General features: G+C 36.7%; 5 protein-coding genes and 1 pseudogene across 8 annotated transcripts in view; 4 read left to right on the top strand and 2 right to left on the bottom strand.

Annotated features, from left to right (window-relative positions):
- Positions 1–11,586: 11,586 nt before the first annotated feature.
- On the bottom strand, positions 11,587–18,289 carry LOC142639292 (CASP-like protein 5A2). 2 transcript variants are annotated; one of them, XM_075813492.1, is made up of 3 exons: positions 17,963–18,271; positions 17,129–17,261; positions 11,587–11,886 (listed from the first exon to the last, which is right to left on the bottom strand). In XM_075813492.1, exons 1-3 carry the CDS (start codon positions 18,175–18,177, stop codon positions 11,695–11,697), a joined length of 540 nt encoding a protein of 179 aa, XP_075669607.1. In that variant the 5' UTR covers positions 18,178–18,271; the 3' UTR covers positions 11,587–11,694. The 2 variants fall into 2 exon arrangements, with proteins under 2 accessions (XP_075669607.1, XP_075669606.1); XM_075813491.1 differs by lacking the exon at positions 11,587–11,886 and adding an exon at positions 14,972–15,462 and having other exon boundaries at positions 17,963–18,289.
- A 127-nt stretch (positions 18,290–18,416) lies between these two features.
- LOC142639291 (uncharacterized) lies at positions 18,417–28,866 on the top strand. 2 transcript variants are annotated; one of them, XM_075813489.1, is made up of 14 exons: positions 18,417–18,551; positions 18,659–19,007; positions 19,099–19,337; positions 20,533–20,686; positions 21,468–21,545; positions 22,380–22,454; positions 22,567–22,686; positions 24,414–24,578; positions 24,697–25,219; positions 25,364–25,520; positions 25,884–25,993; positions 26,513–26,625; positions 26,986–27,343; positions 28,173–28,866. In XM_075813489.1, the coding sequence occupies exons 2-14, from the start codon at positions 18,669–18,671 to the stop codon at positions 28,505–28,507; spliced, it is 2,766 nt and encodes a 921-aa protein (XP_075669604.1). In that variant the 5' UTR covers positions 18,417–18,551; positions 18,659–18,668; the 3' UTR covers positions 28,508–28,866. The 2 variants fall into 2 exon arrangements, with proteins under 2 accessions (XP_075669604.1, XP_075669605.1); XM_075813490.1 differs by having other exon boundaries at positions 28,185–28,866.
- A 2,822-nt stretch (positions 28,867–31,688) lies between these two features.
- Positions 31,689–35,399, top strand: LOC142638378 (GCN5-related N-acetyltransferase 4, chloroplastic). Its single transcript, XM_075812411.1, has 3 exons — positions 31,689–31,978; positions 32,942–33,338; positions 34,773–35,399. The coding sequence occupies exons 1-3, from the start codon at positions 31,789–31,791 to the stop codon at positions 35,086–35,088; spliced, it is 903 nt and encodes a 300-aa protein (XP_075668526.1). The 5' UTR covers positions 31,689–31,788; the 3' UTR covers positions 35,089–35,399.
- A 1,045-nt stretch (positions 35,400–36,444) lies between these two features.
- Positions 36,445–47,388, bottom strand: LOC142640891 (uncharacterized). Of its 2 annotated transcripts, XM_075815207.1 has the most exons (18): positions 47,276–47,388; positions 45,682–45,909; positions 45,342–45,408; positions 44,362–44,545; positions 43,614–43,666; positions 43,106–43,194; positions 42,593–42,829; positions 42,253–42,317; positions 41,489–41,549; positions 41,290–41,407; positions 41,113–41,194; positions 40,933–41,005; positions 40,784–40,845; positions 39,461–39,556; positions 38,842–38,996; positions 38,662–38,758; positions 37,003–37,080; positions 36,445–36,924 (listed from the first exon to the last, which is right to left on the bottom strand). In XM_075815207.1, exons 1-18 carry the CDS (start codon positions 47,280–47,282, stop codon positions 36,814–36,816), a joined length of 1,863 nt encoding a protein of 620 aa, XP_075671322.1. In that variant the 5' UTR covers positions 47,283–47,388; the 3' UTR covers positions 36,445–36,813. The 2 variants fall into 2 exon arrangements, with proteins under 2 accessions (XP_075671322.1, XP_075671321.1); XM_075815206.1 differs by lacking the exon at positions 45,682–45,909 and having other exon boundaries at positions 47,276–47,375.
- A 1,576-nt stretch (positions 47,389–48,964) lies between these two features.
- Positions 48,965–56,257, top strand: LOC142640142 (receptor kinase-like protein Xa21; annotated as a pseudogene).
- A 9,713-nt stretch (positions 56,258–65,970) lies between these two features.
- Positions 65,971–71,170, top strand: part of LOC142639269 (glycine--tRNA ligase, mitochondrial 1) — a 5,536-nt gene continuing 336 nt past the window's right edge. The window contains exons 1-9 of the mRNA XM_075813442.1: positions 65,971–66,540; positions 67,596–67,978; positions 68,213–68,330; positions 68,606–68,800; positions 68,926–69,150; positions 69,514–69,573; positions 69,718–69,798; positions 69,907–70,312; positions 70,973–71,170. The exon at positions 70,973–71,170 is cut by the window's right edge and continues 336 nt beyond it. Of these exons, the coding sequence (XP_075669557.1) occupies positions 66,034–66,540; positions 67,596–67,978; positions 68,213–68,330; positions 68,606–68,800; positions 68,926–69,150; positions 69,514–69,573; positions 69,718–69,798; positions 69,907–70,312; positions 70,973–71,170 (2,173 nt within the window). The 5' untranslated portion in view covers positions 65,971–66,033. The remainder of the gene's footprint in view (positions 66,541–67,595; positions 67,979–68,212; positions 68,331–68,605; positions 68,801–68,925; positions 69,151–69,513; positions 69,574–69,717; positions 69,799–69,906; positions 70,313–70,972) is intronic.

Genomic DNA, 71,170 nt, shown 5'->3' on the forward strand with positions numbered 1-71,170 from the left:
TAACTACATAACAGGAGGAACATTAGCCTCATCCCTGATTATATAAGGACTGCCATATTTGCTTCCCTAGGAACCCAGCAAGCCACGACATTTAAACGGGTCTCCATGTGGCACTAACCTTTTGCATAATCTTTTTGATCCTCCATGATATTTTTGAACCAAGATTATATACTTTTGTGAAACAGTTTTTACAATCACCTTCAAAGGTTATGGTTTGAGCTAAGAAAGACTTCCCATCTCAGAGCCCCCATGCCTAGTGAGGGAAGTTGGTGTTTGCTTTTTTTGGAGCAAGCAAATATTATTTCCCTCTCTAGTCTCTTGCAACCACCGCGATCATTGAGGTAGATTGACCCACAGTAGGGTTGATGGTGGCTCTTGGTGACTTGGACCAATGGCTGACACTCTTCAGTATAATTATGAATTAAGATTCCGTGCAATTGCTATATGCAATTGAACCATGTAATTACTTCATTTCCTTCACAAATTTTTTTACATTTTTAATTTTTTAACTTCAACTTTTTACTTTTTTAAATATTTTTTTATTTAGTGGTCGAGATTGAAAGATTCTTTTTCTAATTTTCAATTTCAACCATCTATTACTCTTTAATCAGGTGCATATTAAGGGACCACCATTAATGTCACCTGATGATGCGAAGAAAATAAATAGGCTGGATGCTTCGAATTTGCGAGGACTACTAGCTGTCTTGATGGCCTGAAAAAGAAAAAACAACGATCAAATGTGACCGGGGTTGCCGGCCAAGAACCCTCCGATAGCAAAGTTAGTTTTCTCTTTATAATTTTGGAGTTCCAACTTTTCAGGAAATATAAAAATGTACCTTTGTCTAGTCTGAATGGGCCTTTATATAGTGCACCCTAGGAACAGTTATTAGACTTGTAACCTCCCGTATATTTAAGGAGGTTTGAGGGTTCAAGGATAATTTTCACAACTATTTAGGAGTTACATTTTACACACATAACTGTCACTGGAAGTTATGCGTGTGATAAAGAGTTGTAGTACCGAATCAGGAATTTTCCTAAATGTTGAGATTTCATCCTGGGGTCTTCCTGACTTGCCTCCGAGGAAGGTCATTCCTCTATGGACGACCTTCTCACGAACGAGGTTGATGGTTCCTTTGGACAAGATGAAACGGTTTTGTCATTCGACCATGCAAAGCTCGTCCAAGCATTTTCCTGCATGGACGACCTCCTCAAGGACGAGGTTTCTACAACCTTTGCTTTCCTGGCCTTGTCCTGGATGACCCCTATGGACGATATTGGAGTTGTATTTTATCATACCCCATCAGTTGCCCCCTTGTCTATGGGTCGTCTAGGAAATACATAAACTGACGTCACCTTTTGGACGTATGTTTTTACATTAGCTGTTAGGTGTGCCACGTGTCATGATCCAATTGGTGACTGGTCACGTTAACTCGTTTTTTGAGGAACATGTCATGCATCACATTCTAGCTAGTTGTGTCACTTCGAGTACTAGAGCTTGTTGCCTATAAATAGTGAAATTCCTCCGCTACCCTCCGTATTTCTAAAATTTTCTTCTTTGACATCCCTCGTCTAGAAGTTTCCTGCGTCCACAGTCTCCCTTCATCTAGATCCAGGTATTTTCTCCATCCTCGTCCTCAAGTTTTAAGCTTTCTTAAAGAATGTCCGAGGTGGTCCTTTCCTCATCTAGCAATAGTGTCGATAAAGCCATAGACGAGTATCATGATCGTAGTAGTTTTAGCGAGTCTAGTGATAGTAGTAATGGTTACAATAGCAGCAGTGGGGGAAACACTACAGACGAGTATACGTCTGATGTCCATGGGGTTACCTTAGAGGTACTCCAGGAAGAGCTTAGGACGAGGGCTGAGTCCTGGTCTAGGGCTGGTACAAGTGCTCCCTCGTCTTCCGCTCAAGACGAGGAAGAGGTAGCTTATAGTTGTGTTGTTAAGATTGCCTTTAAGACAGACGAGAGGAAATTAGGCATCCTTAAGACTTGGTACCAGATTCCTGAAGACTTGAATCCCAAGGTACCTGTTCATGATGAGTGGTGTTGTTAACCCCGTTTTGGTGCTGGCATTTATGAGACTTATCTCTTGAGGGGTTTGAGGTTGCCCTTAATGACTTTACCAGGGAGTTGTTTTCTAAGTTAGGTTTAGGTATATGCCAGTTCAACCCCAATGCATGGAGGCTAATTGTCGCTATGCAAGTTTTGTGGAGGGAGGTGTTTGAGGGGGATCGTCCTCTTACTGTGGACGAGTTCCTCTTCTGCTACAAGCCCTCTGAGATTAACCAATCCCTTTGCTTTTATCAATTCACAGCCAGAGGAAGAGACTATAGGCTAATAAAGTCCTTAGTCACCTCAGATAGGAAATGGAAGACGAAGCTCTTCTTCGTCTCTGGCTTTTGGGCTGGATGCCCTATTGAGGTTGGTAGGGACCCATTCCCTCTCTACACAAGAAAATTAGGGAACCTTCGTCCTAAAGGTACGTCTGTAGTTGCCATTTCACTACCTGTTATTTATTATTGATTGTAGTCGTCTAAACACACTTTTTTTTAGGTGCTAGACGGCCTCATTTGAGTAGGTTCTATCTTGAACGGGTCCAAAAGGCACGTCTATATACTGACAGGACTTTTCATTTCTTGGTAAGCCTTCAACGTCTTGCCACTTAGGGATCAGGTCCAGAGCCATCCGCTGAAGCTATTGCCCACGAGCTCACTATTCGTAGACGTAAGTTCTCATTTTCTCTCCTTTTCTCTTTTGTTTTTTGGTGACTGGCGTCTTTTTTGTCAGGAATGGCGACGATGAAGGAGAACAAGGGCAAAGAAGTGGTAGACGAGGCAGCTGGGCAGGGGGTGGAATCCCAACCTCGTCTATCTACTGGTGATAAAAGAAAAAGCTTGTCAACAGGAGTTGATTTGGGGAACCTTCCGAGCAGACGTAAGGATAAAAAGGCTAAGCATAGGTTGTCTAAGACTCAGGACGCCAAAACTCAGGACAACCAAACCAATCCCTTCCTCCTCCCCCACGGTCACCTCGTCCAAATTTTGGACATTGATTTAGAGCCCAAGGGTCCTCCGTCTGTGCAAAACCCGTCCATTGCTAATGCGCCTGCCTCGTCTCAACCCCCTCAACAGATGCCTCAAAACCTTCTTGGAAATGAGGACTTGGCTTGGGAAAGGTTCGAGAAAGCTGTTACGAACAAGGATGTGACGGCATGTTATGACATGTCCTTGAAGGACTTTGAGCACTCTAGTGTTCATGACCTTTTTAAGGTATGTACTCTTTATATATGTATACCTCGTCCTATTATTAATACACGTATATATTGTAATAAAATTTTAATTTATGCAGGCAATGTCTAAGTTCATTGCTGCGTCTAGGCAAGCAACTGAGCTAGACAAGATGAGGATTCTGCTGGAGAGGACGGTCAAAAAGGGGAGGGACGAGTCTAAGAGGTGGGCTGAGGTGGCTACCAAGGCCAAGGACGAGGCAAAGAAGCTGCAAAACCACATCGAGGAGTTGAAGACTGAAGTCAAGGAGAAAGGTACTCATCTTGACCAGCTCCAGAAGAAGAATGACGAGTTGAGTGCCCATCTTGAAAAAGCAAAGGGAGACGCAGTTGCAGAGTTTAAGAACAATTCACGGATTTAATGGACACCAACTATGCAGCTGGGTTTGAAGACTTCAGGATGGACGCCATGGAGAAATTTCCCGAGATTGACTTCAGTCCCATCAAACTCAACCTTGGTGGGGTTGCTACGAGCTCCCTCCTTCAGACGAGTTCAGATGACATTAACGTTGAGGATGATGCCACCATGCAGCCTGCCCGATACGAGCCTAAGGCTGGAGACGACCCTTAGTAAATTTGTATCAGAAAAAGTTTCAGTTCCTTTCTTCCTCTCTTTTTTCTTTTTTGTAAGGTCCATAGTCTGGGACCATTTGAAATTTGCTCGTCCAGGAAATTGGGACAAGTTTATAAACAATTGCCTTTTAGGCTTTTACTTTATAAGGGTTTTTGGACGGCGATCATCTACCCTTTAAAACTTTGACTTATGAATGTTTATTTACATTATTTGTCTAATTATTGAACATATTGTTGCATGGACGAGTTTTTTTATTTTATATATACATATATCTACCACTTATGCTACTGGCTTTTATGAGATCTGCATACTCCTAAGTATTAGAGGGTTGTCCATATGCTTTTCCTATGGATGATGTTAGAGGTTCGTCCACGCGCTTTTTCTATGGACGATGTAAGAGGTTCGTCCATGCGCTTTTTCTATGGATGACCTGTTTGCATATGGACGTCTCATTTGTCATTCAACAATTTTTACAAGTATAATTCGTCCTCAAAGTGGCAGTGATGGTTTCGCTAGTTCTTTTCCTCGTCCATAGGCTAGGCAATTGGCATTCATCTTTCGTCAAGACGTTTCTAATGCTTGAGTCGTCCTAGAACACTGGAGCATCTTGGCTAGATGCTCGTCCAAGGACTCTAATGCTTCGTTGTATGCCTTTTTCTCGTCCGTCTGTTTTTCAAACAAGTATGCCTTAGCTTATTTTTTCTTAGCTTTATCCTTATTTCAAGGAAAGCTTATGAACGTTACATTCTTGCTTCCAGAGATTTTCATTTGTCTTTGGCTTTTGCCCCATTGTGAGTACTATTATGGAAATTAGATTTATGCATGAAATACATTAAAAATCCAAACCATATTATTATATAAACATTGTTCACAAATATGGCAACTGCTTAGAAGCTAGTGCCTTAGGAAAATACTTTTACATACATAACCTCGTCTTTCACAAACGTGTTTGTAGACGGTGCAAAAAGTTTAAGAACTAGTGCACTTTTTATTCTTAAAACACACCATAGTAGTAGTAAGAACACAGCAGTAAATATAAGTAGACACAGACCATAGCTGTAACTTTGTCCATAGTTGCAGCCTCGTCCTTAGAGAATTTCATCCAAGCTTATTATTGATAATACCTCCTCAGGTGCTCCATGTTCCAGGGATACTCTAACTTTCGTCCGTCCAGAGCTTCCAAGTAGTACGACCCCTGCCTCTTGCAGTTGATTACCCTATATGGTCATTCCTAATTGGGTCCCAATTTTTCATGAGCTGGATTCTTGGTTGCCAAGGAGACTCTTTTGAGAACGAGGTCCCCAATGTTGAAGCGCTTGGGTTTTACCATGGCATCATGCTGCCTATCCATAAGATTTTTATATCTCGTTGTCCTTTGCTCTACGTCCATCCTTACCTCGTCAATGAGATCGAGGTTAAGACGAAGTTGCTCTTCATTATCTTTCTCCTGGCATTTCATCACTTGATGATTAGCCATATGAATTTCCGCAGGTATGATTGCTTCACTTCCATAGGCTAACTTGAAGGGGGTTTCTCCTATTGGTGTCCTCACAGTCGTCCCGTAGGCCCAAAGAACACCTAGCAACTCATCTAGCCATATCCCCTTTGTCCCCTCGAGTCGAGTCTTGATGATTTTCAGCAGGGACCGGTTTGCTACTTCTGCTTGTCCGTTCGCCTGTGGGTGGGAAGGTGAGGAATAATGATTCTTGATTCCAAACTGTTCACAAAAGTCTCTGAAAGGTGCATTGTCAAACTGTCGTCTGTTATTAGATACTAGTACTTTAGGTACTCCGAATCTACATAGGATATTTTTCCAAACAAAATTCTTAACATTTTGCTAAGTGATTCTTGCAAAAGGTTCAGCCTCCACCCACTTGGTAAAGTAGTCAATCCCTACTACCAAAAATTTCATTTATCTGGTTTCTAGGGGGAAAGGACCTAGGATATCCAGTCCCCATTGTGCAAAGGGCCATGGGACCATCATTGGAGTTTGGTACTCCGATGGCTGCCTAGGGACGTTGTTATAGCGTTGACATTGGTCACACACCTTGACATAAGCCTTAACATCTGATTGAATTGTAGGCCAGTAGTAGCCTGCACGGACGACCTTATGAACTAGCGATTTTGCTCCCGAGTGATTCCCACATGCTCCTTCATGGACCTCCCTCAGCACATAGTTTGATTCGTCCGGAGCTAGGCACCTTAGGTAGGACTGAGAAAAGCCTTGCTTGTATAGCACTTCATTTATGAGGACGTACTTGGCAGCTCTGACCATCAGCTTCCTAGCCTCGTTCTTGTCTTCTAGAAGCCTTCCATACTTAAAATAGATTATTATTGGACTCATCCAATTTTCTCCTCCTCCTATTTGTTGTATATCTAGAAGGTCTATACTCAGCATGTATTGAATTCTGTCATATTCGTCCATAACTCCTCATGCCGAAGTTGTTCTTGCTAAGGCATCTGCTTCCATATTTTCCTCCCTCGGGAGTTGAACAAAACTCACTTCTTTAAACTTTTGGACAAGTCGCTTCACTTTGTTGAGGTATTTCTTCATCCGATCTTCTTTAGCATCACACATTCCATTCACTTGGTTGATGACTAGCTTCCTTTGACTATTATTGATTCCGCCCCTAGGGACTTAGCCAATTCTAACCCTTTGAGTAGAGCTTCATACTCAGCTTTGTTATTGGTGGTTTGGTACTGTAAACGGGCTGCGTACTCCAACTTGTCACCCTCTAGGGATTTTAGTATGACTCCAATCCCTCCCGCGTATAATGTGGATGACCCGTCTACATTGATAACCCACCTTTCAACTCCTATGTCTTTGTCCAGCTCGTTTTGGCTAGGGGTGAACTCTGCAATGAAATCTGCCAACGCCTGTGTCTTTATTGCGCTCCTTGGTTGGTATCTTACATCAAACTCACTAAGTTCCACTGCCCATTGGATTAGTCATCCTACAGCTTCCAACTTGTTCATTGCCTTCTTTAGGGGATGATCCGTTAGGACGTTGATAACATGAGTTTGAAAATAATGTCTCAACTTTCTAGAAGCCGTGATCAAAGCAAAGACTAGCTTCTCCATCATTGGATATCGTCCTTTTTCTCTAACCAATGTCGAGCTCACAGCGTGAGGGGACACTACCAAATACAAGTACAATTCCTCTCCAGGTACAGATGGGCTTAACAACAGTGTTGTTGTGAGGTAAGCCTTCAGGTTTCGGAAGGCTTTCTGACACTCATTCACTCACTCAAATGCCTTCTTGAGGACTTTAAAGAATGACAAACACTTGTTAGTAGCTTTCGAAACAAACTTGTTAAGGGTGGCGACTCGTCCGGTAAGAGACTGGACTTCTTTGACATTCTTTGGTGGTTCCATATTTAGTAATGCCTGGATTTTGTCTAGATTCGTCTCAATTCCTTTATGCGAAACCATGAACCCCAAAAACTTCCCTGACGAAACTCCAAAAGCACACTTGCTTGGATTTAATTTCATGTTATACCGTCGAAGTGTATCAAAGGTTTCTTGAAGGTCATCTAGATGCTTCCCCTCGTCCAAGCTCTTTACCAGCAAATTATCTAAATAAACCTCCATATTTCATCCGATTTGAGGACGGAACATGTGGTTAACCAGTCTTTGGTAAGTCGCCCCAGCGTTCTTTAAACCGAAAGGCATTACCTTGTAGCAGAATAACCCTTGGCTAGTAATGAATGAAGTCTTCTCTTGATCTGTCTCGTCCATTTTTAGTTGATTGTAGCCTGAAAATGTGTCCATGAAACTCAGCAGTTTGTGACCTGCCATCGAGTCCACCAGTTGGTCTATGCGTGGCAATGGATAACTGTCCTTAGGGCAAGCCTTGTTTAAGTCAGTAAAGTCCACACACATCTGCCACTTTCTGTTGGCCTTTTTTACCATGACTACATTCGCCAACCAGTCCGAATAATAAACTTCTCGGATGAACTCTGCGGTAATCAACTTCTGGACTTCTTCTTTGTTGGCATTATCTCGCTCAGGAGCAAAGACCCTCTTCTTCTGACGCACTGGTTTGGAGTAGGGACACACATTCAGATGATGAGTAATGACACTTGGATCAATACCCGGCATGTCCTCATGACTCCACACGAAGACATCAAGGCTTTTCTTCAAAAACTGGACCAGAGTATGCTTTGCCTCTTCTTCCATGCTCGCCCCAATTCTAGTGAACTTCTTAGGTCTACTCTTATCCAAAGGGACATCTTCTAACACCTTAGTGGGTTCCGCTACAATCCTTCTCTTGTCTACGCTCATTGTCTGTACGTGCTCATCCATTGCCAACATGGCTAAGTAGCATTCTCTGGCATCTAACTGATCTCCTTGTACTTGGCCCACTTCGTGCTCGGTCGGGAATTTGACAGAAAAATGGTAGGTAGAGGTTACCGCCTTCCAACTATTCAGAGTTAGCCTTCCAATAATAGCATTATATGATGATGAACAATCAACAACAAGGAAGTTTACCTCTTTGGCTATCTGCTGCGGATGCGCTCCAACCACCACCGGTAATGTAATGGTGCCCACAGGCTGCGTTGATCTCGTCCTAGCTTCATTTGTTGGAAGGCGGGGTAATATAGAATGTCCGCCGAGCTGTCATTGTCTACCAACACCCTCCTGGTCGTATAATCGGCAATGAGCAAGGTAATGATAATTGCATCGTCGTGGGGTGGTGAACTCTTTCAGCATCCTCATCCGTGAATGTGATGGCTTGCTCGTCAGCTTCCCTTGTCCTGGGAGATCGTCCAGACAGCTGGACATTTTGCACCACCTTTAAGTATGTTTTCCTTGATTTGGATGACTAAGCTGCTAAGGTTCCTCCAATAATAACTCTTATTTCTCCAAGTGGGGGTCGTGATGATTCTTCCACCTTGGCTTTCAACTTCTCGTCTTTTTGGTCTCGTCCAAGGAAATTCCTTAACTTCCCTTGTTTTATAAGATTCTCTATCTACTGTTTTAAATCAAAACACTCGTTCATGTCGTGCCCATGGTCTCTGCGAAAGCAGCAATACTTGTTCCTATTGCGCTTGTTAGGATCTCCTTTCATTTTCTCTAGCCGCTTCAAGGACGGATCGTTCTTGATTTGCATAAGCACTTGCTCTAGTGGCGTATTCAAGGGAGTGTATTGTTGGTTTCTCATTGAAGAACTCGCCTTCTTACTATCTCTATCTTTTTTCTCTTCTGCTCGAGCCTTCTTTGGACGAGAACCCTGATCTGGATAACGCTGGTGACCTACTTCCAAGTGTTCTGCTCTCTTCCTCTTTTTAGCTATGATAGCGTCCTCAGCATTCATGAAATTTTGTGCCGAATGGATGAGTTCGGCCATAGTTTGTGGTTCTTGCTCGTAAAGCTTTTGAATGAACAAGTCAGAGTTGACCCTATTGTGGAAGGCGGCCAATAACAACTTGTCGTTCATTTCATCCACCATCAAGGCTTCTCTATTGAATCGAGTAATGAAGGACCACAAACTCTCATTTTTCCCTTACTCTATAGTTAGCAAACTAAAAGAGGAACGCTTGTGGTGTTGCCCTCCAATAAAATTATTAACGAACAACTTACTCAACTCCTCAAATGAGCCTACAAAGTTTGGGGGTATTTTGCTGAACCACACCCGTGCTGGTCCTTTAAGTGTGGTAGGGAATGCTTTGCACATAATCTCGTCCGGAACCTCTTGGAGGTGCATGATGGTCTTGAAGGTAGCGATGTGATCACACGGGTCACGATTTCCATCATATGAGTCCAAGGAAGGCATCTTGAACTTCGAGGGTATGGGATGACTATTGATGGAAGTCGTGAAAGGGGAGTCTGTTCGGTGAACTAAGTCATCCATGGGGTTCGCCTGCCTCATATTCTCCTTCATTTCATCCATAGCTTTTCTCATCTGGTCCATCTCCCTCTCCAAGTGTGGCACTCTTCTTGAAGTAGTACCCCTTGACTGATTCTCGGACTCAACGTTTTCTCCTCTACCCTCCTGACTCTGGGCTCGTCCTTCTGCATGCAATTCATGGTGCTACCTCCTGAAATTGATCTCCCTATTCAACTCTTGATTCTGACGGGTTAATTCCGTCATAGCGGCAGCCATGGACTGTATATGTTGAATGGAAGGTGGTTGCATGACAGGCGCTGACTGACGGTCATGGTAGGGATTGCTAAAAGCATCCCTACTCTTCTGGTGGCCTAGGCTAGTAGCTCTTGATCTTGTTCGAACCATTCAACCTTTTGTTTGGGAAAGACGAATCGCTGAAAATAAATGAATCGAGCGAAAAGAACACTGATTTTCCACAGACGGTATCAACTGATGATGCAAAGAAAATCAGTAGGCTGGATGTTTCGAATTTGCAAGGACTACTGGCTGTCTTAATGACCTGAAAAAGAAAAAATAACGATCAAAGGTAACCGGAGTTACCGGCCAAGAACCCTCCAATGGCAAATTTAGTTTTCTCTATATAATTTTGGAGTTCAAACTTTTCAGGAAATGTAAAAACGTACATTTATCTGGTCTAAACGGGTCTTTATATAGTGCACCCTAGGAACAGCTATTAGACTTGTAACCTCCCCTATATTTGAGGAGGTTTGAGGGTTCAAAGATAACTTCCACAACTGTTTAGGAGTTACATTTTACACACATAACTGTCACTGGAAGTTATGCGTGTGATAAGGAGTTGTAGTACTGAATCAGGAATTTTCCTAAGTGTCGAGGGTTCGTCTTGGTGTCTTCCTGACTTACCTCCGAGGAAGGTCGTTCCTCTATGGACGACCTTCTCACGGACGAGGTTGATGGTTCCTTTGGACGAGACAAAATGGTTTTGTCATTTGACCATGCAAAGCTCGTCCAAGCATTTTCCTGCATGAACGACCTCCTCAAAGACGAGGTTTCTACGACCTTTGCTTTCCCAGCCTTGTCCTGGACAACCCCTATGGACAATATTGAAGTTGTATTTTATCATACCCATCATCACCAATATGTTCTGTCATCACCATTAGATCAGCTCACTGTCACTCATTAAATGGTTCCAAAACATAGCCATCAACGTGCCACCAATAGAACCGTTGGAGTAGTTATATTGGGTAGAAAAGCAATATATATATATATATATATATATATATTGGGTAGGGAGCCTAACCGCCTATGAGTAGAGAGAAGTAGAATTCTAACTTAACAATTCATTTGAAGCCTTTCCACATCTGCTGGATGAGAACTTGAAGAGGCCTAGAAATTAGAAAAAATGATCAAATTGACACCTAGTAGGCTAGTACTTTTCCATAAAGGCATAGCAAACGATGATCAACCTATATGCTCTCTCATAAAACTTGAGCAACTTAAACATTCATTGTCTTTATGGCTTCAGTACATGCTTGAGATTGATGATATTTTTCTTAATTAAACAGAAGCGTTGAATTCATCAAATTATGGATGCCAATTGTCATAACTCCACTAAACAGATCCCAGTTTGGTTTGCATCAATTCGAGTATATAACTACAAACCTGATAGACATTCTATGCATGCATGAGATAATTGAGATTCTTAAGCCTCAAAGAACCTGCAAATCTGATATTCCATCATAATAAACGCTCCAAACACTCAACCTATTGATATTCTGCCTTCAAATGTATTTTACTCCAAATCTTTAATGCGATAATAAAGCTTAAGGCAGTCAGCAAAAATAAAAATACAAATAGAAGAAGATAACAAAGCTTTAGGCCGAGCTACATAATTTACAAAAGGAATGGATCAAAAATTACATCACAAGTAGAACTTGACGAACCAACCCTCAGTGATCACAGCAAAACACAGAATGCCATGTCTTTTATTTGGATGCCAGTGTCCAGAAATTCAATAAAAAAGATGGTGAGACAGCAAACCAACTCATAAATGCCATGGCTGTTGCGGTCTCAAATCTAGTGCAATGGTTTCGTGCACAATCATTCAGATCATTGCCAATAAGTACAGTGATACTAGCCGATGCACAAGCCGCAGTAAATATAAGTGTGGAAGTGATCTGCAGTTAAAAAAACAAAGGATAAGGGAAAGAAAATGATATTTCAGATTGGAAAAATATAAAACAGATTATTATATGCCAAAAAACATGTGTCTATACAGTGTGCAATTGGTTCATGAGTCTAACAAGTAAAAGTTCCGCTAATGACTTTCTGGCAAATAATACAGTTTTATTTGAATGGGGCCAAAGAACAGCACTTAGTAACATAAGAAACTTAAGTATGGATTAGATTATCAATCAAGCAAATCAATTTTACATCTAATTATCAGTGTGTCTAGTTTCCTTGACAAGTTGGGGACGGTTAAAGCAATTTAGTTGGAGGCAATGATCCTTTGCCAATCTTGCTTCCATTACATAAGAAGAGGTTAGGCAGACCCTTTGAATCAAAGATGTTAAGGGTCTGCCTGATAGAAATATTTAATTTCACGAACAGTTTTTTGTTAAACAGAAAAAATAAATATTGAAAGAGGAGAAGAAATAGATGAGGATAGATTTTCTCCAAGCAAAGCAAGACAAAGGAATAAAGCTAAAGGTATCATAAATATATATATATATATATATATATATATATATTTATTTATTTATTTATTTATTGTGGTCTCCAAACCTCCCCAAGTCGTAATAGTACCTGAAGTATTTGGGTCCCAATTTATTTATTTGTGGGCTTTATTACAATCCTACAAGTTGAGCTCCAAACTTCACCTGGTCAATCCAAGTTGTATCTTTTTCCCTTTATCCTCATTCATCCCTCCTTTCCTTTCCCATGTAATTCCCTTTTTTATGGTCTTTATCCCTTCTTCCCCTATGTTTCCCTCTGTTTCTATAGTGTTTTCTCTCTCTCCCTCTCTCTTTGTGTTTTCCTTCCTCTTCTCGCAGTGTTTTTCCCAACCTCCTTCTTTTGTTTACCTTCTTCTCCTTTTTATCATCATTACCATTTTCCCACTTCACACGCATTTTCACTTTTACCAGAATCCCAAGGAATCTTCACACTTTTAGAGGATTCTCTTGGAACTTGTTCTAGATGTTAAATAGTGTTCGGTAGTGGATTTCCCAAAAGTGTTGACAGTGCTCGATTATCGACCTTAGTCTGACCGCCCCCTCGTTGACTTCCCCTAACTTACTAGTTAGTATTAGGCCCAACTTGGCCTGAACACAATATGGTTCACCCCAAACGCTAATCCTAAGACTCTTGCCCATTTTTTCAGTGAACTAATCCTGTCCCATAGTGTTGGGTCTTGGCCACATGGGCCCTTCTTGGTCACTCGGGCCCAAACCCCTACATATATATATTAATTATAAATGAACAACAAGATTTTATAGTGAAAATAGATAACTACAACAGGAGGAACATTAACCTCATCCCTGATTATACAACCAAAACGTGGGGGGGGGGGGGGGCGCAATCACAATAATCAAAAGACCCTACAAACTTATTTTGCATTGACCATTTTGCTAAGGAATGGGCTGCCATATTTGCTTCCCGAGGAACCCAGCAAGCCACGACATTTAAATGGGTCTCCATGATGGCACTAACCTTTTGCATAATTTTTTTGATCCTCCATGATATTTTTGAACCAAGATTATATACCATTGTGAAACAGTTTTTACAATCTCCTTCAAAGATTATGGTTTGAGCTAAGAAAGACTTCCCATCTCAGAGCCTCGTGCCTAGAAAGGGAAGTAGGTGTTTGCTTTTTTGGAGCAAGCAAATATTATTTCCCTCTCCAGTCTCTTGCAACCACCACGATCATTGAGGTAGATTGACCCGCAGTAGGGTTGATGGTGCCTCTTGGTGACTTGGACCAATGACTGACACTCTTCAGTATAATTGCGGATTGAGTATCGGTGCAATTGCTATATGCAATTGAACCATGCAATTACTTCATTTCCTTCACAATTTTTGTTTACATTTTTAACTCTTTTTAATATCTTTTTTATTTAATAATTGTGATTGAAAATTTCTTTTTCTAATTTTCAATTTCAACCATTTATTGCTATTTAATTAGGTGCAATATTAAGGAACCACCATTAATGTCACCAATATGTTCTGCCATCACCATTAGATGAATGCAAATTCTCTATACCATTTTTAGTGTACCACTCCATATTCCACCAATTATTATTTACCATGTGTATGATTGCTTTTTATTTTAAATTTCAGTTATTCTATAAGAAAAGTAAAATGAAAACATGACAAGTAGTGATTAGTGGAATATAGAGTGATATACAAAAAATGGTACAGAAGATTTGGACTTCCATTAAATCAGCTATCACTCATTAAATGGTTCCAAAACATAACCATCATCAATGTGCCACCAATAGAACCGTTGGGGTATTTATATTGGGTAGGAAAGCAAAAAAAAAGAAAAAAAGAAAAGAAGAAGTTATATTGGGTAGGGAGCCTAACCGCCTATGGGTAGAGAGAAGTAGAAAAAATGAGAACTTTGAAGAGGCCTTGAAATTAGAAAAAATGATTAAGTTATCCGGATTATAATTGCTGCGTTTTGAGTTTTGCGTTTTCTCTTCTTTTTTTCTTTTTTTTTTCAACGTGCATGAACAATAACCGGTACTGTTCATGCATGTTATTTCACTGTACCGGTTACTGTTTATCACTGTACAGGAGACAAAATTACTGTCTATGCGCTATTTACGCACTGTTCATGGGACCCACAAACATTTTATTCAGAAAAAAATATTAAAAATGAGTCACACGATACTATTCACACATTTAAAAATTATTTTGCTACAGTGTTTTCAGTTTTCAGCAATAAATTCTATCCAAACGGACCCTAAATTGACACCTAGTAGGCTAGTACTTTTCCATAATGGCATAGCAAACGAGGATCAACCTATATGCTCTCTCATAAAACATGAGCAACTTAACATTCATTTTCTTTATGGCTTCAGTACATGCTTGAGATTGATGATATTTTTCTTAATTAAACAGAAGCGTTGAATTCATCAAATTATGGATGCCAATTGTCATAACTCCACTAAACAGATCCCAGTTTGGTTTGCATCAATTCGAGTACATAACTACAAACCTGATAGACATTCTAACCTGATAGACATTCTATGCATGCATGAGATAATTGAGATTCTTAAGCCTCAAAGAACCTGCAAATCTGATATTCCATCATAATAAACTCTCCAAACACTCAACCTATTGATATTCTGCCTTCAAATGTATTTTACTCCAAATCTTTAATGCGATAATAAAGCTTAAGGCAGTCAGCAAAAATAAAAATACAAATAGAAGAAGATAACAAAGCTTTAGGCCAAGCTACATAATTTACAAAAGGAATGGATCAAAAATTACATCACACGTAGAACTTCACGAACCAACCCTCAGTGATCACAGCAAAACACAGAATGCCATGTCTTTTATTTGGATGCTAATGTCCAGAAATTCAATAAAAAAGATGGTGAGACAGCAAACCAACTCATAAATGCCATGGCTGTTGCGGTCTCAAATCTCGTGCAATGGTTTCGTGCACAATCATTCAGATCATTGCCAATAAGTACAGTGATACCAGCCGATGCACAAGCTGCAGTAAATGTAAGCGTGGAAGTGATCTGCAGTTAAAAAAAGGAAGGATAAGGATAAGGAAAAAGAAAATGAAATTTCAGATTGGAAAATAAATAAAACAGATTATTATATGCCAAAAAACATGTGTCTATATATTATACAATTGGTTCATGAATTTAACAAGTAAAAGTTCCGCTAATGACTTTCTGGCAAATAATACAGTTTTATTTGAATAGGGCCAAAGAACATCACTTAGTAACATAAGAAACTTAAGTATGGATTAGATTATCAATCAAGCAAATCGATTTTACATCTAAGTATCACTGTGTCTAGTTCCTTGACAAGTTGGACAGTTAAAGCAATTTAATTGGGAGAAAGACCAAAAAAAAAAAAGCCTGGCATGGTGTAATTAGGATCATAATAATCAAAACTACTTTCCTACTTCTCAATTCTCACATTGAAGGAATTGATCCTTCGCCAATCTTGCTTCCATTACATAAAGAAGAGGTTAGGCAGAACCTTTATATCAAAGATGTTGAGGGTCTGCCTGATAAAAGTATTTAATGTCACGAACAGTTTTTTGTTAACCAGAAATAATAATTATTAAAAGAGGAGAAGAAATAGATGAGGATAGATTTTCTCCAAGCAAAGCAAGACAAAGGAATAAAGCTAAAGGTATCACAAAAGGTGAAGACTAGCCCAACATACCACCACTGAGTCACACTACCCTCGCTATTCTCCTCCAAATTCATAAACCAACAGAAATACTATATTTGTCTAACTCTCTAGGGGGACCAATAAGAAGCAGGTTCCGCAGTTCTAGCAATGTCAACAGCTTCCTTGAAAGATTGGATAATCATTAATGGCTCTTCAAACTTTAATCCATTTATTTAGATTGGAACTATCTCATCTGACAATGATATTTAGAACACTAAAACATTATTTTTTTATTTTCACACATAATATTGAAAGGAAAAAGAATGCTCTAGAATTTCAAAAATCAAAATAATATTGAAAGGAAAAGAATGCTCTAGAATTTCAAAAATCATTGCCAAACAAGATGGTTCCCCTAAGCCCATCAAGAGAGCTCCAATTCCACCTAACTAGTGCCACATATACCAGAAGATCTGGAGAACGCAAGGATAGTATACTTATCAAAAAAGGAAAGAAAGAAGGCAAGGATGACATCATCTTTTTGGTTGATCAAAATCCGGCTGACGCTAAGTTTACCTATTGATAATTTACCACTCATCTTAAAAGCTCAAGTTGTTAGAAAATAGTAAATTTAATCATTTAACCACATTATTCTAACACCTAAAAAAGGTTAGCACATTGTATACTAGATAGGCATGAACAGCGAATTGAATAGAAATCCTTTAAATCTCCAATGGTAGGCCTTGGATATGGAAACCCATACAGACACAAATGAAAGAACCATAGCTTTCACTCCATGCTTTTCCATTCAATCATAAACTAGGTAAAGAATAAATTAATCAGTATACAAATCACTCCATTTCATGTTGTTCAACACAAGTACGGTGCAGTGAAGAAAATTTGGGTAACACAGGCTGGCAACAGTAAAAATAAAACATTTACAATAGCCACTATCCTAAATTTTTACAAAATTTGACAAGCTACTCAACCGTGGTATGTTTTACTTAGCGCAACACCAGCTCAAATTTATATTAAATCCCCAGCGAAAAATTTTCTTACCCCATCACCGATGGCAAACAAGCTGACAACCCTGGGGTGTCGGAAACGGCGCCTTACTAGAATTGCATATGTATCAAGAATGGCAAGAGTGAGGCTCCATATGCTTTGCAAGCTGACAGCAGCAACAAGATATCTGCCACAGCAAAAACCACCTATACTCAAAAACTAAAACCACAAATGATATGATTACCTTGTACAGAATTACAATTAATACAGATAAGAAGCAAAAAATTGTTTTTTAAGCTAACAGGTTGCTTCAGAAACTAACTCTCAAACACTTATGGCCTGTTTGGATGGAAGGGGAAAGAGGCGGAGTGAAGGAGAATAGAGTAGAGTTAGAAAAAAATAAGTTAATTTTGTGCTAAATCTACCATTCTCTACCCCCTCTCTCTTCCTTAATCCAAACGGAACATTAAAGTAAGAAATAATATGAATCCACTGATCTTTTAATAAGAGCATACTTAAACCATAGAATATTCAGGTGTCATACTCACTCTAAAAAATTCAACTAGCTTGGAAGGAGGTTCAACTGAAACTCCTTCAGATTCTCTCAGAGTTCAAGACAATAAAAGACCTAACAAGTAAGGCCAATAAGGTCTAGCTCAACTGATACCTCCTCGTTGGATGCGTGTCAAAAAATAAATAAAATAAAAACTAAGATGTTAGCTGTAATTTAACTGCCTCATCTGAGAACCATACCTAATCTCCAAATTACTATATATTTTTTATTTTTTAAATAGTTTGTAATAATAATAACTGATAATAAGCAATAAGCAATTGTTTTATTTAAATGAATAAACAAAATCAAAGAAAGAAAAGAAATGATAGTGTTACCGGAAGGCGGTGACGGAAGGGAAGTCACTAGTGGTGGCCATGACGCAAAGCGCGACGAGTGCGAAAGCGAACTGAAAGAAGCGGAGAGCAAGGGCACCGGGAGTACCGGGAGTTCCCTGCATATCCTTCATCCTCCCTCTGGGTATCGCATTATTGGCCGCGTCCGTCACCGGTGGCGCCTCTATTGGGTGCACCGTCGGGTGGATCACATTCATTGCTTTTTACTACTATTTTAATCAGACTATCACCAGTCACTCTATCAATCACTCTTTCTGAGAGAATATATGAGTGATTTTGGTAGAGAAAACAAAAAGTGGCATAGTGTGGGGACCACTGACTCTGAAACCAATATAGGGAGAAATAGCTTCATTTCATTTCAGTACTACCCGTTTTCTCCGCCAAACGACGTCGTTTATTAGAAGAACGATCCACGTGGCACTGATTTGACAGTCTGTCATCGCTTAAATGTTTCTGTTTCCATTAAACTCTTTTTAGTTAAAAAAAAACTCTTTGCCATAACTGAAATCTCAACGGCCTGGAATTGATCGACCTTCATCAAACCCCCAATACCCCAACTAACAATCACACAGTAATACTTCACTACTTCTTCTCTTTAAAACGGTGCGCTTATTTCCACAATGTTACTGTTCCTTTTCAAATTTCCTTATCCATTTTTTTTGTGTGTAAATTGCACAGTTCAGAGAAAATGCGACGGAGAACGGAAATCTCGTCGGGAAAACCGAGTTCAGCGAGTCGAGAACCGAGTTCGGAATCCGAAATTGATCGGAAAGATGTGGGGGGAGCGAAAGCTCGTGTAAATAGCCCCCGGAGATCACCGTTCGTGTTTCTGACCTTGTTCGCGTTGATCATGTACAGCTCTTGGTCAGTGTATCAGCACCAGTTCCAGAACTTGCCGGCGCCTCTCACCGCCGAGAAGGCCGGCAAAAGAGGCTTCTCCGAAATCGAAGCGTTGAAGCACGTCCAAGCCTTGACCGATTTAGGTCCTCATTCCGTCGGTTCCGATGCTCTCGACCTCGCTTTTGAGGTACATAATTCTATACACATGTTGTATTGCACACCAGGTGTTTGTTGAAATTTCCGGTGTAAATGTTTTTTTTTTTTCCCGTGACGCGTAGTATGTTTTGGAAGCGGCTAAGAAAATCAAGGAAAAGGCGCACTGGGAGGTTGATGTTGATGTGGAGGCTTTTCATGTACGATCTGGCGCGAACCAGATGGCCGGTGGCTTGTTTATGGGGAAAACGTTACTGTATTCGGATCTAAACCACGTCGTCTTGAGAATTCTGCCAAAATTTGAATCTGAAGCAGCACAAAATGCTATTCTGGTCTCTTCTCATATTGATACCGTGTTCTCCACGTATGTTCAATCTCCGTATTTTCATTTTGTTGCAAATTATTTGATTGATCTTCTGTCAAAATTTGTATAGTGCAAGCTCAGTAGAGAAAGCAATTTTTATATTGTAGCTGGTGAAAGTGATGATTATGTTGTTTTTTCATGGTTAAAAGTTTTCAGTATGGGCCACGAAGTTCCTGTATCATTACACAAACTCTAAGAACTAGTTTTTTTTTTTTGGATTTCATGTTGTTCTGTGCATTACTACATTGAGAGAAGTAAAGGAAAGAATTCTTCTGTGTCGGCCAAAAACAAAAAACCAAAAAAAGAAGAAGATCTTATAATGGATATTTGTCGGTGCAAAAATATGGTGCGGACACAAGATATAGGCGTGCAATTACATAGGCTTATGGGGGTAGACACAGAAAGCGGAGAGCCAAACCTGTAGCAATATGGATGTGGCCTGCTATTAGATAGGCCTAAGGCCTAATCAATTAATGTATAGGGTTTGTTCTATTTTATGTACTTAATGTAATTAGTCAAAGCTTTTTGTTCCCCACTTGGTCTAGATTTTTTTTTTTCTTACAAGGTTAGTATAGTTATTCTCTATTCCTACTAGGATAATCGGTTTGGAATTTTATTAAAGTTTTTTAGACTTTGCTTGATCAGTAGAATTTCAGTTAAATTTTACCCAATGGTTTGGTATTGATTCCTAGGTTTTTTTTTCTCTTGCTTGGTGTTGATTTCAAGCAAGCCTAGGTACTAATTCCTAGATTGTTTTTTGTGTTCTTCAACTTTGGTGTTGCATTAGTTGTGAATTTGTACTATGTCAAATTTTGGTATCAGAGCACAACCGAAAGTCAACAGCCACCCACAACCTTGAAAACCACCCATCCCAAACACAAGTTCCACCTTATTGTCCTGCATCAAACTAAAATTGAGATTTTGATACCCAAATCTCATCCTTAACAAGTTTCAAGTAGTTGTGGCTGTTGGCCATTTAACCCCTCTTCAAGGAGAATTTCTGTTTATATTTTATTTTTTATTTCTCCCTCTTCTCATTCAATGATTAACATGGGCAATTGCAAGATATTTTAGCATATTCTCTGCTTTCTTCTCTCACGTGACGCTTTTTTAAGTTTATTCTTGCAAATATTTCCTTATGAATCATAAAATCTACTTTGTTACTTAAAAAAAAAAAATGCAATGCATGTTGCAGGGGAGGAGCCGGAGATTGCAGTTCATGTATAGCTGTTATGTTGGAACTTGCTCGAGGGATTTCTCAGTGGGCTGGATTTAAGCATGCTGTTATATTTTTATTTAATACTGGGGAGGAGGAGGGTCTAAATGGTGCTCATAGCTTCATAACTCAGGTTGGTAGCATTTTTAGTGCATCCTCTAATTCTGGATTTCTTTTTACTAATCTTTTCTGATATAGATTCAATAGTATAATAGACCATATGATAAGGTTGTAGTGTACTCCCATAATGTTTGGTTTACATGAAGCTTCTTGAAGTTGTTTATTGCACGCCTTAGTTCATTTTGAGATAATGTGCTCTTATGTTATCTTCTAGTATAATGAATGACAAGAATTAATTCTGTATCTAGTTCTTAAGTTAAATGCAAACACGTAGGGAAGTTGTTTACCCATAATTGCACAAGTTAATTTCTATATCTTTATTTTTTTTTTCATTCATGGGTTAACATGATATTGATTTGAATAAAAACCGCAGATATATGGGTAAAAAACAAAAATTAAAAAAAAATTAAAAATCAATCAATGAAGAAAACTACCTAAAAATCTTTCCCATCAGTGTCTGATTTTAGTCATAAACTTGCGTTTGATGGAATTAGATGTGGTTTGTGAATAGAATTTGAAGGAGAATTTCGTTCAATGTTTTAGATTGAACAACTAAAAACCTAAATGTTTATGGAGATGATTCATTATGTGTTGAATGGACTTACAAGAATTTTACACTCATGTTATTACATAACCATCTTTACAATTGAGTGATTGTTTTTGAAAAATCTATTTCATGAATTTTTTCTTACTTGTGTGGATGTAATTACTCTTCTGCATTGCTCCACCTTGTTGTAAGTACCCAAACCATTATCTTTCCAATAGAAGTATTAATATTGAATTTCTTGATGCAGCACCCCTGGAATGAAACTATCCGTATGGCTATTGATTTGGAGGCCATGGGTATTGGAGGGAAGTCTGGCATATTTCAGGTCTAGTTTATGGATCATAATCTCCCTAGTGTTGGATTCTTTTATAGCTCCATGTGGTTAACATCATCTTTCTGGTTAGCTGGACTCCACATAGATGGTGATCGTCTAAATATGTTTTACATGTACTGTGTAAGCTGTGTAAGATGCAGCTGTATATGACTATATGTCTGATGTCTAATCACAGTATTGAGACAAGATGATACTGCTGAATTCGCATGGTGTTTTACCCTGTTCAAATTGGTCTCTCCAATCAATTAGAGACAATCATCAATAAAAAAAATCAATTTGAGACAATCATCAGAGAAACAAAATGTTTTTTAAAAAGCATCTTTGGGATCTATTAGCACTTAAGAATTCATTTCTCTGGGAATAACATCTAATGGAGTGGATGACACTATTTCAAATCTCCCCATTCTTCCTCCCACTGGGGCTAAAACTTGTAAAAAGGAAAAAAGAAAAAGAAAAAAGAAAAAGGTGTTTCTCTATTCCATCCTGGACAAGTGCCTGATGTGGGCAAGTTGGGCACATGTCCACCCATACCCATGTTATGATGCATCTAACATGGGTGCCAATGTCTCACAGTGCAGACCCCCAAAATTTCCATTTTTCATAGATAAGGATGGTCCATTGACCTTCTTGAATTGGGCAAATGGTCCAATTGTTATGGCAGTCCACTATGTATTTCCTTTTAAGTTGATATTGTTGGTAAAATATCTATTGTGTATCAGATAGTTATCTATTTTTCTTTATATTTTTCAAAGGTTGTCCATCGATCCCCATGATCTTCTTTGAATAATGGTTTTCCCATCTTATCTATATTTACTCATCTGATAGGCTGGTCCTCATCCTTGGGCTATTGAAAACTTTGCATCGGTAGCTAAATACCCATCTGGCCAAATCATAGCACAGGTTTGTAATTCTTCTTCTTGATGCATTTTTTTCTTCTCTCCTGTATCACTTTTGATAGTTGATGTGCATTTATTCAGGAAGATTACTTAAGCCGAGTAACTTAATGCTGCAGGATTTTTTTTCTTCTGGAGCCATAAAATCTGCAACAGATTTCCAGGTATACAAAGAGGTTGCTGGCCTTTCAGGGCTTGACTTTGCATACACAGATAACAGCGCAGTATACCACACCAAGGTTTTCCACTTTGTCTTTTTTCCCCCCTTCAATTCATCTGAAACAGTTTCTTCTGCTTTTCACTACTGTACATAGATTCCCCCCTCCCCCCCTCTTATTTTGGTCAAACAGTAGAATTAAGACCACAACTACTTAAGGTGATTCTGTATGATGAAGCACATTGTGCAACCATTAGCTAACTTGATCTGAAGTGATGCCGTTGTCATAAATGGCCTAATTTTCACAACCCAATCTTCAGAAATGCTTGCTTAACAAGGCAGATGGCATTGGTTGGGTGCACTGTGGCACGCACACACACCCTTTGCTGCATAATGGGTGTTATTCTGTGCTGTAATGGGCTGAAGCCTGAGGAAGCATCTTTTTAATTGATCCAATGAGGGGATGCATAGGAGAGCAGCTTTGAGTTAGGCAGATGCTCACGTGTTAATGTTTCTGCTTGTATTTTGACATACATAAACCAATCGCCAGAGAGAAAACAAAAAGGAAGGGTCGAGACAAACATACCTGTCATCTAACAGTTGTATAGACAGCATCTGATATCAACTAACTCTTGGTCAAAAGGGGGGGGGGGGGGGAGAAGAAAACTAAGCATTTGAATCTGCGATGTTAACCTCATGAAAAAATGTCCTTACCACCAACTTGACACATATCATATTAACTTTATTTGCATTTGAAATTTGGGCTAGTTTTAATGTGCCAAGACGCGGTTAACTAGTTAAAATTACTAAGGGCATTTGAAGCTTGGAAGCTATATAATTTTCTACAACGTTTTGATTCTGAATATATCCCTAGAAAAAAAAGGGGATTGAGGAAACAAAACTTACACAATAAAGATGCCAGTGTGGCTGAGCTGATGAAGTCTTCCAATGGTGTCCTCTTTTGGAATGTGAGATTCTTTAGGGGTGTGCATGCTCGGGAAGTAGAGGCTATGACAGACTTCATGGAAACCATATATGGTTCTCCTATAAGGGGGCTTGGTGAGGAAAAAATGTGTTGGATTCCTTGCAAAGATAAGGGATTCATGGTTAGTGATTATTATAGAATTCTAGTTGGCAACACTATCTATGGTTTTCCTTGGAAAAGTATTTGGAAGCAGAAGATTCCCTCTAGAGTAGTTTTCTTTGTTTGGACTGCTGCCTTAGGGAAATGCTTGACAATTGATAATTTACGAAAAAGGAAGGTGTGGATTTTGGATTGGTGCTACATGTGCAAAAGAAATGGTGAATCGGTTGACCATCTATTCCTTCATTGTCCTATTGCTATGGATCTATGGTCTATGGTTTTGGGTCTATTTGGAGTAACTTGGGTTATGCCACACTGTTTTGGGGCTGTTAGGGTGTTGGCAAGGCAGCTTTAGTTGTCATCGAAATGGTTATATTTGGTCCATCATTCCACATTGCTTAATGTGGTGTCTTTGGAGGGAGAGAAATAGTAGATGTTTTGAAGATATTAAGAGATCTATTCCGGACCTAAAGCTATTCTTTTTTAGAACTTTGTAGGATTGGTTGTTTGCTTTGCAAAAACAATCATTCCCTTCTTTTATTGATTTCCTAGACTCTTGCAATTTTTGTATTTGATTTCTTGACCCCTTGTACACTCCCTGTGTACTAGGGTGTTCCTTTTTGATATCAATAGAACTTATTACTTATCAAAAAACTTACACAATATTTCCTAGGATTTTCATGTTGAATTTACTGATTACTATTTGAATTTTTAACTTCATGCAGAATGACAAATTAGAGCTTCTGAAACCAGGGTCTCTTCAACATCTTGGAGAAAATATGCTTTCTTTTCTGATTCACTCTGCTGCATCCCCTCATCTTCCTAAAGGCAATGCAATGGAACAAGAGGAAAATAAAGGCCAGAATGCTGCCATATTTTTTGATATTTTGGTACCTGTAACTGCAGACTTTTATCACTGTTATTGGCTTAGCACTCTATTTCTTCCTTCATTTTCCTTCTTTTTTGAAGTTTATAATGTGGTGATTCTAACACTTGTTGCAATCTCAGGGGACATATATGGTTGTATTTCGCCAAAATTTCGCAAATATGCTTTACAATTCAGTAATAATACAATCACTTCTCATTTGGATTACATCATTGCTTATGGGTGGTTATCCTGCCGCAGTTTCATTGGCCCTGTCATGTTTGAGCATTATCCTTATGTGGATATTGGCATTAGGTTTTTCTGTACTCGTTGCATTTATTCTACCCTTTGTTTCTTCATCACCACTGCCCTATGTCGCAAACCCATGGTTGGTAGTTGGGTTATTTGCTGCACCTGCTCTTCTTGGCGCATTGACTGGTCAACACTTGGGTTATCTTTTTCTTCAAACTTATTTGTCCACTGTATATTCCAAGAGAAAGCTACTGGCACCTGCAATTCAAGCTGACTTGATCAAGTTAGAGTCTGAAAGATGGATTTATAAAGCTGGATCTGTTCAGTGGCTCATTCTTCTTGTAATGGGAAACTACTATAAAATTGGGTCGTCTTATGTGGCTCTTGTTTGGCTGGTTCCACCAACATTTGCGTGTAAGTTTACTTATTTAACCATCTTAACTGGCCCTAGTTTGATCTATGGAATGCATGTATGACATGACGCTTATTGATGACAAGTGGGACACATTTTGTTGGTAGTTTTTGCTTCTAACTGAATTGTTATGCTTGACGATTTAGATGGCTTGCTTGAGGCGACTCTAAGTCCAGCCCGTTTACCAAAGCCACTCAAACTTGCAACATTGCTGATGGGCCTAGCTGTACCAATTTTAATTTCTGCTGGCATTTTTATTCAGTTGGCTGGCACAGTAATTGGGACTATGGTTCGATTTGATAGGTATAGCTTATGTCACGCCTGTAAATCTACAAACATGATACAACTCTTAAACGTCTTATGCCTTTGAGTTGAAATTCTTGCATCTTTTTCCATGTTCTCATTGTTTGTTAAGAACGGTAAGCTGCCATATTCAACAAAATGATCATTTATGGGCCTTACTATTAAACAGTATCAATCGTAGCACCCTAGCCTAGTATTGGCCATGTGAGCAATTCTTTCCGGCAAGCTGGTACATTCAGCTACTTGATACCCATGTTCTCATATTGATCCATGCATGTTTCTGCTTTGCAATTTGAACTTCTATTCTTCATTTGCTAGACATTTAGGAAGTGACTGCTTAGCCTGCGTTGTATTTTCATGCAGGAATCCTGGTAGCACTCCCGAGTGGTTGGGGAATGTAATAATTGCGGCCTTTATTGCTGCTGTCATATGCCTGACTTTGGTGTATCTTCTTTCGTATGTCCATCTTTCAGGTATTAGTTTATTGAATCTTTTTCCTTTGTTGCACGTGATGTTGACATATCTGGTTGTGTGGGTGTTGCTATCATCAGTGCTAGCAAATTAACTAGTCATGCTGTGATTTGAATGCACTTTGCATAAATGCATTTGCTTAGATAATTTGGAAACAGAAATGGTTATGGGCTTCAGATGTCACCTTGGTTCAGAAAATGCCGGGCATCACATCTCACCTCACTTTGGTTTAAAAATTACCTTGGATGGAAATAGCATCTGCACTCTATGCCAAAAGTTACAGATCCCAAGTGATGAGGATTTAGAGCTTCTTTGAGCTGAGTAGTATGATGCCATATGTGTCCACATTTTTTTTTTATTTGAAAGAATCAAACTCACTTATTTTTACACTAACTGTTTTCTTTTTTCTCCTAAGTTGGCATATTTCCCCTTAAATATTAAGGTGTTGCATCTACATTTATGAGGTTGTGTATTGCTTGGTATTACTAATTCTAACTCTTTTTACATGTATTGATGACTAGGTGCAAAAAGATCAATTGTCCTTGCAACTTGCTTACTGTTTGGCCTCTCATTCACTGCAGTATTCTTGGGTATTGTTCCACCATTTACTGAAGACACTGCCAGAGCTGTAAACGTTAGTTTCCAGTCGCACCTCTTTTTGTTTCTCTTTGCCACTTATGTTGTTTTCTTTGAAAGTAGTAGTTATAATTTGCATTGTTCACATAATACTGTACTGACTCTGCATCATTCACAATGCTTATATACACACATGCAAACACAGTAGCTTATTTCTGTTACAACAGTTGAGGAGCATAATTGAGGGAAGTTGGCTTTGTTGAAGTTTTTCAATTTATAGGCATGAAATATAATGGCTTGCAACTATTGCAACTACTGACCAACCATTGCTATGTTGTTGTCTAATTTCTCAATGCCAGTACCCTTTTTTTTCCTTGCATGTGTGGAGATTTTAATTTTTTTTTTCAATGTTTTTCAGGTTGTGCATGTTGTAGATACAACTGGAATATTTGAGGGAAAACAAGACATTAGCTCATATGTATCTTTGTTTTCTACAACTCCTGGAAAGTTGAACAAGGAGGTTGAACAGATTAAAGAAGGTTTGACTTGTGGTAGAGATAAAGTAGTTGATTTTGTTGCTTTTTCAGTCAAATATGGTTGTTGGACCTATGATGACACCGAAGATGGGTGGAGCGAATCAGATATTCCCCTGCTTCATGTCTATAGGGATGTTAAGAAGAAAGCAAGAGTAACAAGAGTTTCAGTTGATACTAAAGGTTCAATTCGTTGGGTTCTTGCAGTCAATACTGAGGAAATAGAAGATTTCAGATTTGAAGGTACAATGAACTTTAATCAACGTGCATTCTTTATTCCTATTGACTTCATTTTTCCATTCATTCATGCTGTTTGTTTTGAGAGAGGCATTGTTATTCTGCAAACATTCATTTTTTCAGAACATCTAGTAGATAATGAATTCTGTTGTCAGTGGGGTTATGCTACATGGAGACTGGTGCTCCATATACAGATGCCATGGTATGGGGCATGCCCAAAGTTGGTTGCCCTAGGGCAGAAATGGTCAGCATTTAAAATAATTTAAACTTATGTAGTAGATGTATTTTTAAAGTCGAACCCACTTGTTTAACACAAGATTTGATAATGTATCATGTCTTTTTTATTTTTGGGGCAAAACTTAGGTACAACTTTTCAGGTGCTGTAATTTAAGTTCCCCACTTAAATTCAACTATTTTGCTGCATTAACCAATACAGTAGAAAATGTATTATCTTTTCCAAGAACAATTAAATTCAACTATGTGTCACATTGGTATATGCAGCCACGTGGTTGAATTTAATTGAAATACCAAAAAGTACAGCACTTGGAGTTGTTCATATGTTTTTTCAGGTTGTCCCATGCAATGATGGTCAACTTTTTTGCAAGTTTTCTAGGATAGCATGTAAAATTGGCACATAAAACACTTTATGTGATCATCGGTTTGTTTTGAGCTACACTGTGACCGGGTATAGCCAGTACAGATGCCTCCGTGCAAAATACGGAGAACATTTTAAGATGAAAGTTGTGTGCTAAATGTGGTTGTCTGTGGTGCGGTGCCCCACATGACTGCTAAGTGCTAACTTACCCAACATTATTTTATCTCTCTCAATATTCAGTCTTGAATGCAGATAATTCAGAGGAGTTAGTTCCATCTGGTATCAAGAGCAGTGTAGATGGATGGCACATTATTCAATTTTCGGGTGGGAAGCATTCACCTACAATATTTAATCTGACTCTTATCTGGAAGTCAGAATTTACACAATCGGCTCACAAGGTGGATGGGCAGAGAGGGGAACAGCGACCCCTTCTGAAGCTGAGAACCGATTGGAACAGGTTAACACCAAAAACTGAAATGGTTCTTGAAAAGCTTCCTTCTTGGTGTTCCCTGTTTGGCAAGTCCACGTCTCCCCACACCTTAGCTTTTCTAACTAGTCTTCCTGTTGATTTCTAAGGATCTGAAATTCCATCTTCAGGTGCAGTTGTACTAGATATTGTCCTTTTGGGAAATGATATGCCCAAGCCATGTTTGCATTCTTCCATACCCTTATGTTAATGGATCTCTCCATGTGAAACATGGCGGGAAAGAATACAAAATTGAGTGCAAAAATAACGCTACCCTATACAGTTTACACTTGATTTGAATAAAAACTGTCACATCAACATTCATAGGGCAAAAAGAGGTGGGAAAAGAGATCATTCCGTTTTTTTTTAGATAATTTATAAATAGATAGAAGAGGTTAATGTGAGTTTTTCTTTGTAATATCAAATTTTCCTATGGTTGATTAATGGTTTTCAATTGTGAACCCTCTCTCTCTCTCTCTCTCTCTTGTTAGGCTTGGTTCTTCTTTGGTACCTCTAGGCTATGGTGGGTTTTAGTGAGAATCTTTTTATTTGAGGTGTTTTAATCTTACCCTTTTATTTATATTCATGAAGAAATAGTAGAGATTTATATACTTCAAAATACATGTATATGATCAGAGTGAATAATATACCCCAAAAACTCAGGGGTAGTATAAAATATTCCCATAAAAAAATAGTTTAAAAAAAAAATTGAAGATCATGCATATGGCAAGACACTCAAAAATTTGTGTTTGTTTGTCAAATTAAAGATCATATGGCTACAAAATGTTATAAAAAAATATAAAAATAAAAGACCATATAAAAGTGTGTTTCTTTGACGAAGATACGATCTTGTCAAGTAAACGCTTAAAACGCATTGGAATTTGGCAAATTGATTGAAATTTATTCTATTAAACAATATTATAATTAAACAATACTTTAAAAACTATTGGATTGAAATAAACCATGAAGTGGTCACATTTTCGGTTTGATTCATAGTTTAATATGTTTAAACAGTTTTAGCTTTGGTTTGGATTGGATGGGTTTTTCCATTAATTGAATTGGTGACCGGTGAACGAGTCTAATAAAGTACGTTTGGAAAAAAAAATATTAATTTAATTGTTTATTTATTGAAAATTGGTCAAACCATAATTATTTTTAGAAAATTTAAGGTTTTAAAAAGTTGTATTGGAACAAATAAGATAAAATACTTAAAAAGAATAAATTATTCATAAACAGACTTCTGTCTCTCAAAGTTTTTCAAATATAAAGATTCACACAAATAAAATGTATTTTTGATTTCTAAATACTATGTTAGACCTTGGTACTACATCTTATAGTTGGATTAACATATAATTATGCTTAAGTTATATTTGGTAAGTTCCTCAAAAAAAAAAAATTATACTTGGTATAATTCTTTAGAGTGATGCTACAACAACAACAATTAGTAATAGTTGGATTAACACATTTATTGTCACACCAATTCGTTGGATTTTTGTAGTAAAATTAGCAATAGCTTTAAAATTTTCCAATTCTTATTAATCATAACAACTAGGAAAACTATGATTGAGATTATGATTGAGATTAATCTAATTGTAATAAACATTTTTTTTCCAATTTGGTTGAACCAATCGTTGAATTGATGTGTTTGGGGTTGCTTAGGTGATTTATTCTTGCATGACTGATAGTGTTCATATTGCCTATGCCTAGTGCCACACAAGAGTCGATCAATAATGGCAAATACAAATCTCCCGTCTTATTTTGTATGTTCCACTTTATGCTCTATCAATTGTAATATGTCATATGTCTATTTTTTTTTTCCTCTATTTTAAACTTTGATTATTTTATAAAGAAAGTAAAAAGAATATATGATAAACTATAGGTGATAAAGTATGAAATGGTACACAAAAAGTAAGACAAATAATTTATATTCAATAGTGAAAACTAGGTTAGCAAATGAAAAATCTTTTATGCGTTTCATATGTCTGGCTATAGGACCCAGATGTCAGTTAAACATGCGTTTCATATTTCTAACGCTGGAGATACTTTCTCGTTAGTGGGGGCATTGCTTCTAACAGCAAACCTATCACTTTGGTTTTTAAACATTGATAATCAATTTGCTTCCATTCAAGAAATGCATAAATGGAAACCATCAAAGAAATAATCAGGCTAGCCTCTTACATATAATTATATAAACTTATCATAGCTTCTTACACCTTACTGTAGTTTTGCTCAACCACAAATATCGAATTATATTTGTTCATAAAAAATAAAAATAGTAGTAATATTTGCCTAGTAGTGCTATGATTCTCTTTGTAAAACTAAAAAATGTCATGCTAACAGATATTCTTAGAGCAATTGTGGCCAAAATGGGCTTTTGTCATTTCTTTTTAAAAAATATAGCAAAATGCCCCACTTCTGAAACGGATTGGGGAAATGCCCTGTTTTGAAACTCGATTTTTCTAAAAATTGAGTTCCAAATATAAAACTCGATTTTTGGAACATTGAGTTATAGCTGGACTTAGAAATTTTTTTTTTTATAAACTCGAGTTCCATGAACTCGAGTACCATGTGAATTTTTTCAAGGAACTCGAGTACTTCACATGGTACTCGAGTTTTTATGGAACTCAAGTACCAAATTTTTTTTTTTTTTTAATTTTTCCATTTGTTATAACTTGATTCTCTAAAAATTGAGTTTTAAATTGAAACTCGATTTTTAGAAAATCGAGTTTCAAAACAGGAGCATTTCCCTAATTAGTTTCAAATATGAAATATTTTGCTGAAAATTGTAGGCGAAAGGGGCAAATGCCATTTTTTCTAAGCAATTGTTAATAAACCATAATAAGAAAATTTTGACACCACTTTTATAAAAAATATAAAAAGTTGTCAACAATATTTATTATTTTATCATTTTTCTACTAAAGTATTTCTAAAAATAGTTTTTGAACTAATTCCCTTGACGTTTCTCAACTAAAAAAAATAAGAGAGATGCTATATTCACAACATTTTTACAACAAATCATAGGTGGTTAGTTGTTATTGGTTCAAATTTGACCATAACATTAAGATTACTTTTTTGCCCCAATAATAACAATTTATAATAACTTGCCACTTAAAATTTGTTATAAAAATATTATGAAAATAGTATGAAAATATCATTTCTAAAAAACACAAAGGAGAATCTCACCACCTGAATTTCTTACTTACACGTGCTTCTCAATCCGTCAATTTTGAAGTTCAGCAAAAACACACGTGTGGTAGGTAAGTCAGTTATACGTAGCAACTTATGGGTCATTGGAGCAAAAACCAAACAGAATCTCCGGTTGTTTAGCTTTGCTTAGCTGTTCTTTTAAGAAATAGAAGGAGGGACAGAGTTTAAGAAATCCTCCAAGAAATGCGGAGCATACCACTTGGAGTCTCAGTTTCCCCAACCTCAACCTTTGTAAACTCATCTAAAACCACCTCTTCTTGTCTTACTTTTAAGAAGAAGCCACAAAAACAAAACCCATCTTTCTTTTCCACTCCAAGGGCTCATCATCATCGCTCCTCTCATGAATTCTCTCCCTTTTGTCCCTCCAAATCTGGTACCCCAATTTTCCTTTACTAATTTTACATATATATTTCTCTATTTATATCTGTGTACATGTAAAAAGTTTGTGACTTTCCTTATTAATTTTTACATATATTTTCTCAATTTACATGTGTGTGCATATGTAAAAAGTTTATATCTTTCTTTGAGAATACATAGCTTTTGGATCTGAAACATCACCGGCACTATTGGGTATTTAATATTTTGTGGGTTTAAGTTTTTAGCTTGGACTTTTTTGGCTTCCAAATTTTAAAGAAGAATCACCAATTTTGTTCTTTTGTCACATTTATAGGCAACACTGAATTATCAATTTATAAGAAGTGGTGCAACAATCAGCTTACCTTGGTGTTGAGAACTTAGAGTAAACAAGAAAGATGAAACACGTCTTTGAGACTTTGCTATCTTTTTTTTTTCCCCTTTTAACTGTCAGGATAAGGAAGGAGCAAAAATTAAGTCAAGCAAAGCTTGTTGTTGGGCAATTTATCTTAGATAAATTATGGCTACCATTGCTAAGAATTGTACTAGGCTACTAGCAGGCAGGAAAACTAGATCTTGAAATCTGGTCAAAGTTACAATTGCTGTTCCAGTGACACAGCAATGTGAATCAATTTTGATGGCAGCACTGCACTTCTTCCCATTTTCCATATTTAGGATCCATTCTTCTAAAATAGGCACTGTGCATCGTGTAAATTTTATATACAGCTTAATGTAGTCTTAAAATTTCAGTGTAAATAAAATAACCCTCCTCAATCAATGTGATGCAAACTTTTATTTGTTTCTTGCTCCTTAGGTTTGGTTTGTATGCTTGATGAGTGAAGCCTTTTTTTTTCATTGGCAACCCACCAGAGTGTTGGAGTCGGTGAATTAAAAAAGAAATGAAACTCATAGTTTTCATTTAAATAATTAGGGTTACTTGCACCATTAGGTTTTATTTGGTTAACTATGATTTTGGGTGCAGGAGTTTGCCAAGCGAGTCAAGTGGTTGATTTATTTCCCACCGTGTCTCCTGGAATTGTTGTTAGGGAGGCCAGGTTAGAGGACTGTTGGGAAGTGGCTGAGACCCACTGCAGCTCTTTCTTCCCTGAATACAACTTCCCATTAGATTTTGTGCTGAGGCTTGATAGGCTGGTGGCAATGCTAGCCGGATTGTCTGTACCTGATGGTTGCAGGAGAACTTGTTTGGTTGCTGTACTTGGTAGTTCTGCTGATGAAACCTTCCTTTTTGGACCCGAAGATTTCAAAATTGGTAGTTTTGATGGGAAATTCAGTCTCAATAGGGGGTATGTGGCTGGAATTTTAACAATCGATACTGTGGCTGATTTCCTTCCGAGGAAAGGACCACTCCGGCAGAGAAGGTGATTTTGTTATATACTTTTGGCCTTACTGAATTTTTATTGACTAGTAAAAAACCTTGCGGAGCCATCTAAGTTGTGTGCAACTAAGTTCCAGATGAATTCATCTCCTTCTTTTTAGCTATGTTGATTGTTGCCTTTGTGCAGCCTCATTGAAAATAAAGCTAATTAGAACTTTTATTATCTTCTTCTGGTGAATAACTTTCTAGATGCACCATATCTCAGATGTCTGTACTATTTGAAACCACCATTTGTTTTTTTATAGTTGATGATTGAATCACATAAGAAACAAACATTTTGATCCTGTGAAATGAAGATTCACCTAAATAGGCATCCATGAATGCTAGGTTGGATAAAAAAGTCATTGTTTATAATATGATTGTTAAATTACCGATTGTCCCAAAAGTTAAAGTTTTTAAGAAATAGTGAATTTTATCCCTTGACCATAATTCTAACACTCCTTCTCACATGTGAGCCTAAACTTTCCCTTGATAAGTGAGGAACCCAACACATGAGAATTTTAATATTTTAAATGGGAGGTAGAGTAAAGACAAGGATCTAATTCAAGATCTCCGGCTCTAATACCATGTCAAATTACCGATTGTCCCAAAAGTTTAGACTTTTAGTGAATTTAATCTCTTAACTATAATTCTAACAATAATCGTTGGCATTTGTCATGGTTCATAGCTGAAACAATATGACCATTATGTGATTATGTTCAGTCCTCACGTAGTCAATCATGTGCTTCATAACTGAAATAATATGACCATTATGTGTTTATGTTTGGTGCTCTCATAGTCAATCATTTTTTTCATAATTAAAACAATATGTGATTTTAATTCTGTTAGTTGTGCCACACATCATCGCTAAATTTATGAAAATCACTATATGTTCTGTATTTGGAGCTGTAGTTACTGATAACTCAAAATGATCTTTATGGTTTTATAATGAGCATTATATTGTAATTAGTAAAGATATCAAGGCAGTAGTTTGACTTGGTTTTGGCTGATCTTTCTTTTATAGTTCCCTGCCCTCCTGCAAAACTAGCTCTTTTACATCTCATAATTTATGAGAGTTTAATACCAGTTTGCCCACCATTTCCCCTTTCTCTTAGACACTAGACATGCCAAAACCATTTAGCAATTATGTTCCCTAACCCCCCTCTCAAAAAAGGAAAGGATAAGTCTTTAAAAAATATATATATATATATATTATTCACTGTATACATGTTCTTCAGAAATTATAAAAGCAGAAATCATATAGCTGTGGTGGAAGAAGAGTTTTTTTTTTTTTTTTTTTTTTGGGGGGGGGGGGGGGGGCGGGGGGGCGAAAAAAATAAGGTCTCTATAGATTTTAGTGGAAAATGAGGAGACTGATGTTTATGGTCCATTTAATTAATTATTCCTCACAATTGCATCACTGATGAATTTATCATAGGACTGGAATTGCATATATATCAAATGTTGCTGTTCGGGAGAGATTCCGACGCAAAGGAATAGCTAAAAAGCTCATAGCAAAAGCTGAGGCTCAAGCCAGGAGCTGGGGCTGCCGTGCCATTGCATTGCACTGTGACTTAAACAATCCCGGGGCTACAAAGTTGTATAAAGGCCAGGGTTTCAGATCTATTAAGGTGCCAGAAGGAGCAAACTGGCCCCAACCCAAGACCTCTCCAGATGTTAGGTTCAGCTTCATGATGAAGCTTCTTAACACATCAGCTGCAGCACAGATTCGCCATGAGCATGTGATAAGTTAGAGACAGAAATAACCATTACAACAGATAGCAGAAAGAGTAGGATAGTTGAAATTAGTTTGTTGTATAGATAGATCATGAGATTAACTGAAGGTATTGGCTGCAATCTTGTTGCAATGTATTATTCATGGACGCATGTCTATTTTTTGATGTGCCATTGAGTTGTTTGTATGATTAATACAGCTCATGTAAAACACACACAAGTCAAAACCAAGCTTGTTAGGAGCATATTTGCCTGCACATGTGGATGCTCCTTTCCTTCTTAGTTTAGCAATGATTATCTAATATATTGAATACATGTATTTTCACTCTCAGTGTGTGTTCAACCATGTGGATACACATGCTATGCTATGAGAAAGATGATGCATAATTGCATATATGCTTAAAATACATTTTCAATGGATACTTCTTTTCCTTCAATGTGAGGTGTCCATTCAACTTAATAAGGGTGCAAAAGTAGTAGGATTTAGAAATCACTCACTCCTTTGTTTGATTTTTTTTTTTTCCCGTTAAAAAATAAAAATAAATCACATTTGGTGATTAGAGAAAAAAGTCACTAGTGATCTATAAGAAGGGATTGGGAATTGGGAATTGGGAATTGGGAGTGTTAAATTAAAAACTCCCAAGGATGAAGGAAATTGTCGTGCAGATTGGTTAGCAAATTACAGCCTTAGAAACATTATAGTTAGGCTCAATTTGTTTCCCTTTAACTGGGCTTAACCTTCCCATTGTACCAAGAAAAAAGTTTCTTTGAAGATAAAGCCTATGGTCACCTTGATCAAGTGCCGAGTAGTTACTAGTTCCTAAAAACACTCAACTCGCGCTGAGTAGTTACTAGTTCTTAGAAATACTTGAGAGTCTATAACACATGAAGCTTTACATTGACTACAGGAGCCATTGATCAGGTACTTCGAACAGTTCTCATCCAGACACTACTTTGTAGTATGTTTTGCTATACGTTCCTGAGATCTAATCCAAATAGCAAACTATTACCAGCAGTGGGTTTAACTAGTTAAATGAATTATCGAGAATCCAAGGCATTGCCGGCTACAATAATGAGTTTACATCAGCCCCCTACGCTGCAATAGAATCTCAAATCTCAGAAGCAATTGCCATGTCTAAAATCACTTCTTTATTGGCGTAGTTCCCTCATGAGAAAGATGCTATCGAACATACTGCCCGGCAAGAAGTTGTAGTCTTGTAGAATCTACCAAGTCATTCTATGATGTTAGTTTTCTCATTGGAAAAGAACTGAAAGATGGAATCATGCACCGTTCGTATGTTTCTTTACTTGCCACACAAACATTTGGAGTCAACAGGATACGAGGTTTAAAACCTTCCAACACAAAACTAACTGCAGTATCATACAATCAAGGAGGCCAGTGGTGCCCATCATAAATCTGGATGGTTAAGAAAGTTGGAGGACATACTACACAACAATCCAAAACTGCAATATATTACAATGACAATGATGATAAAAATCTCGCAAGAAGTCATGTCATTTGGAATTTTTTATTATTCATATCTGAACTTCTATGCCTGGAAAACTCAACATTTATATCGCAATATTCTAGTGGCATCTTGAGGCAATTGTCTCCAAGACCCTTGAACTTCATAGCATCTAATTAGCCAGCATCAAAGTTGCAGATCAGCCTCACTGAGGGGTACAACCATTTCAAGACAAAGGTGGACATGAAAGTCTCAGAGTTTGCTGCTTGGATAGCTCATCTATGATACCTGGACAAATTTGTCCAGGGCAGATTTATCTAGAGCTGAGAAGTCGTTAATAGCAGCAAGCACAGCAAGCCCAAGTTTGACAGCATCTTCATTGCTTGATGCCTGCAGTGTGTTTAATTTGAATTAGTTAACATACGTTTCATAACGACCATAACAGCTTACTCATGAAGACTCGTCTACCTCAATGTTAAGGGGAAGCACAGGATCATGAAGCGATAGTCTAAGAAGGAACCAACCCCCAAAGCCAGAAACTCGGACCTGTTTGCATGAACAAATTGGGAAAACACGAGTCACAAAACCATCAAACCACAACAAAGAACACAACATTGCAAATAGAGATAATGAAGATGAAGAAAACAACAACATAATGATAAACCATTTAAAAAAAGAACCCAACTCTTTCACTCACTCCACATTAATTGAAAACCTGTAAAAGTTTGGCATGACTACCAATCTGGATCTTCATAAAAGAAATTCAACTCCAACTACCTTTCCTTACATAATATGCTTGTCATGACTATTTAAAACCTAGTCTCAGCTGCCAAAACCTAAAACCATCATAATTGATGAAAAAGACACCCTCACCTTCCTTATTGGAAAGTAAAACAAAGAGATAACTTTGTGGGTGCAGTAAAGGAGCATTAAAACCACATAAAAGAGATTGAGTTAAGCAAACTCAGTGATGTTAATGTCACAACAACTGTCCAATTAGTCAGTAACTAGAGGATGTCCCGCGCGATGCGCGTATCCACTATTAGTTATTTTATAATACTCATATGTGTTATAATGTTTGAAAAATTAATTTCAATTATGAATTATATGTCATTAAAATAATGAATGAAAAAAAAAATGTAACACTATATCTATAAGTAGCCATAATTAATTAGACTCTAAAAATGCCATTGTATGCTCTTTTTTTTTTTTATCAGGTGTACATGTATATTTAGTTCTTACATTTGACGTTTCTAATATAAAATTTTTTATTAATTCCTTTTTTTTTAGAAGGTTTTTTTTAAAAAGAAGAAGAAGAAGAAGAAGAAGAAGAAAACGTGAACTTTTGAAGGCTAAACATCTAAGATTTAAGATTTATAATTTCTAATTCACAAAACTAAATATACATGCCAAGAGATTAAAAATAAAACAGCAATTGAGCAGAGAAATTTAAACTTATACTATTTCATATCTCACGTTTAATTGAGTACCTTAATCACTTACAAAAATTAAACACTTTCCAAAAATATAAATAAAGACAAAAAACACATACCTTTTAGAAACACCATATGTTGTTAAAGTATTGTATCAAGCTTTGATAGCGTTAAGTTATTAAGAAACTTAGATTATATGCACCTAAAACCAAAGCCAATTTCATACTCTCTTTTACACTAATTTTCTCGCTTTTTGTCTCTCTATCTCTCCAGTCCTACATTTCTTTTGGCCTTTTGATAGTTTGTGAAACTGGAATATATAAAGGAACATGAAAACTAACATTGAATGGAGAAAACCTTTCATTTTTTAAATTAATGAAATTAAAAGTGGAAGAGTTTAAGAAGTTGGAAAAGGGAGTAGAATCAAACCTTTTAATTTTCTGCATTTATGGCTTAAACTAATCATTGATAAGAAGATAGGAGGTGAAAGGCTAAATGAAAAAATACTTATACAAAGCGCCACATGGCAGAACCTCATGCATTTCCGCACGAGGTCTCTGCTTTTATATATATATTGATGATTGTATCTACAATAAATCATAACAAGATGGCCCCGTACAACAAAAAATGATCTTGGTTAACTTTTTTTTTTCTTTTTTCTTTTTTTTCATCTTGAAATATGGGCTAATCTTACCCCTTCATAATTAACAGAGGCTTTTTGAAGCTTTGGATCTGATTCAATAGAGTTCTCCAAGTGTTTCAGCACTGCCTCTCCATAGTTCCGAAAAGATCTGTACACTTAAATTTATCAGTGACTTCACATCAGATACATGCAGGAAAAGGTTATAAACAGAAATCATATCAAGTGGCATACCCTCCTTTAAGATCTGGGTGATCCTGATTGATCTTCAATCTTAATTCCACAGCAAAAGCTGCTTCCTGCAGACCCTGTACCAGATCAGTTAAAACTTTGCTGCCACCACCCATTCCTGAAGCTCTGGCTGAAGCAAGCTTATTCAAGATTTTGACCTGCAAAATTACCACCAAGGTTAAGAAACCACAGAAAAATATTATTAAAGATGGAAAATGGTTGTTTATTTGCTCGCTTGTTGCAAAGGAAGTATGGTAAGGTTATTCTGATACGTCTTATGCGGATTTTTTGGAGAGAAAGGAATAATTGAACCTTTGAAGGAGTGGAACTCTCAGTGATTTAGCTCAAATCTCTATTCCTAAACACTATCTGATTGGATGGAAGTATTAGCAAGTATTTATTATTGCTCTTTTGTAGAGTTTGCTGATATTTTAAAATTCAGGTTTTTTTTTTTTGGAGTTACTTTAATATACTTCCTGTTTACTATAGTAGTCTTATCTTGATTAATTGATCCTCTTACTTATCAAAAAGATATATGCATCCAAGTTGTTTGCCACTAAATGGGCAGCCGAGCATACATGAAAAAAAGAAACTTCACTAACATGTGACATAAAAGTCCTACCATGAGATATGCACCATCATCAAGCCAGTTATTCTCCTTGAGAGCTCCATGGCCACTGGTTTCAATAGCCAGATGCGACTCCTCACCAATAGAGTTCTGTCAGAAATTAACATGTCAGAAGAGGGTCATAAAAGTTCCAATGCAGCACACCACAAATTTGAAAAACACTTATTCATTATTACATACAAGGGTTAACGTCAGAAAACAATACATAAATTTTCCAATGATCAAAAGAATGTACAGGCAAAAATAAACAATAAAGCAAGACCAAAAAATAAAAAATTATAGAGTATTATGTGCTACAAGATAATCAACTTGGAATCAAACAGAGCTGCTATAAATCTTAAGCTGAGAGGCTTAACAAAGCATTAGCAAAAGATCCTTTGATTTGATTATCAGCTTCCATTCTAATTGTCAATGGAGACACAAAATACTAGTGGCCCAGAATTTTCACTGAACCCATTTATAATTAGTAGTCCCAAATTTCTGATATAAAATCAATGTGTACAAGGACAAAGATGCTTGTTGTGGGGACGAGGATCCCTAATCTAATTTAACTGGGCAACCGATGTTATTCCAAGGATACACCTCGGACCTCGGGGACGAGCATTAGCTGTCTGAGGCGCATGAGGTTAAAATATCACAAAGGAAAGAAAGCAAACTCGACGCAAAATACGAGATGGGTGAAGGAAGAAGAGTGTAGAAGCCATCCCCTCCGCATTAAATACAGGACAGCCACTTCCCTTGCCACATTAATGAGGAAATGACCATGAACAGTGGTGGCACAGGTTGCAGGGTAAAAGCTTACTAGCATGTTCCGGATGAGAACAAAAGTCCCAGGAATGCAATCTCAGCCCTCCAAGTGTAGGATTAGGATGATTTGTGTTGAAATGTAAAAGAAAAATTAGGATCCACAGGAAGGGCAATCAGGAGAAGGAGGGAGAAAAGGACTTTGTAGCTAGGAGTTGAAATATTTGTATAAGTGAGAAAGAAACATACATATATAAAATAGGCATTCCTCGGGCCAGTCCGAGGAGCTTCTTCTCTTCATAATTTGTTGCCCTAGTCATTCCATATGTGTCTTATCTCATTGTGATTAACTTTAACCTATCATGTAATCAATATCTAATCCATTCTCTAAGAAATCTATTATAGTGGGCTTATTGGGCCACTGTCTTAGCTATTTTTGGGCCATGGGTCAAGTTGCGCCCCTACACTTGTCATGTTCAAAGCTCAGATACAAGATTTTTCTACTTAAGTAATGTACATTTTAACCAAACTATAAGTCTATAACAACAATGATAAGTGCACAATTTATCCTACCAAACGAATAGCTTCATCAATGACATTTTTGTAGCCTCTTTTGAACCGACGGTGCTTCCCACCTAGAAGAAATTGCAAATTATATAAACACAATCAATAAGAGAGGAAGAAAAAAAAAACATAATATGGCTGTTTAGATTTCTCCATACCAAGTTTCTTCTCAATAAATGTGGTCAGACCATCTGAAGTCACACTGTCAGTAACAATAGTTGTTCCAGGATGCTAGGGAAAAAACCACAAACAGAACAGATTAAGAACAAGAAATGATGAGCCGAGGATCAAATATAAAAATAATGGTCCTTGAGATGGCGGAAACAGGAAAATCTTACTTCCTCAAGAACAATGGCGGACATCAAGGCAATCAAACGATTCCGATTGAACTCACGGCCAGTGGAATCAACAGCAGCAGATCTAAAAGAAAAAGGAAAAAAAAAAAAAAAAACTTGATTAAAAATAAACATTATATGAGATTGTTTGATGGTATCATAAGTCAAAAAAACCATTACCTGTCAACATCAGTGTCAAAGATGATCCCCAAATCAGCCTTGTTATCAAGAACAGCCTGAGTTATAGCTTTCATTGCTGTCTTATCCTCCGGGTTTGGAATATGATTTGGAAACAAACCTGATACCAAAACAGATTTTTATTTAAAACACCAATCACGAAATAATTAACTAATTTTTCTTTTCCAATTTTAAATATTACCATCCGGCTCCAAGAACTGACTGCCAGTAGTAACAGCCCCCAGAGGCTCAAGCACCTTTGCCTGATAAACCATTGAATAAAACATGAATATCAGATACCACTCAGATAATAATATAGAATACATAAAGCTCAATGAATCAATCAAGCATAATTCATAAATTACCCTCAGGGGACTAAACCAAGCACAATGCATATCAAGCACACTCATAACAACACTAAGCACAATGCATATCAAGCACGCTCATAACAACACTATGACAATTGAACCAAAATTTGATAATTCAGTAACTTAAAGATCAATGGGAATTATTTTTTTTTAAAAGGTAAATAAACAACTCACTCATCCACACAAGATTGAACCCTTCACCTCACCCTCCACCACTTATGGAGGGAGTAGATGCCATTTGGTCCATGGACCAATGGCAATAGCACTATTTATCAAAACAACAAAATATTTTGGGAGTTCCTAAGATCAGGTATCCACGGATCATTTCAGAACAAAGGTATGCAATGGCCAAGGCAACATAAATGGAGGCACACACTTTAACATGGAAAAACAAATGGACATAGATAATATGCAGTGGCAGTATAGTGCCTGGGCAGCCAACCTCCCAAAAACTTAATAAACAATATTGATAAAATGATGTAAGCAACAAGTGTCTTTACAGAATCAAAACTGAAGTCCAAAATCATATGTCAAAACTTTCATATAATTGGCTATGAGTAAAAACAAAAGGCAAAATAAGATTGCATAGGAAACTTACAGCAAAAAATCCTCCTGCTCCATTCCCTGCATCAACAACTATATGGAATCCCTCCAATGGCTTCTCTGATATTAAAAATTCCATAAAATTAGCAAACAGGTCAAAGCGTCTCAGAAAACAACCCATAAAAGGAAAAGATAAGGTGCTGGTAGCTTGGTAACAGCAAAGAAGAACAGAGAAGCAATAATAAAAGCATTTTTAGATATGCAAGACCTAATCAAGGTAAATGGGAAACAGAATAATGATACAAAGTTCTATTCATGATGCACTTCAGGTGGTAGGAGAGATCTTTATCCTAGATACATTTCTATTCCAATAAAATGTTTACTTGAGGTAATACCTATGTTTCCTGCAGCCTTGCGGACTGCATTTACAAGATCAGATGTATATATAGTCATGTAATCAACTCTCCTTATAGATGTAGAAGCTTTTTCCTTTGAATTCGTCAAATCTTCTACTGTAAAATTATTGTATATAACTGCAGCACGCTCCAAGATATCTTTGATGTCGGCTTTCCCAAGCCCTCCAGCATTTGTGAAAAATTTGAATCCATTCCTGTTGTAAGGTAGATGACTTGCTGTTTGCAGAGCATACAAATTAGAATTTCAATCAAGTAAAATTAACCTCACCATCGAGAGAGAGAGAGAGAACTTTAAAAGTACAAATTCACTCTAAGTGCAAATTACCAAAGCATTGGAATGAGATCAAAGGCCAATCACTAAGTTTTTAGATCTATGATACTTTTTAAGAGAGAAATAGTTCTGATCATAACATAACAGGATTTCTAATAGGACCCAGAACAAAGGTTGTTAATGAAAACATGCAGTCTAACAGAATAACATGGGTAATCTACCTGTTATCATAATGGATCCGTCAACTGGACATAAAAATCCATGGTCTTCAGTAAGTGTGCTGTTAAACATTGCTGGTGTAGATGCTAATCTACAAAGAGGCAAAGAAAACATAGAGAACTGGTCTTCATCAGTGAACTCAACAACAAAAATAAAAGCAATCCTGATGACAGCATGGACCTAATACATGGTAAACAGATAACTGAACAAATTCTAACATCTGTACAACTTAAACATAGTCATGACTTATACAGCCAAAGATAGATGGTGGTCCATCCACATGTGACAAGACCAAGGCACCAGATCAAATAGGACAGCCTTTTTATAATGGCTTAGTTATTATCTGGAAAATGAATTCCAACCCATACAGAGGACATTTTTGGCTAGATTGCCTACTAGACCACATCAGTGGTGGGACTCATATGGGACAAAAACTATTGATTTTTGCAGATCATTAAGCATTTGTCAACAATAAGATCAACACAAAACGATAAGAAATTCATCACCCACCCATATTGAACAACATCCAGGCCAGCACCAGCAATACCTCGAGAAATTGCATCCTGGAAGTTATATTATAAAATTGTCAGTTGAAAGTAGTAGATACTAAAACCTTCTTTCATATGTTCTTGGAGGGTTAAAGAGATTCCTCCAAAAGACCAAATTTTATATTTTCTAGCACTAGGAAAAATTCAATGACTACAAACATCAGTGAAACAAGGACAACTATGTCAATGCAACAAAACCATCATAACAAACAAGACAAGCAACTTTGGTTAACACAATGAAACAAATGTTATTTTCATATGGTTCTCGGTAGACCTCATATGCGGCTCTAACATCCATGTTTTCATATATACCTTTTCAACTTGGAGAAAACCAAATTCATAATTTTCACATACACACATTTATAAACTTTATTTTTATAGGTTTTAAAGCTTTATTAAATGAAATAAAAATAGTCCAAGCTGCTCCCCTGGTACACAGGCAGTTTACTTAGGGAAAACAAGAAGGTAAGCAAAATAACACAAATCTACAAAATCCAAAAGGGAAGGAATAGAAAGACCACTCTTTTTTTTTGATAAGCAGAAGGAATAGAAAGACCACTCATATCTATCATCCAATTAAACAAAGAAAGCAAGAAGAACCATTACAACTCAAGGATGGAACGTTCCTCCCCCTTGAAAGCACACTCATATATATCAACTGTCAGTGAAAAACACAGTCAATGAAGCACTAATATATTTGGCAAAGAAACCTGTAACCGTTGTGCAGATATTCGGGAATCATGGCCAATGGAAACTCTCAAACGTCGAGAGCCATCAGCTTTCTTTTTTTCCACTAACCATCCAGCAAAGGCTGCCGCTATTGCTTCTGCAACTTGTTCAGTGAGGTTGACGGGCTCTCCCTCAACACCAGCAACAGCAACACCTCGTATATCACTGTATAAAGCAACATCAGCCCATAAGTGACACCAATCAGGCCAGAGCAAATATGCTTGCTAGGGAAATAAAGAAAATGAAGTTCAAAAAACAGGTCAGATCAAATGAATTAACACACAATATATTGGTTGCATACGACCAGCAGGAAGCTGTTACTGCTATGAGTCAAGTACTTTTGAAAGTTAACAATTGGAGATTTTGTATAATTGAGGGGCTAAAACCGGTATTCTATTAGATGTAACGAATTAATGGGGTGGTTGACTGTGATATGCTCCATATATCAGAAAACCATATCCTTTCATCATTTCATATTAGGTAAACAATATCTGAGCACTACATAACACTCTCAATCTCAAGACTTGGTGGAAATTTGATAGTTTTACTTCTACTTTCATTTAATGCTATCTCAGTCTTCAGAGTCTTTCTGCATATCCAGACCATTACTCCCACATTGTAAATTTAAACTAAAAATTATTTATTTGGACACTACAGTTTTAAAGTAAAAAATGACACTAGAACATTTGTAATCTGGCAAAGCCATCAGTTTCCTAAAAGTCATGACTGGCAAACATTTAACTTCATAATAATGCAAGAAGTGTTTTTAAACATATGTGATACAAAGTTAAAATGGGATTAATTCTGGTGACAAGATTCCTGCTTTCTTTCCTGTCTCTCAACAGGGTTAGTGACTTAGTGTTCCAGAGAAGAAAAAGGAATATTAATGAATGAATAATGATACCACAAACTTTCAAGCACCCAGGAGACAAGAAGATGCGATACTGGAACTATTCTCTACCTGCCATTTTGAAGCTTCAAAAAATCAACTTTGTCAATAGACGGCACCGCAGAGGTAGTGGGAGCAACTGTGAAAAAAGTACAAGTGGAAAATCTATAAATACTGAAGGTCAAAATATTTTTAAAGAATCATAATAAACAAGGCAATAACATGTCACAAAATTAGCTTCATTTGCAAACAAGGCCATTCAAATAACAGAATGAAAATACACGCGTGATGAAAAAAGGACAAAATCCGATGCATGCTGGACACGAAAGAAAACAACAAGTACTCTAAGGGTGTCTAGAAATTCTAGTTTCGCACTTTATATCAACCTGGATAATGAGAGTCTAGAACAGACCATTGCAGTGAACAGTTCCTCTGTTAACAAAAGGACCCTGGTGTTTTGATAAGGTGCGCAATTGCATGGAAGAGATGCCAGTCCATGCCAACTTCCCTCCTTGAAAGGGAAGCAAGTTGCGCACATAAGGGGCACAACTGTCCCTTCGATATTGGGTGCCGACGAATTGTCTATTCTGTAGGTAGCACTGTGATACAAAAACATTATGGACAACCTTCCCTGACATTGCTGCATAAAAATTTGCAATTTTTATTAGACTCAAAACTCGTGAAAGCCTCATGAAATGTTTATTATGTAGCTACTATTATTTAATTTCTAAGGAAAAACTGAAGTTTGCATTCTTGACCAAATTAGTCTACAAGATTGAAAGTTGAAGAGTACTCAACAACAACCTTCACCTCTGTAATGTGGGTTTGGGTTTTAAGGGGAACAATAGCATATAGATACCACAAAAAGCACATTCTAAACTGTGACCCATCTCCAATTTTCATGTTAAAAACTCCCTCTAAAGCTTTCTCAATGGAAAACTTAATCAGTACATACCTTCACTAGCACCCATTCAATTATAGGTGTCACAAAACAAAGCTAAATACTTCCACTGTTATTTTTTACATTAGTTAACAATGCTTTTATGTCTATAAAACATAAAACTCCCTTTAACAAGAATCATAAATTCTAGCATTGGTATTTTGAGCTTCCTGAATCGTTGAGTTCTATTCTCGTTTCCTTTTTTTCTTCCTAGATTTCATGATTTGTTAGAAAAACCGCGTTGTATCCAATGGTTATCAGAGTAGAGACAAGTGATGGCAAAATGAGGCAAAAGTTATTCAAAACTCTTGGAGCAACACACCCTTCTCTCACTTGAATCATGGACCGCACCATGAATTTGGCTTGTGAGGCCTAGTATATGAGAGGAGACAGTATTACTCCCAAAAGTACTGACTGATCATTGCTTAAGAGGACCTACTGTATGCTCTATTGCATACATTATATTCATAATATGTGTTAATGAATTGAATTGTAAACAATGTCTGATTAATATGAAATCCGGCACACGAGTTAGGAATAAAGAGAGTTAGTGGGGTTTTCATTTTTCAAAAAATTAACCCAATGAAACATAATTAAATGATGTAACATCGACAAATAGCTACACTTGGTCCTGATTCCTGACCCCATATATACAAAAGCATCAGCAGGCTTCTTTAATACTACACTAACCCAGGGCTTCACCCCCAGCAATGAAAATATTTCATACAAGTCAAACACTTTACACCTATAATTAAAAAGGACAACAAACTAAAAAAATTAAACATCAATTGTATACAACAATATTTTGCTTCGGTAGATTAGATTTGAACATCATTTGGTCACACTTCCATTTGTTTTGTTCATTAATAATCAATATAACAGCAAATGAACAAAACTAAATTGATTTTTTTTTTTTTTTTTCTAAAACGGTTTTGAGTGTGTAGGGTTAATTAAATAAATTGGGAAAAATTAATGACCAAATTAAACTGCATGTATCTAAACTAAACAAAGTGAAAAGTGAAAGGAAATACATGCTGGTAGTAGGTATAGAAACGAAAGAATTCACCTGACATTTGGAAGAGCAGGGAGTGGGAGTGAGAAAGAAATATAAGATTAGGATTGGACTTAGGTGAGAAATGCGGTGGAAGAAGAGTTGGTGTGGTAAGAGAAGAAGAGAAGAGTGGTGTTTATAATTTTATATTATATACTATTTTATAGTACATAGGTGATAGGACAGGACTAGGAGCAGGTTGCTGAGGTGGTTTTCCTTTTATTTTGTGCAGGATGGATAATGGGGCTCGCACATATCTACATATATGTTGTTCTTTTTTTTAACTCTTCCCTTCTTCTGCCTCCTGTTCTTTAAAATCTGCGGAATAAAACTTTATTCGGTGGAATATAGCGACTGGGTCGGGTCGGGCTAGGTCGGGTCTCAAATGGGATTAGATTAATCGGATTACGAATTCACTCATATTTTCTTATATATAATATACCCATAATAAATAAAAATTAAAAAGAATTATAATAAGTATTTTCTCTTATCTTTCCGTGAATGTAAACAAGAGAAAAAAATTAACAAAATACTCAAAAAAGAAAGTTAAGTAATATACGAGTTTTTTTGTGTACACAACTTTACGTATAATTCTCCTTTCACCGAAAGAGAATGATAAATTGTGTGGAACTAAAGCATAATTATAATTCTCTTTTCATCATATAGAACATCCAACTTTTGTATATTACCTTTAAAAGCAAAACATAAATTTTTTTTTATTAAGTTCCCTTCTTTAAAAAATGGGGTTGGGCACTAGATGACCCGATCCAACCTAGCATTTCAATGGGGTTGACCTATTTTTCTTATGAGTTGGGTTGTTGGGCTCAAGTCCAATCTTTCCAAATCTAGGTGGAATCGTATATTATTTTTTTGAAAAATCACATTAGTTCTCAAGCTTATGTCATGTTTAAAAGAGAGGTGTTATGTACTCAATATTTTTAGTATATTTTCGCAATAAATCATAGGGGTCAAAATTGGAAATTAACATTAATTTCAAAACAATATAATTAGTAAGCACTGTAACAAAACTATATTTTTTACTAACATCTCGAGTTTAAAAGACTCAATTTTGGGCCTAAAAATTGAGTCTTTGAGAGTCAATTTTCATGTTCTAATCAGGTCTGAGTTGGCACTTTTTCTACGTGGCATCCACTTGAAAATTGAGTCTCTAAGACTCGATTTATATCTGTAAAAAAAAAAAAAATTTCAAGTGTTTGGAGTTCAAAACACATATCAACCACCACCATATACAAGTACAGACCAGCCACTATCAACCTACAAATCCGAGCATTAATCCAACAAGTCAGCACAAATCCAACCAAATCCACCCCTAACAACCACCTAAAATCCAGATTAAAAAAATAAAAACCCCAAAACCCACGACCCGTTTGGCTTGTTGATCAGGGTTCTCTACAAGAAAATCCAAAAACCCACGACCCTAATACCTGATGCTTGGGTCGGGTGGATCGGGTGGCTGTGGGTTGATGCTTAGGTTGTGCGGCGTGGGTCTGGCGCGGTGGTGGCATGGTTTGGCTGGATTGGGTGGTTGTGGGTTGATGCTTGGGTCGCGCGGCGTGGGTCTGGCGCGGTGGTGCAATGGCTGCGTAGTCCGACTGGATATGGCGGTTTGGGAGGCTGTGGGTTGGTTGGATCGGGTGGCTATGGGTTGATGCTTGGGTCGCGCGGCGTGGGTCTGGCGCAGTGATGCGATGGCGGCATGGTCCGGCTGGATCGGGCGCTTTGGGAGGCTGTGGGTTGGCTGGATCGGGTGGTTGTGGGTTGATGCTTAGGTCGCGCAACGTGGGTCTAGCGTGGTGGTGCGGTGGTGGCATGGTCCGGCTGGATCGGGTGGTTGTGGGTTCTTTGGCTTCTGGTGTCTGCATGGTAGTGTGGGGGTTTGCCATGGTCTGATGAGAATGTGGGGTGGCGTGGGATGGGGTGGGATGAGGGAATGGTCTACATGGGTGGGATGAGGGAATGGTGTACATGAGCTAAACATGTTGTAATTATTTTGTAAAGGTTATAAATTAAGTCTTAGAGACTCGATTTCCTAGTAGACGCCACTTGGAAAAAATGTCAACTTAGACCTAATCAGAACATGAAAATTGACCTTCAAAGACTCGATTTTTAGGCCCAAAATGGAGTCTTATAGACTCGAGATGTTAGTAAAAAATATAATTTTGTAACAATGCCTACTAATTATATTGTTTGAAAATTAATGTTAATTCCTAATTTTGGTCAATCATAGGTGGTAAGTTATTATTGGTTCTAATTTGAATCTCCAACTTAAATTACTTTTTTGCCCACCCATAATAACCTACTACTTAGGATTTATTGTGAAATTGTTGTGGATATAACATTTCTTTATTTAAACTTAGACGTCAGGTTTATAAGTTTGTAAATTAAAATTTCAAACTTATATGAAATTGTTGCAATTTGGAATCATGTCCATTTATAATAAATAGTGAGTAACCATGTGCATATGCACATGCACGGATACAATAAAAAACAATCACAATTATACGGTTCAAATTATACCTTTTTTTTTTTATAGAAGATGTTCAAATTATACATGATATATATGGTTTAGAATTTAATTGGATTTAGACTCTTCGATTTTTGCATCCAATAATTTACTTGCCACCAAAAAAAAAATAGATAGACATGTGACACAAAATTGGACTTCAATTGAAATTCAATTTAGAATCTAATTAGATTTGGTCTCTTCAATTTTTACACTTAGTAATTCACTTGGCACAAAAACTAAAAATTAGATGGGACACATGGCGCAAAATTGAGAACTCATTTAAAATCTAATTGAATTTTTTTTTTGAGCTTTGTCTTTTAATATATATTAGCTTTGTAACCCTATGCATATGTATTGATATACTTAAAAGATATACATTAAGACACATAGTATAATTCCTACATATATAATTTGTGGAAAGTCAAAGATTGGTACCCTTGTGGCCTAAAGAGCATATGGGCCAAGTCCACTTTCAAACCAAGCTAAGCCCAACAGAGATGTTCGGCATTTTTTGGAAGTGCCCTATGCCTAAGGAGGTACCAAAGAGGGTGCCTCGTAGGCGATGAGGGGAATATCATTCAAATAAAGAGCCGAAGAGGGCCGCAGTGTTTGATATAGGCCAAGGGGAAGGGAAGCTTTCCCAATAAAGCAACCATCACATCTGCATTAAATGCACTGCAACAACCCAACTTGCCACATTAATAGTAGAATGACACCTAAATAGGGCTCACACAGTCTATATCTCATTCAGACACCACTAGCAAGGCAAGGATATGACAAGTATCTAAGGGAAAATCGGTAGCCCTTCAAGTGTAAGGCTAGGATGGAAACATACTGGCTATAAAAAGGGAAAGATCCCAAGTGAACAGGTATTGAAAAAAATAGAAACTAGAATCCATAAAACTTTAACTATAAAGCTCTCACAAGTGTATAAGTGATCCTTAGCCAGCCCGAGGAAACAGATAAAGAAGAAATTTGATCTTTTTCCATATCCTTATTGTTGAATAATCTCATATTCACCTTTTTTTCTTTTATCATCCAAACTGCTAAGTTAAGAAGCCCAAGTGTTGGCCCGCATACCTATCTCTAAAAATAAATTGTATTGGGCATGAACCAAAGCCCAAGAGTTCCTCAATTTTTACTCGTACAATTGGCATCGTATGTGGAAAGGCCACCTTGAATTCTTGTGTACCGATTGGAGAGATCAAAGAATGGCAAATCCATAGAGAAGCGGAATTATGTCTGTTGTACTCGGATTTCGGCCCGCGTTCGACATCAACCCCTAACTGTTGAGGGTTTTTCACTTGGCGACACATGGTTAGTGCAAAATGCATAAAGTGTGTGAGAATGTGTACAACACTAGGGTGGGTGAGCAAAGACCGACAACTCACCATATTTATCCATTATCCCTAGGTATTATTATAACCTTCACCTATACTATCCCACTCATCGGGCTTACACACACAGGTCACACCCCCCACGAAGAAATGTCTTCTTTTCCAATAATGATTGGAATCAAGCATGTCAGATACAAGTTTCAGGGTTGGCTTTCTAACAAAAAAATTGTAAAAGCCCTTCGACGTTGAGATCTCCTAGGGCTTGTAACAGTAAAAGAACTTGTCGAGGGAAAGTCTCCGATGATTTCCACTTATTTGGCCCCACAACACTTTAGCCCCAATAAATATCCTCCAAACATTTGGGGCTATCTGGAAAACCGAGATACCTAAATGATTTGCCAACCAATGATGGATTTCACTAAGAGGCAACCTTAACCCTGCGATGAAGGCTGCCTCGAAGAAACCAGTATCCTCTGTGTCTCCTATATAACACTTCTCCCTTTTATAAGCCTTCCTTATGGGGATATCGTCGGGAATTTGGAAACATGGATGAAGCCTCTCGAAGACTTCGTTAGTCATCTTTGAGAGGAAGTCGTTCACCAACCAAATTGGGAGGACGAATCCCCTAAAATCTTCTCCCAACGTTTGTTCTGCTTTAAAGGATAGGGTGCTTGCTCACTCCCAAGTGCAGGAGATCATAGCAATATAATTTTCAAAGTACCGAGGTCAAACCACAAGGAGCAGGATAAATTCAAAGACAATATAATTAAAAAAATAATTTGGGTAAAGAAGAAAAGTACTTTTGCTTGGTGATTGTTAACAAGAATATTAATAAAAGCTGATTTAAATCAATAATATAAATACTAGGGCATCGGGGTGTTTCCCTATATCGATATGGGATTCTTTGTGATCTAAGAAAATATCTATTTCATAATTGACTGTTTTTATACAATTAAAAACTTATGATTCGGTTGACCTGAGACAATTCAAGAACACATGATAACCTCGATTAATAATGCGGTTAGAAAAGTTTTTCAGAAAAACTCATTCACTTTAAAATCTAATTTCTATTTGAAACTATTAGAAATTCATCTAAACAATAAAAAAAACATGATTGAACTTATTGAAAGTATGGAAGAACTAATACATCAAAAGAAATCTAATTAAACAATCAAATATGTTGTTGATAAAATCTTAGAAAGAATCACATTGAATATTCATACCGTATAGAAGAAACATAACCCCTAGCCCTAGAAAAGAGTTTAGGCTGCCATTAGAGAAAAAAAAAATACAAGATTTTCTCTGCCAAAATTCATTCTCCACAGCTTCCCTTCAAAACCCTAATATAAAAGTGTCCAAAGAAAATAAAACTTTTACTATTTTAATTTCCGTCTAAGTTTACAGTGGTAACTTGTGAGTTAATTTCGGCCTTCAAAACTTGTGAATTTCGAAAAACTTAAAACTGGAAAGTTATAGATAATTAAGTCAAGGTTCCAACTCATCTGGCCTTGTGTCAATTAGATTTTTGATGAGTGAGATACGCCCAAAATACTGATCAGTACTCATATCAGATTTTTCCTTTTTAGATTCTGCCTCTTTGGTTTCTTTCCTTATTTGAAGCTTCCAATCAGAGTAGACGATCCAAAAACTCCAGCTACACCTTCTTAGACATTTAAGCATGGTCTTTTAGCTCCACTTAATTCTAGTTTGGCCTCCATTCTCTCACAAATTCCTGTAAACTCATATTTCTCACATGATTTTTTGAAAGTAGAAAATTACACACAATGAATGGCATCTTATTCAAGAAATTATGTAAAGATAAATAATAGGGACTAATGCAAATCATGGCTTAATTATACAAATTAAACATAGTAATAAGGAGATAACGCCCACATAAATATATAACAAGTATACATTTTAAGGCGTTATCATAGGGAGACTCTTAATTGGTTGTGGTTAGTCACTAGAAGTTAGTAGGTTTCAGTTGTTTAGTCACTGATAAATGAGAGCAGTCACCAACGAGTTCCATCGTAATGACTAGGCGTTAAGCATCATGAGCTTACAGGAGAGGGTCTTGTGAGCAACTTGATTGGATGACGCGGAAGCAACATCCAATCTGGCTCGCTTGGATTCCCTTTCTAACAAGGAAAGGTCCTCCTTTCTGGGCCATTTCTTCGTCCTTCGAGGACGAATTGGCTGATAGTTCCCTTTTGTGAGGGCTACTCTGGTCGTTAGCCATAGACTCATACACCAAAGGGCAAACCTCATTGTCACCCGACTCCAAACGGGCCGACGACATTCTTTCACTCTTCGCTTCACTATCTAACATCTTTACCTATAAGCGACAAATGAATATTAAGCATCTACCCATACGACGACTAAGCGTTGAACTGACGACTAATTAAAGCTCAAATAAAATAAAAATAAAGAGCTTACTTGGTAACATCGAAGATTAAAAGAGGGAGCGACATATGGTTCTAAAGAGTGACAAGTAAACTCAAGAGGCCGACAAATAAACAAGAGCTCCGTTGAATGCAAGAAAGTAAAAATAATGAACAGAAAAGTTAGTAAAGGCATTGGACAATTTATAAGGCGAAGAGACATGAGAAACAAAGCGATGCAACTATTCTAGTCACCCAATCAAAGATCGCCATGTGTCACCTAGCCTCTATAAAAGACCCTTTTACCCCTACAGATGGCACGAACCCCGAGGCAAAATAATTAATGACCATGAAACATCTTGGTATACTCCATGACCCATCAGTTATCATGACGAATGATAGACTAGGGGGCAACTGATGGGTGTATTTTTTAACACAGAAATTTTCTAACTCTTTTAACTGTCAGGCCAAAAGATTTGTCAAGCTTTAAGTCCTCTATCAATGTAGGAACGTCCATCAAGCCTGAATCCTATTTTGACAACAAGGGCACCTTTTGTAGCATCACCCTAGTAACTCGTTGAGCCTAAATATAAACTGGCAAGACGATGAGCATACTGACGAATTAGTGAGTATATCAACAGGATGACAAGCATATATATCTTGAAGAGAATCAATTCAAAGGTACATTACTTAATGTTTTGGTTAATCTTTCAGCCCAGCTTACCTTTTTTGCGATTGGCAACAATCTTCTTTTTGGAGAGATCCCTTTATGGGAGGGTGATTTGGCCACCTTGACCACCTTATCAATGCATGGTAACAAATTTACAGGGACAATCCCAAATAATATTGGAAATCTTAAAAAATTACAGCGACTATATTTAAATGACAACAAACTCTTAGGAAGGTTACCAATTTCCCTTGGAAACCTATCATTGTTAAATGAATTGTACTTGGAAAATAACAGATTGCAAGGAACTAGCCCATCAAGTATAGAAAATTGCCAAAATTTGCTATTGTTAGATCTTTCTCAAAACAATCTCAATGGCACCATTCCAAAGCAAGTCTTTGCAATTTCCACACTGTCAATTTCACTTAATTTGTCTCAAAACTTTTTTGTAGGATCACTACCATTAGAAAAAGGTAGTCTTGTCCATTTAGAAAAGTTGGACTTATCTGAGAACAAGTTGTCTGGGAAAATTCCAAGCAGCCTAGGCTCTTGTGCAAGCCTTGAGTACCTTTACATGGAGAGTAATTTCTTTAATGGAGCAATTCCAACATCCTTGAGTTCTTTGAGAGGTATTTAAGTCATGGTTTTTTCTAGGAACAACTTGAGTAGTCAAATTCCAAATTTCTTGGAGACACTCTCCTTGAAGAATTTGAATTTATCCTTTAATGATTTTCAAGGAGAGGTTCCAACAAAAGGAGTGTTTGCAAATAATAGACTATGTGGGGGCATATTAGAACTAAAGTTTCCTAGGTGCTTAACAAAAAAAGAGAAGAAAATGAGATGGCCTCTTGCACTCAAAGTGGTAATCTCAATGACATGCGTTATTCTGGTAGTAACTATAGTGTCACTTTTCTTATTTTGTTGGCACAAAAATAGAAGAAAACATAAATCTTCAGAATCTTCTTTGAGGCAATCACTTTTGAAAGTGTCTTACCAAATGCTCCTTAAAGCAACTGATGGATTTTCATTGATAAATTTGATTGGTGTTGGTAGTTTTGGCTCAGTGTATAAAGGCATCCTTGGTGAGGAAAAATCAATTGTAGCAATCAAAGTACTAAATATTGAACATCGACGTGCTTCCAAAAGCTTCATCTCCGAGTGTGAAGCCTTGAAAAATATTCATCATCGAAATCTTGTGAAAATCATCACTTCTTGCTCAAGTGTGGATTTTCATGGCAATGGTTTTAAGGCTCTAGTTTATGAGTTCATGCCGAATGGAAGTCTAGAAAATTGGTTACATATGGATTTGGAAACAAATAATGTGCAAGTAGATATACAAAATCTGGACCTTCTTCAAAGAACAAACATTGCCATTGATGTTGCTTGTGCACTTGATTACCTACACCACCAATGCCCAACGCCAATTGTTCATTGTGATCTAAAGCCAAGTAACATTCTTTTCAACTCTAATATGACTGCTCATGTTGGGGATTTTGGGCTTGCAAAATTTCTTTTAGGACTTACAAATCTAGAACGTAGCAGCTCGATTGGAATAAGGGGAACAATTGGGTACACTCCTCCAGGTAACAACAATTTACTAGTCTTTTTTAATTGTTAACATATATGATTTTCCACATTAGCCATGATTACTTTTTGAGATTCCAAATCATAATGTGAATGTATTATCAATATCAAATATTATGAATCGCAGAGTACGGTCTAGGAAGGAAGGTGTTAACTAAAGGGGACATCTACAGTTATGGAATCTTATAATTAGAGATGATAACAGGAAAGAGACCCACAGATCGTGTGTTTGAGGGAGGCCTTAATCTTCACAAATATGCTAGAATGGCCTTGCCTAACCATATAATAGAGATTTCGGACCCAATACTTTTAAGAAATGTTGATGAAGTGATTGATAATCATAATTGTAGCCCTACAAATAGAATAGAGGAGTGTTTGATCTCCATGGTCAAGGTTGGAGTCGCATGCTCTGTGGAGTTGCCACAAGAACAATGGGACATTAGCAAGGTTATATCTGAGGTGCATTTCATCAGAGACATTCTTCTTGGTGTTGGGATTTAGCACAACATGCTTAGCTACATGAAAGGTAAAAAATCAAACTATTCACCTTCTTAATGTTAGTATTAAGTTCTTTACTTATGTTGAACTTTTCCACTTTATGTTGTTTTCTATTGACTAGTCGCAGGCCCATAAAGTTCTACGCTTCTTCAAAGTTTTACAATGGATGGAAAGACTTTTCTAGCATACTAGATAAGCATGCTTATGGTTTATTGAATAACGAGTGTTCAGTGTGGTTCTCATACCTTGTCTTTTATTTGTATTTTGTATGTGTGCAAGTGTGAGTAACTTGAAATAATTTCATCCAAACTTGTAATTGTGTTTAAATCTTTTGATATTATGCTTGGAAAATGAACCATGTGATTTCATTTGCAATTGCAATATTTTCAACCAATAATAAGATGTATTTTCCCTTTGCTTCCCATTCCTCACCAATTTTTTTTTTTTTTAAAGCTCATGCTCAAATATAGGAGGGTGCAATCTGATGGTGGAGTGATCTAGTGTTTTTGATGGTGTTGCGATCTGGTTTAAAAAAAAAAACCCATAATTTTTTTCGTTTAATCTCCTATCTTCTGCGAATGAAATTGAACCACTATCAGCTATTAGATCCATTTGTCCAAAATCAAAATAAAGAGAATGGAAAAGGGGTTGATGTTATTGGAGATGGTTCTTTTGTGATCTAATTGGCTTCCTCATTTATCTTTGGATTATTGAAATTGTTTTTCTTTGATGGCATGGGTATTGATCGATGATTCGTTGCTTCTCTAGTAGAAGTGGTGGTGCCATTACAAAATGGTTGGCATCAAAGGGGGAGAATATGACCAAGAGAGAAAATTAGGGAAGGATTGTGTGTATGTATATATTATAAGAGAAAGAAAATAATATATTTTATAATGAAAAAATAATATTTAAATAGAATAGTGATGAAGTATTGAAAAGGCCGATATAAATTAGTTAAAGGATTTTTACATGTTTACATTGTACTTGCCATATAAATTTACATTCTAAACACACAAAAGGTGTATTGATTCAAGTTAATTAAGAAAATTAGCCTTTGCTCTTCTCTCTCTCTCTCTCTATCTCAAGGTCAACACTTTCCATTCATCCTAATTTGGGATTGCTGCATTTTCCAATCATAAAAAATATTTAAAGTGTGATGAAATTTATGCATTTGTTTGTGAAAAAATCCCACGTGCTACATTTTATCACACCCCTAAGTATTATTTGAATTCATTTTCCTCTCAAACCCATTTCTCCCAACTCAAATAGTGTTGAGTTATAGATTGGCCCAGGTTAATTAATTCAATTACCCAAATTGATTAACTAGGTCAGATTACATACAAATCATGAAGGCACAAACAAATCACCAAAATAACTAAAATGCAACGGAAAGTAAACTTGACATTGTGATTTGTTAACTAATGGAAAAAAACCTAGGTTACCTCCCAAAAATCCACTAATCAAAAATCAAACGGTTACAAGTATAAGGAATCTTACCACTACTCTAGACTATCCCAAAATATCAACCTATAGTCGAACCTTTACTCCAATACCCAATTGGACTTAATCTTGTAGAGACTTCTTCTTTTGCACAGATCCCAATACGTGACTAACTCCTTTACACGAATCCAAGTACGTGACTAACTCTACATCAACTCTTTAATTGTTGTAGTTGATTTGCAGTAGTTTCATATAAAAACACCAATTAGATCGTCAATGTTAGTACTAAAGACTTTGCTTGGTTACAGAACCCAAAGACGCACAAGAAACACAACAATTTCTCTTTCTTTTGTAGGAGGAGACTAAGGTTTCAAAAAGAAAACCTTATGAAACTTTTTAGGGTTCGAGTTTGTTTTCTCCATCTCCTTATTTAAATAGGAGCTTAATGGGCCTTTTAAATGGGATCTCCTATTCCTATTAAGTTTACACAAACCCATAAACAAATAGCCAATAGGATTAACGCTAAAGGCTGTATTCTGAAATCCCGTTGCTTGATAGATCAAGACTAGTATTGAGCTTCATTAAATCTCGATAGATTGACAAATATCGAGATACGTATCAGGACCTGCAAATTTAGCTTTTCTTGAGCTATTTTTCGAGTATTCTTTATGTCTTCAATGTAACCACTTGTAATGATCACATCAAAGAATTTAAACACAAAGATCAATGCCCCATTTATAATTTAGGCCCAGTATGCTTGAAAATCTTTTTTTTTTGGGGAAATCTTTTTTGAACTTGTATTAAAATGACCCATGACAAGTGAGAGGATAGCACAACAGAGACCTTTCTCTATCATCTTGAGTCCTAACTTCTTAGTCCATAGAGCTTATGTGCCTAGGTTCATATTTGGGTATACCATGAAAAAAAATCATGATTCTTTTTGTTCAGTCCAAATGGGGTTTTCAAGCAATAAAAATTGTTTGGATAGCAGAAGGAATGCCTCCATCATTTCGAATCCAATTAGTTAGACAATGAAACTTGAACTCTTGGTCACTCACTACTATAGGATCTGCACCATTTAGGATAGGATCCCCAAGGTCAAAGACTAAGTATGAGAATTAAGCACAAGGTTGGGGTAGGATAAGAGTCCCACGGGTCTAAAAAGAGGGTTCAAACATGAGTGTGTGACATACATGCCTCCACTCCTTTGTATAGGATGGTCATGTCACTTGGACAACCCATTTTTTACAAACCGAGCCATCTTATTGGCTAGCCTCTCCTAGGAATGCATAAATTTCAAAGATGGGCAATATCACTTCCCTTTTTCCCTATATACTTGAAACCATTTTTTATGCATATGTTCATATCATTTGATTCACACAAGCATGCATTTTTAAACATAAGCATTTTTTAACAAAAAAGCTTTTTTTTTTATAGAGATTTTTAACATAAAGGCTCATACATTTATGTTAGTTTGCTCATACATGCCCATGGTTCCATGGGAAATTAAAAAGGACAACAAACTAAAAAGGGAAAAAAATTAACATCAATTGTATACAATAATATTTCATTTCGGTAGATTAGATTTGAACATCATTTGGTCATACTTTCATTTGTTTTGTTCATTAACAATCAATATAACAACAAATAGGAATGTTTAACCCACATTGGCTAACGACCAGAGTAGCCCTCAGTGAAATGATATATTTCGGTACCGGTCAATACCAGTGTACCATTTTGGGTTTACCGTTATTTTTTTATATTTATAAATATATATATATATATATATGTATGTATGTGCGTGTGCGTGTGTGTGTATATATATATATATATTAATAAATATAAAATTTTATCATGAAATATTACCTTAATTCAGAACAAATTATTCATGGTTTTAGACTTTAGCATCAATTAAAAGAAAATATATATATATATAAAATAGAAAGCTTAATTATTCATTGTATACTAAGAAACAAATAATACTAATAAGTTAATACAAATAAGTTACCATTCCGCTCTTAAAAAATTCAAAAATTACAAAACTAAAAAGAAAAAAGCTTTTTTTTTTTTTTTTTTTTTTTTTGTATTGGGCGTATCAATCGGTATTGCCCGAAATCGGCCAGTATGGCCAGTATTTAAGCCGGTACGAAATGTTGGCGTTTCGACACCAATATATGTATTGGTACAGTACATATTGGCCAGTACGGTATTAACTACATTGTTTAAAATACTAATATTACTATTTTCGTGTGTATTCTAATAAGTATTACTGTTTACTAAAAATATATATATAACAACAAATGAACAAAACTAAATTGATTTTTTTTTTTTTTTTTTTTACAGTTTTGAATGTGTAGGGTTAATTAAATAACATGGGAAATTAATGACCAAATTAAATTACATGTATCTAAATAAAAATAAACAAAAAGTGAAAAGGAAATGAAAAGTGAAAGAGATGCAAGGAAAAATATACTAGTAGTAGGTATAGAAACGAAAGAATTTACCTGACATTTCAAAGAGCAGGGAGTGAGGTATAGAAAGAACTATAAGATTGAGGATTGGACTTATTAGGTAAGAAAGACGATGGAAGAGTAGGTGGTAAGAGTGGTGTTTATATATTTTATAGTATAATGGGCCCCGCACAAGACGTGTTAAGGCATGTTTGGATTTGTTTTCAGTTTCAGTTTTCATCACCCAAAACTCACCAAAATGAGTGATGGGTGAGTGAGAATGAAAGGAAAAAAAAGTGTTTTTGAGTTATGAAAATAGAGTGATGGGGGCATTTTTGTAAATATATTCATATTGTGGGGCCCATGGTCTGTGTTTTGTTTTCCTTACCAGCTCACATGACTACCCAACGACTCTCTCCTCTCTTATACGGTACCAGACCATCTTTTTTTTTTTTTCCTCCTCTTTCTCTTCTCTTCCCAAGCCATTCTCTTCTCTCCATACCTATCTGCCATTAACATAACCCATTACTCTCTTGGTCCTAGTCTGCCATTCCTTCTGCTCTGTCTTTGTCTTGGAAGTGGGTCTCATGGTTCTGGGTTGTGGGTTGTCATCTTGGCGAAACAGACGGTGGAATTTGTTGAGCTCTCTCTCCATCTCCACAGAAATATTAAGTTTTTTTTCTCTCTCTATCTTGTGGGTGTGGAGTTCAGATTTGAGATGTAGGTGTGGAGTTTGGATTTTTGACATGTGGGTGTGGGTGTGAGGTTTAGATCTATGGTTTGGCTATGAAAAATGAAATTTTGTGGGTTTTCATATCATTTCATGTGTTATTACCTTGGAGTGGGAAATTCTTGAAGGTATCAAAAGTGAAAGATTTGACGAAATCAATGAGTTGCTCTATGATTCCAAGTTGTTCTTCATCTTGGGGTTTTGGGGGATTGGGGTTGTGTTGGGTGCTACTTTTGGTTATGGGCGGAAACACCATGTGATTGTGATGTCGCTTAGACTCACACAAGAATGAGTAATGAGTCTAATGACTGATCAATGATTATGTGAGAACCTATATTCTGGGTGGAGGTGTTCTCGGTTTAAACACCCTAAATTGAGAACTATTAAACACTTTTAGATAAACAACCTTATCAAACATACTTTTTTTTTTTTTGGAGCCCACAATTTTTAATGTTTAAATACTAAAAACTGCTGTTTAAAATCACTTATCAAACAGGCCCTTAGTTGTATTTGTATTTTATTTGTTTGTGTTAAGAGATTGGATCTTTGGGACTCGTACAAAGGAAAAGTAAGGGAGAGAATTGAGAGAAAAAGTGAAGAGAGAATTTTGTTAATTCTTTGCTTAACTTTGTATTTACCCAACGACAAAAAATAAAAGCATGAAGAGTTTTGCCTTAACATTTGAGAATGTAGGGAAATTTTTTTTGTTAAGTCTAGATGTGGGAATTTTTTTTGGTAAGTCTACATGTGAGGAGAAGGTCTTTGGTATCAAATAATACAACATAAGTGGTATCAAAATCTAATAAATGGCCCCACTACTTATGTGATAGGGAGGAGGGAGTAGTGCTCCTCTAGACTACACAATAAATACTTGAATGCAAGCAAGATATTGTAATTCTGCCTTTTGTTTTCTAATAAAGGCCTAGACCTAGTGTAGCACTTTTTTCTCTTAATTCTCTCCCTCACTTCTCCTCTGACCGAGTCCTAAAGATCCAATCTCTTATTCTGAAACCATTTGAAAATTGAAACTAATCTATATTCTCTTAAAAAAAACTTCCATCAATGAAAGTAAAAACCTCAGGTAAAATTTTACCTTGTTATAATTATTAGTGTGCCTTTGCAATAGAGTTTCATAATTTATTTTAGAAGTATGATAAATATTAACAAAAATCATTGTATTGCGATCAAAAGATTATGTTAAAAAGTAAAAATCTAAGTATAAACATATGTCAACAAACTATTTAATTTTTTCTACTTTTTGAATAAATCAATCAATCAATCAATAATGATAAAATTTTATTGCTTTTCAAGAGTTGCCATTTAAAAAAATGAATTTCATTAGCATTAAATTCAACTATGAACATTTTATATGTATCCAATTATTTTAATTTATTTATTACTAGTGGGAGATAGGTGGGTAGGGTTGGAAGTTGTAACCACATATATGGGGCATGCACTTAGTTATCACTTTTTTTTTTTTTTTAAGGGGGAACTTAGTTATCACTTGAATCCATATATCTAGTTATTTTAAAAAGAAATGTTATATTCACAATATTTTCCTAAATATTTTATAATAAATACTAAGTGGTAGATTGTTATACATGTGTAAAAAAGTAATTTTAGTAGTAAATTCAAATTGAAACCAATAAAAACTTACTGCAAGGTCACAATTTGCACCCAAACCCACAGTGAAAAGGGGATGGACCCAAAAAGCCCAATACAATGAAATTTGTAAAGAGTAGGTTTGAAATCTAGGTTCTAGTAATGTTAGATAACAAAAAATGATGGGCTCGATCACAATGATACACACAATGAACTGTTTATATAAAAGAATCTTATCCTCGGACGCAAGCCGATGATGATTTGTATTATCTATTTCAAAGATAGATTACAGCTATGACTGGTGACGTATACAATGTTTTCTCTCTCTTTTCTTTGATCCCCTTTCTAAGCGTCTTCCCTTTCCTTTTATATCATCTCCCTCCTTCTCCCCCTCTTCCATGTATGAATCAGATTACTATTTAGATACTTGTCCCATCCACCTCCCCTGAAGTCTTTTGACGCCGCTGTAAGGCTGAACCCTGATGCTCAAACATCACTTCCTTATTAATGCGGTCAGAGAAACAGTTGTAGAACATTCAATGCGGTGGCGGTGGTAATAGCTTTATCTTAGATATTTTCACCGCCCTTCTTCTTATCTTCCATATCTACCAAGCTTACCCTTACCTATAAGATCTTCTAGAATATTGTCTGTGGACGTTAACCAGCCCTTCTCCTACCTCGACTTTACATAACCGATGACATATTTTTCCTCGGACCACCTTCTTGGATATCCTTGATCAGATTTCACTTCTTTACATAGTATTGCTTTGTGGGTCGACATTCTCATATCCTCGGACCATTCAGTGTCCTCGGATTGGGCCTTTAACCCAACAAATACTCTTGGGCCAACCCAATACATGTTCCTGGGTCCATTGACCCTACACTTACCACTTAAGATTTATTGTGAAAGTATCATGAAAATATTAGGCTAAAGTGCAAACTACACCTCTAAGTTTTGGGGTATTTAAATTTTACCTTCAGAATTTTTAGAATTTCGATCTTACTTGTGAAGTTAATATTCATTTATATTTTTCATTAAACGACACATAAACTTACCAAACATGTTTTCTTTATCCAATAAAATGATAACAAGTCATTTTTGTAGCATAAAAAAAAACTTGAAATAATTAATTAAAGTTACTTTGCCAAGATGCCATTAGATTTTATTGTCGAGATGCCATTAGATTTTATTGGTTAGGATTGCTTAATACACAGGGTATCTAAAATCTCAAAACCATTTAATGTTTTAAAACCCTAGTGGAAAACATATTTATTATAGCTGTCTCATATTCCAATTTCTTATCTCCTCTTACTACTCTTTGTTCCGCTCACTCAACACTATCCCACGCGTTCACGCGCCGCCCATGAACCCCGACGATTCAAATGGAGGAGATAGTGGGAGATAGGTAGATGGGATTGGAAGTTGTAACCACATACATGGGGCATGCACTTAGTTATCACTTGAACCCATATATTCATGAGTAATACTATAATCATAAACAATTTTACAACATTTTTACAAGAGAATAAATTCAATAAGGACGGGGTGCAAACCCTTTGATTTACACTAGCCAATAAAGACATGCCACATTAGTATTTTACTTAAGACTCATTGTAAAATCAACACATCATAACACTTAATAACATCTAAAAAAACATATTTCATGTCTTTAGACCTGATGTGTGTTTGACAAAAATTAAAAAGTCAACTTATTTTACTATTTAACTTATTTTTTCTACTATTATGGGTCCCATTGCACTTTTTGGTACTATTTATGAGTCCCATTGTACTATTTCAGCTAATTTTTACTTTTATATACAGCACTTTCAGCAAAAAATTTTCAGTTTCAGCAAAATAAGCGAATCCTAAAGAGACCCTAGATGTGAAAAAAAGTCCCTAAAATAAAATCTCATCTCCCTCTTCAGCTCCTTTGTCTCCCACCACAAACTTCGCCGGACCAACTTGGGTCGTGCTCGTTACTTCAAAGTTTGGTGAAGGAACCCACCCAACGATTGGCAACATTCATGGACACTGTGGTTGGGCTTCTTGCAGCAAAAGCAGCGGAGCAATGGACTGCTTGAGGACCACTTGGACGCAATCAAAACTCTCCTTTTGATAAATGGGTTCTCTCGCTTTTCTTAACCCTTCAGGACCTTCATGGTGTGCCCATTTATCATAAATTAGCAAATGAATTTGATTTTCCTATAAACTGGTTTGACATCCCCTATACACCAAATATGAAACCCAATTGACAACTTTTTTCGAAAATCATAATTTTTTCATTAGAATCACTTTGAGGAAGGCATTGATGGAAAGAAAGACTTCCAAAGAAGACAAAGAATCAAGTCTTCTCTTGAAATTGCTTAGCACCTCCTTGGATGAAACCAGATGTTGAGATTTGGTTTGTTTAAAAAAAGGGGTTTTGATGTTTGTATTAACCAAAGGGGTGGGTTTGATGGTCACAACTACCACATGAAGATGGCTCCAGAGTCATCTCCACCGGCATCTTTGCATAATCGGAGGCAGTGGTATTTGCAGGCATGTTTTAATTTTATAGGAGTTAATTTTCTAAAAATTAAAAATATAGAGAAAGAATTTTGTGTGCTAGACTCTATTCATTAGTTTGTAAAATTTTATGGAAATATGATGTGGCTTGGTGGTATTGGTGGGTGTAAATCAAAGGGTTTACACCCTATCCTTATCAAATTCAGACTCTTTTTACAAATTGTTTTTTTTTTTTGGAAAGCTTTTTACAAATTGTTGATGCGGTTAACTTCTTATTTATTTTTATCTAGACTCACCATTAACACCACTTTGTTTATTTATCTATAACTACTCACCACATTAGCCATTTGTAATTTTATTATTATTATTATTATTATTTTTTGGTAAAAAGAGTTTGTATATGTAGCATTACTTTATATCTATTGTAGTTATTTTTAAAAGAAATGTTATGTCCACAAATTTTTAGAATACTTTATAATAAATCCTAAGTGGTAGATTGTTACGACCGGTTATATGTATGTCAAAAAGTAATTTAAGTGGTAAATTTAAATTGGAACCAATAAAAACTTTACACCTAAGATTTGTTATTAAAAGTATTGTAAAAATGTTATCAATACAGAATTTCTCATATTTTAAGACTAAAGTACAAACTACACCTCTAAAGTTTGAAAATCTTAAATTTTACACTTAGAAATTTCAAAATTTCGATCTTGTCCTTCAAGTAACTTCGTTTATATTTTTCATTAAGCTACTGGTAAGCTTACCAAACATGTTTATTTTATCCAATAAAATGATAGCATGTAATTTTTGTGGAATAAAAAAAAAAAACTTGAAATAATTAAAGAATTAAAGTTACTTTGATGAGATGCCATGTTTTGTGCCAATAGATTTACTCAATGGTTAGGAATAAAAACAAGGGTTTTTTTTTTTAAATTTTTATTTTACTCAACACGCAGGGTATATGATATGATTCTCAAAACCATTTAGATAAAACCCTAGTGAAAAACAAAAAAAATCTCGCCAAGGCTATTAGGCTCGTACTCTCACTCGCATGCGTTATTTTCTTCTTATAGCTCTATCAACACATTCCTTTGGTCACAATTTCTTATCTCCTCTCGCTACTCTCCGCTCCGCTCACTCAACCCTATCCCACGCGTTCACGCGCCGCCGCCCCTACCCGACGATTCAAATGGAGGAGACTCTCCGTAAAGCCCTAGCCGAGAAGCAATCGGCCGTGGATTCACAGGGCAACGCCGTTCGCGCTCTCAAGGCTGCCAAAGCCGCCAAGGCCGATGTCGATGCCGCAATCGAAGCCCTCAACGGGTTGAAGCTCGAGAAGGCCTCGATCGAGAAGCAGCTCCAGGCTGCCGTCTCCGGCGGTGGCGGCGCCGATGGGTCGCTCAACAGGGAAGCTTTCCGGCAAACCGTGAATAACACGCTCGAGCGGCGGCTGTTTTACATTCCGTCGTTCAAAATCTACCGCGGCGTTGCTGGGCTTTACGATTACGGGCCTCCCGGTTGTGCCGTCAAGTCCAACGTCCTCGGTTTCTGGCGCCAGGTTGGTTCAAAGCTCAATTTGTCGCTATTTACTTTATCTTTGTTTTGAAAGTAGCAACTCAGGGTTTGGTTATAGAATAGACACAGAAAGACACTTTTATATATGTTAAAAGTTTCCCATGATATTTGAATTGCTTATTACTTCAATCAGTATAACAGTTTTTAAGTTTTTTTTTTTTTTTGGGTGTAGTGATGGGCTATTTAATGTGATTGATGGTGTCAATCAAATCCAATAAAACAGTGTTTTAATTATGAATCTTAATTTATGGACCCTGTAAATTCATAATAAGTTAGGAGTTAAAAATGAGAGAGAGAGAGCCTCCTGGGTGCTTAGCCCGTCATGGATTACCCGGTAATTGGTTCTACTAATCTGAGTAAAGTTCTTGTATGTCATCACAAGAAAAAAGAAAAAAGAAAATGGGGGAGTACAGTGCAGTCTAGTGGTTATAGTTTGGCTCTCGGGGGGTTTATTTTTTCGGAGTATTTGAAGGTTTGGGGATGTGGACGGAACACAATCCTTTCCATTTCACTTGTAATGGAGAGAGTCCATCTCATGGTTCAGGTTTTATTACAGGCTGCCATGTTATTTACAATTATTTTTAATGGCATGGTACTCAATATGCCATTAGATTTAGAATATCCAATTTGAACCATGAATTAATTAGCATCAAGTGCTGCAGGCATGGTTCTGTTGATCTTGTGTTGTTTGAACCAAACGAAGTTTTGAAATCTTAAGCAAAGGGGAGGGGAGAAGAGATGGATTGATGCACAGTGCACCATGAATAAAGCATGCAATATTGTCATTTGTTGTATCTACATGTGTGTTCAAGCTATAAGTCATCATTTTCATTTTTTATGACCTCGGCACAGCAATTTTACTTGAAATTTAACCATGATGGAACTTTTTTGCTAGCTTTTGACCTAGATTTTTTAAGATTTCATTAACGAACCAGTGTGAATGATGACAAACTTAGAAGTTGTGCATTTATGTCAACATTAAACATTCCTATTGCAAAATTAGTTCATTCATATTTTAATTTTGGGTTTTGTTTGCAGCATTTCGTGCTTGAGGAGAACATGCTGGAAGTTGATTGCCCTTGTGTCACACCTGAGGTTGTACTGAAGGCATCTGGGCATGTTGATAAATTCACTGACCTTATGGTCAAGGATGAGAAAACAGGCACCTGCTACCGTGCTGACCACTTGCTCAAGGACTTTTGCAATGAGAAGCTTCAGAAAGACCTTAGCATAACTGCAGAGAAGGCAGCAGAACTGAAACATGTACTTGCAGTCTTGGATGATCTCTCATCTGAAGAGCTGGGTGCAAAAATTAAGGAGTATGGCATTACAGCTCCAGACACGAAGAATCCACTGTCTGATCCGTATCCGTTCAACTTAATGTTTCAAACATCGATAGGCCCATCTGGCTTGAGTCCTGGGTGAGTATTTGGTAGACATGCCTATGTTCTTAGGAATTATTTTGTCCCTACCAAATAAGTGGGGAATGCTCTCACAATGAGGTCCTCTTTTTGTAGGGTGGGGGGTGTTTACATCTGATTGTATTAAACTCTTTAGATTCTTTTGATTGACTTTGATCATCTTTTGAATTTGTATGCAGAACTATGGGTACTTACCCTTGGAAGCAGAATTATTAATTATTTCATTTTCTGCAGGTATATGCGTCCTGAAACTGCTCAAGGCATATTTGTTAATTTTAAAGACTTGTACTATTACAATGGTAACAAGCTCCCCTTTGCTGCAGCTCAAATTGGTCAGGCTTTCAGAAATGAGGTAATTCTCTCCTTAAAAGTGAAAAGCGTTTAACAAATGAGGTAATTCTTTCAGAAATGCGTTTAACTTATTTTTCTAACAAATTGCTTCTAACTTTTACTTGTCAAATAAAAAAGTGAAAAGCTGTTACTGTGCATGTTGTGTGGGCTTATGCTAGTATTTCTTTATGTAAATTGCTATATTGTGTGGAACTGAGAATGTTTCTCAACTCCTGTTACCTGGGTCTTGAGAGTCACAGAGAGAGAAAGAGCTAATGTGATTTTTCATATGGGCAGATTTCTCCTCGCCAAGGCCTTTTGAGAGTCCGTGAGTTCACCCTGGCTGAGATTGAGCACTTTGTAGATCCTGAAAACAAGTCCCACCCAAAATTTTCAGAAGTTGCTAAGTTGGAGTTTTTAATGTTCCCAAGAGAAGAACAAATGTCTGGCCATTCAGCAAAGAAAATTCCACTGGGTGAAGCAGTTTCAAGGGTTGGTTTGAAGAATATCTGCTTTTTTCCCCCTCTCCTTTGTGGTTTGGTTTGGCTTGGCTTCTCCTCTCTCAATTGCTTGGTTGCCTTTTTTTATGTGACAATGCTGTGGTTAAATTTTTCTAGGGAATTGTCAACAATGAAACTCTTGGCTACTTTATTGGGAGAGTATATCTGTTCTTAACTCGCCTTGGTATAGATGAAGACCGTTTACGGTTCCGGCAGCATCTCGCAAATGAAATGGCCCATTATGCAGCTGACTGTTGGGATGCTGAGATTGAGAGTTCCTACGGGTGGATTGAATGTGTTGGTATTGCAGATAGGTCTGCATATGACTTGCGTGCTCATACGGTAAGAATTTGATTGGTATTATTTCAGGATTCTTACTATTGGACAGTAAACTAGATGTTTTTGAAAAATTACACGCTCCAATCACTTTAATGATGAGATGCCATGATTTCTAAGAATAAAATGGATAGTTTAAGTTTATTTTGCCACATTATTGTTCAGAAAGCTTGCTAATGTGATATGAACCTTCATTGTTATCATAATAAGTTAGTTAATGCTTTTATTTGCAAGCCACTGACAACATATATTGCATCAAGACGTTGTACCGTTACAACATAGAAGAAAATGCTAAGGATGTATCTACATTACTTTCTGGCAATAGTGATGCTATGTAGTTATGGAATTTTGATATTTGATCTATGACAGGATAAAAGTGGTGTTGCGCTTGTGGCTCAAGAAAAATTCTCAGAACCTAGAGAAGTGGAGGTAATCCTTCTGTTTATTTACCATACCCACCATCATCATAATTAGTACTATAAACATGGGTGCATTACTTTTGTCTCAACACAACAAAAGCTCTTTTGGGTACACCTGCTTGAAAATTGCTTGACTCATGGTGTATAATTTCAGAAACTAGTGATCAATCCAGTGAAAAAAGAGCTGGGTCTTGCATTCAAGGGGAACCAAAGGATGGTGGTTGAAGCTTTGGAGGTATACAATTCAGTAGCCCTCTTTGGTCCTGGATGCCATGATTTTCAGAAACTGTAGAGCTGCATTAATGTTGATCTATTATTTGTTTTTTGTTTTTTTTTGTGTTAGGCAATGAATGAAAAAGAAGCTTTGGAAATGAAGGCCACTTTAGAATCCAAGGGGGAGACTGAGTTTTTGGTGTGCACACTTGGGAAAAATGTGACTATTACAAAGAGCATGGTCACAATTTCAAAGGAGATTAAGAAAGAACACCAGAGAGTTTTTACACCATCTGTGATTGAGCCATCTTTTGGCATTGGGAGGATAATATATTGCCTCTATGAACATTCTTTTTACACGAGGCCAAGTAAAGCTGGGGATGAGCAGCTAAATGTTTTCCGTTTCCCGCCTCTTGTTGCACCTATTAAATGCACAGTTTTCCCACTTGTTCAGAATCAGCAATATGAGGAGGTTGCTAAAGTCATTTCTCAATCATTGACTACAGCTGGAATCTCACATAAGATTGACATTACAGGTATTTCATCTTTCCACTAATTTGTGAATATGGACATTGGTATAGGGGCATTTTTTCTCACTTGCTTGACTGCATATGTCGGTATTTTTTTTTTCTTCCTTTTAATCCATTTTTGTGAGCTGTCATCTCTGCCAATTTTAAGAAGTTTGAAACCAATGATTTGTGTACTTTCATCAAAGTTTTTAGATAAAATTACCATCATCTAGAAATCCAGGTGACTGAAGTGTGTACTGTGTAAATGTATATACCTATCAAAAAAAAAAAAAAAAAAAGTCTGTACTTGTATAAAATATTAAAATTTTCTCTCTTTGGGAGTAAGGCAACAGGGGAAGCACTTGAGGGTGTCTCTATTGCCCATGAAAGTTAATTTTCATGTGATCCGTTTAGCATTTAAAATTGTTAGCGTTTAACTTTACATTGAATTTCAACTAAGTTTATTGAATCGGCCTATTAAATTCATCTTAGGATTTAAACATAAGGCATCATTTCTTTCTTTATCATTTGGCAATGACTGCATTTTCTTTACTCTGTATTGCAATAACATCAATTACAATAGAAAGGTAATTATTTGCCTCAGAAAATGATAAGATGGAGGACTGCCTAATGCATTTATATGAGGAATGTTACTGATTGTCTGAATGTTTGAATGATGTTTACTAGGGACATCAATTGGTAAACGATATGCAAGGACTGATGAACTTGGGGTACCCTTTGCAATCACTGTTGATTCAACGTCCTCAGTGACAATCCGGGAGAGGGACAGCAAGGATCAAATCCGTGTTGATGTGGAACAGGCAGCCACGGTCATTAAGGAGGTGACTGATGGACGGACAACATGGGCTGATGTGTGGTCTACTT

Source organism: Castanea sativa, chromosome 6 (genome assembly GCF_040712315.1).
Source record: "Castanea sativa cultivar Marrone di Chiusa Pesio chromosome 6, ASM4071231v1".
In the NCBI taxonomy this organism is placed as follows: Eukaryota; Viridiplantae; Streptophyta; class Magnoliopsida; order Fagales; family Fagaceae; genus Castanea; species Castanea sativa.

Bases quoted from the DNA above. Each gene is read 5' to 3' on its own strand.
- LOC142640891 (XM_075815207.1), bottom strand. The intron at 41,550-42,252 runs GTAAGTTTCCTA...ATGGTTTATCAG, and splicing joins GAGCAGGAGGATTTTTTGCT to GCAAAGGTGCTTGAGCCTCT. The intron at 41,195-41,289 runs GTAATGGTTTTT...TTTTTCTTTTAG, and splicing joins TTTGACACTGATGTTGACAG to ATCTGCTGCTGTTGATTCCA.
- LOC142639292 (XM_075813492.1), bottom strand. From the start codon at position 18,177: ATGAATGTGATCCACCCGACGGTGCACCCAATAGAGGCGCCACCGGTG. The intron at 17,262-17,962 runs GTAACACTATCA...TTGCTGTGGCAG, and splicing joins CCTTCCGTCACCGCCTTCCG to ATATCTTGTTGCTGCTGTCA. The intron at 11,887-17,128 runs GTAAGAAAATTT...TTTTAACTGCAG, and splicing joins TGTTTGCCATCGGTGATGGG to ATCACTTCCACACTTATATT.
- LOC142639291 (XM_075813489.1), top strand. From the start codon at position 18,669: ATGCGACGGAGAACGGAAATCTCGTCGGGAAAACCGAGTTCAGCGAGT. The intron at 19,338-20,532 runs GTATGTTCAATC...TGCATGTTGCAG, and splicing joins ATTGATACCGTGTTCTCCAC to GGGAGGAGCCGGAGATTGCA. The intron at 25,220-25,363 runs GTAAGTTTACTT...TTGACGATTTAG, and splicing joins GGTTCCACCAACATTTGCGT to ATGGCTTGCTTGAGGCGACT.
- LOC142638378 (XM_075812411.1), top strand. From the start codon at position 31,789: ATGCGGAGCATACCACTTGGAGTCTCAGTTTCCCCAACCTCAACCTTT. The intron at 31,979-32,941 runs GTACCCCAATTT...TTTTGGGTGCAG, and splicing joins CTTTTGTCCCTCCAAATCTG to GAGTTTGCCAAGCGAGTCAA. The intron at 33,339-34,772 runs GTGATTTTGTTA...AATTTATCATAG, and splicing joins GGACCACTCCGGCAGAGAAG to GACTGGAATTGCATATATAT.